Source organism: Oncorhynchus mykiss, chromosome 3, assembly GCF_057628025.1.
Source record: "Oncorhynchus mykiss isolate SJ-2025 chromosome 3, ASM5762802v1, whole genome shotgun sequence".
In the NCBI taxonomy this organism is placed as follows: Eukaryota; Metazoa; Chordata; class Actinopteri; order Salmoniformes; family Salmonidae; genus Oncorhynchus; species Oncorhynchus mykiss.
This window is the reverse complement of record NC_143024.1, coordinates 40,241,363-40,313,451: the sequence shown is the minus strand read 5'-3', so window position 1 is coordinate 40,313,451 and position 72,089 is coordinate 40,241,363. Positions and strand designations below refer to the sequence as shown.

At 43.1% G+C, this 72,089-nt stretch overlaps 1 protein-coding gene across 1 annotated transcript; it reads right to left on the bottom strand.

Annotated features, from left to right (window-relative positions):
• Window positions 1–28,370: 28,370 nt before the first annotated feature.
• On the bottom strand, window positions 28,371–71,012 carry fhl3a (four and a half LIM domains 3a). The gene is made up of 6 exons (XM_021595399.3): window positions 70,756–71,012; window positions 36,982–37,166; window positions 36,213–36,387; window positions 31,350–31,519; window positions 30,923–31,109; window positions 28,371–30,578 (listed from the first exon to the last, which is right to left on the bottom strand). The coding sequence occupies exons 1-6, from the start codon at window positions 70,832–70,834 to the stop codon at window positions 30,421–30,423; spliced, it is 954 nt and encodes a 317-aa protein (XP_021451074.1). The 5' UTR covers window positions 70,835–71,012; the 3' UTR covers window positions 28,371–30,420.
• Window positions 71,013–72,089: the final 1,077 nt, after the last annotated feature.

Genomic DNA, 72,089 nt, shown 5'->3' with positions numbered 1-72,089 from the left:
TGGTTAAAATTGATGGGAAGATGGATGGAGCCAAATACAGGACCATTCTGAAAGAAAACCTGATGGAGTCTGCAAAAGACCTGAGACTGGGACGGAGATTTGTCTTCCAACAAGACAATGATCCAAAACATAAAGCAAAATCTACAATGGAATGGTTCAATAATAAACATATCCAGGTGTTAGAATGGCCAAGTCAAAGTCCAGACCTGAATCCAATCGAGAATCTGTGGAAAGAACTGAAAACTGCTGTTCACAAATGCTCTCCATCCAACCTCACTGAGCTCGAGCTGTTTTGCAAGGAGGAATGGGAAAAAATGTCAGTCTCTCGATGTGCAAAACTGATAGAGACATACCCCAAGCGACTTACAGCTGTAATCGAAGCAAAAGGTGGCACTACAAAGTATTAACTTAAGGGGGCTGAATAATTTTGCACGCCCAATTTTTCAGTTTTTGATTTGTTAAAAAAGTTTGAAATATCCAATAAATGTCGTTCCACTTCATGATTGTGTCCCACTTGTTGTTGATTCTTCACAAAAAAATACAGTTTTATATCTTTATGTTTGAAGCCTGAAATGTGGCAAAAGGTCGCAATGTTCAAAGGGGCCGAATAGTTTCACAAGGCACTGTATACCTTAAAAAAAAGGTAGGGGTGTGGCCCAGAAAACCAGAGTATCTGGTGTGATTACTATTTGCCTCATTCAATGCGACACATCTCCTTCACATAGAGTTGAACAGACTGTTGATTGTGGCCTGTGGAATGTTGTCCCACTCCTATTCAAGTTGCTGGATATTGGCGGGAACTGGAACACACTGTCGTACATGTCGATCCAGAGCATCCAAAAGATGCTCAATGGGTGACATGTCTGGTGAGTATGGAGGGAATGGAAGAACTGAGACATTTTCAGCTTCCAGTAATTGTGTACAGATTCTTGCGACATGGGGCCTGCATCATCATCATCATCATCAAATGTATTTATAAAGCCCTTTTTACATCAGCCGATGTCATAAAGTGCTATACAGAAACAGTCGATGTTATGGAAAGAGCAGGTGTCCTTAATGTTTTGTACCCTCAGTATTTGTTGTGTATTCAAGCTCATTCCCACAGAAAACTGCAGAGGGAAGCAGTACCACCCAGTCAACCATCAGACTCCATTGTGAGACGCCTCACAGAGGATAGTCAACCATAATTGCAAATCCAAGATCTCAATATCTTTACAGTAGAAGCTAACAAAACACATAACCTGACAAGGTGCACACTGATCAGTAAAGAGAAGAGAGGCTACCATTCTAGAATGCTCCCTTCTTTCTGCACGGTTCTCACAGTGAGAAACAATCATGCTGAAACATGAGATGGCAGAGGATGAATGGCACGACAATGGGCCTTAGGATGTCATTATGGTATCTCTGTGCATTCAATTTGCCATCAATAAAATGCAACTGTGTTCGTTGTCCGTAGCTTATGTCTGCCCATACCATAACCTCACTGCCACCATGGGGCACTCTGTTCACAACGTTGACAGCAGCAAAACACTCGCCCGCAAGACACCATACGCCATTCATCCGTAAAGAGCACACTTCTCCAGCATGCCAGTGGCCATCGAAGGTGAGCATTTGCCCACTGATGTTGGTTACGACGCCGAACTGCAAACTGCAGTCAGGTCAAGACCCTGGTAAGGTAGACGAGCATGCAGATGAGCTTCCCTGAAACGGTTTCTGATAGTTTGTGCAGAAATTATTCGGCTGTACATCCCCAGTTTCATCAACTGTCCGGGTGGCTGTTCTCAGACGATCCCACAGGTGAAGAAACCTGATGTGGAGGTCCTGGGCTTGCGTGGCAACAGATCTGGTGGACATTCCTGCAGTCAGCATGCCAATTACATGCTCCCTCAAAACTTGAGATATCTGTAGCATTTGTGTTGTGTGACAAAACCGCACCTTTTAGAGTGTCCTGTTATTGTCGTCCGCACAAGGTGCACCTGTGTAATGATCATGCTGTTTAATCAGCTGCTTGATATGCCACACCTGTCAGGTGGATGGATTATCTTGGCAAATGAGGAAATGCTCACAAACGGGGATATAAACAAATTTGTCCACAAGATTTTAGAAAAATAAGCTTTTGGGATCAACACTTTACATGTTGCGTTTTTATTTTTGTTCAGTATATAAAAATGTGGAATGGATTGATAAACTAGAGTATAGTAATGATGTGTATCATGTGCAATTGGTGCATTTCAGTTAGGCTAAGTCAGTAGCACTTGGAAACGAAACATCGTTGCCAACTATTAACATCGAAGTTACAATGCTGCCATCACTAGGCAGCCTGTAGCAGGAAAGAGAGTTGTTATCAATGAGCAGCGTATATCACACACAACAGAGTCACGAGCCCACAGTAGTTAAAACTACAATAAACATAACATTTATTAACATGATCCAGTAGAACTGTAAAAAGAGTGAGATATAATTTGAGCTTTGGATTGCTTTCATAAATGCATGGGGCGGGCCTCGTTTCACAGGAGCATTCATGGTGCGAATTACAGGGGAGCCAGGGGGGTTCAGTTCCACTGAATGAAAAATTAGCTCCCCTACATACAACAAAAGTCTAACTTTGGGGAGGGGGGAGGGTCTCTAAATAGTGCTAATTTAACCGTTCTCCCATTTGTTTAAAATGCAGTGGTAAATATGTTTTACAGAGGTAAATATTTAAGTAAAACGATCCAATGAAACACCGCCACCTCTCTAATGGTTTAGACCACATATGTCAGAGTCAAGGCCCGCGGGCCACATCCGGCCCGCAAGAAGGTTTTTTACGGCCCCTGGGATGATCTTGATTTATTATTAGAACCGGCCCGCAGCAAGCCGGCAGCCCGCAGATCTTTTACACGCACCAATACTACATTTCCCACAATGCAAAGGTGACGCACCGAGCAGTAGGCTGCTTCATTTCAATATTTATTGGCACAGCAGTCGTCAGCATCACAGTAAAATTAACTTTCAGATACCCATCAAAAATGGCAAAACGGAAGGTGGATACTGAGAACCGGGGGTTTCAAACAAGGTGGGAGTCGGAGTATATGTTCACGAAGGTAGCTGGAAAACCTGTGTGTCTTCTGTGTGGAGAAAGTGTGGCGGTACTGAAAGAGTATAATCTGAGACGACATTATGAAACGAAACACGCGGACAAAAACAAGAATATGGACATGGAACAAAGGCTACAAAAGGCAGAGGAATTAAAACGAGGCCTCAAATCTCGACAGGCTCTGTTCAAAAAAGCCAAATCACAAGGCCAGGCTGCTGTCAAGGCCAGTTTTATTTTGGCAGAAGAGATCGCTAAATCAGCCCGGCCATTTACGGAGGGGGATTTCATCAAAAACTGCATGATTAAAGTTTGTGACGAAGTTTGCCCAGAAAAAAGGCAACTCTTTTTAAATGTGAGTCTGAGCAGAAACACCATTGCCGAGAGAGTAGACCAGTTGTCCATCAATCTAAAAGAGCAGCTTGTGAAAAAGGGAAAAGATTTTATTGCATATTCCTTGGCTGTGGATGAGAGCACCGACATTTCTGACATTGCCCAGTTGTCAATTTTCATCCGCGGAGTGGACTCCAACCTAAGCGTGACAGAGGAGTTTTTGGCTTTACGTCCTATGCATGGCACAACTACGGGGCATGATTTGTATGAAGAGGTGTCAAGATGTGTAAATGAGATGGAGCTGCCTTGGGAAAAACTCGTGGGTTTGACAACCGACGGAGCACCTGCGATGTGTGGACACAGGAGCGGACTGGTGGCGAAGATACGGGAAAAGATGCAAGAGGAAAACGCGACAGGTGAGCTGACAGCTTATCATTGTATCATACACCAGGAAGCGTTGTGCGGTAAAGCCTTGAAAATGGAGCATGTAATGAGCATCATCACGCGCACAGTTAACTTTATCAGAGCCAAAGGTTTGAATCACCGCCAGTTCAAGGCATTTCTGACGGAGTTAGAAACGGAGCATGGTGATTTGCCTTATCACACAGAGGTGCGATGGCTAAGCCAGGGAAAGGTGCTTCAAAGATGTTTCGAGCTTCGTGAGGAGATTTGTCTGTTCTTGGACAGCAAAGGGAAAGACACAACACAACTCCGAGACGAAATGTTTCTGTGTGAAATGGCTTTTCTGTGTGACATTACGAGTCATCTGAATGCAATAAACTTGCAGCTGCAGGGTCGGGATCGTGTCATCTCTGATATGTACAGTACAGTGAAGGCATTTAAAACCAAACTGACTCTGTGGGAGACGCAGATGCGGAAAGAAAATTTGAGCCACTTTCCCAGCTGCCAGACCATGAAAGAGAAGCTCTCTACCAGTGCGTTCCCGAGCACACAGTTGGCTGATAAAATAGGTATGCTTGCCGCTGACTTTCGACGCCGATTTGCTGACTTTGAAGCACAAAAAAGCAGGTTGGAACTGCTCGGTAACCCATTTGCTGTTGACGTGGAAAGCTCACCACCAAACCTCCAAATGGAGTTGATTGACCTCCAATGCAATGATGCACTGAGGGCAAAATATGCGGCAGTGGGTGCTGCGGAGTTCGCCCGTTTCCTCCCCGGCACAATGCCCCAGCTGCGCATCCAGGCTGCTCAAACGTTGTCTATGTTTGGCAGCACATACCTGTGTGAACAACTGTTTTCTTTGATGAACCTGAACAAAACATCACACAGAAGTCGACTTACTGCTGAACACCTCCACTCAATTCTGAGGATTTCTTCAGCTCAGAGCCTTACCCCGAACATTGATGAACTTGTGGAAAAGATGGGACACCACCAAGTATCACCCTCAACCTCAAACAAGTGAACATTACTGTGCAATCACATATTTAGAGTTTTTACTCAGTTCAAGTTTAAAAGTTAAAATTTAATATTTGTTTTCACTGCATGTTACTTCTCCTTAAACAAAGTGTTGTTTTTGATTAATAGATTTTTGCACTTTATTTTTTTGTATTTCAATCCAATTATATTTTAAAAATATTTCAGTTGAGTGGATGATAGAAAATTGCTATTATTGTTTTTTCTTTGAAGTAAATTTAGCCCACTTTTGCTAAAATAGAAAATATAGTCTACTGATGGTGCCTTGAATACCGGTTTCTTTCATTTAATGTTCATGTTATGGGGATATTTATATAAAGGAAATTTGTCTTTTGTGTCTGTTGAAAATTAAAGATTACTGACAGAGCCATAAGAAAATATTGCTTTATTTATCTGATCATATTGTAATATATTTGTTAGGTTTTCAGTAGGTTCAATTAGGTTCACTAGACTATATGCGTCATTTAAAATTTTTTCAATGAACATTCGAACAGTCCGGCCCTCGTCTTGTAGCTGATTTTTTTATTTGGCCCTCCGTCCATTTGACTTTGACACCCCTGGTTTAGACCATTTCTTTCTATGTGCTGCTTCTCATCCAGTAGTGGTGAATTTTGGCCTCAGCCGAGCTCCTTAACGCATAGATTTCCTTTGTACTTCCTCATTTTCACTGTTTGTTTGCCGGTGCGCCCTTGGTAAAAAAAAAAAAAAACTTTATTCCAACGCATAAGATTTATCAGTTGATTTAGCATTGTTTTCTGTCAGTCAGCTGTTTAGAGCGCTCATTGCTTTGTTTTTCAGGTGCACGCGGGTACTGGTGTTCTCTGTGGCTCTCCGATATTTGCAACATTGTTTCAATATTTAAATCCGATCTCCAGGTGTTCCATAGTAATGAACGTGTCAGGAGTAGGGATGAGACAGACAGGCTGGCAGCATTTCTCAGCCAGTCGAAATCATGAATCAGCATATTTTTTCTGGATATATACAAAGACCTATCAATAGAAAACAGTGAGTGGAAACGCAAAGCGGATGCTTCACACCCGGTGATATATCTGTCACTTTGTTCTCTCTGTGATATTACAGTATGGCACTGTCAGGGAAGTCCTATTGTCATGGGTGTAAATTTACAGTTAACCACTAGAGTGTCCCACACCACATGGAATCATTACAGTCACTACGAATTGTTACTCAATGGTTGCTACGATAAATGCCGGTAAACTTGAATTACACAGTATAAAGACATATTTGTGCAGAATATATATGACATACATTGTTCAGTCTATCATTTCTACAAACAGATTACATGGTCAGTAATGCAGAACTCACCCTGGGTAGGCAGAATATAATAAACATTTTTGTGAACCTTTTTGTTGTTCTGAGATTCATATTGATGACCATGCAACTGTATTGACCACCTGATTTTCATTAACTAATGAGCTTTTTTTCATGTCCATATCACCACCTGCTGTGCTTTTTGGTAGTCTGGTTCCTTCACCATTTACACCCCTCACACAAGAAGGTAAACAGAATGGCAGGGGAAGATGAAGTATCAGTAAGATGCATCTTATTCTTTCCATCTGTGGAAGATCTGGTGTTGGCCCCGTGTTTAGCAACATGACAACACTGAGACTTGATCATACTTCAGGGTGACCTCTCTCCAGGTCACCATGTGATGGATTATTCTCTGTGTGTGACGACACCATCGCCCCGCCACACTCACCTCTGTCATCATGAAGTACTTTGAGAGGCTGGTCACGGCCCACATCAAAGCCAGCACACTGGACCAAATCCAATTTGCCTACCACTCCAACAGATCCACGGAAGATTCCATTTCCATCGCTTTCCACACGGCCCTAACACATCTGGACAAGAGGAACACCTATGTGAGAATGCTATTCATTGACTACAGTTCAGCATTCAACACTATTCTTCCCTCCAAGCTCGTCACCAAGCTCAGAGCAACTGGATCCTGGACTTCCAGACGGGCAGACCCACAGGCTCTGAGGATTGGCAACAACACCTCCTCCACACTGACTCTTAACACAGTGGCCCCCCAGGGGTGCGTCCTAAGCCCTCTGCTGTACTCCCTGTTCACCTACGACAGCTTAGTTTTGCACGACACCAACTCAATCATCAAGTTTGCTGACGACACCACAGCTGTAGGCTGATAACCAACAACGATGAGCCAGCCTATAGGGAGAAGGTAAGTGAACGGGCATTGTGGTGCCAGGATGACAACCTCTCCCTGAACATCAGCAAAACAAAGGAGTTGATTTTTGACTTCAGGAAGCAGAGGAGGGAACACAGCCCAATCCACATCAACTGGACCGCAGTAGAGAGAGTCAGCAGTTTTAAGTTCCTCGGCATTACACCGATGCAGTGCCTGTCTAGCTCTCATTTACCTACATTAGATCCTGCTAACAAGGAGATTTCATAGAATCATCGGACTGAGTAACATTTAATTGAATTTAATCCTCCGTCTGTGACCCCGATGTGTCACCTGGTTAGCGGTCAAATGTACCTACATTTTTATCTCCTTATACAGTATGTCTTAGAAACAAATGTACTACTTCGATAAAAAGGGCTAAGTCAAACTCTTTCATTAATCCCATTTCTGACCCTTGTGGTGATCCGCTAAGTTTTGGAAGGATATTAAATCACTAAAAAGAAGCAGCCACACCTCTCTGCCCAAGGAGGTTCTATTTAACTCCAGTACTATAAAAGGCTCAACTGAAATAACTGACGCATTCAACCAACATTTTATTGCAGCAGGCCATTTATTTTGAAAGGGGAAATGGCAGCAATAAGGACAACTCTGAAAAGACTTCATGACAGAAACACATCTCTTATGCACCCCTGTTCAATCACAGACTTGCCTGCTACTGTAAATGGTGACCCACTGTTCTCTCTTCAGCAAGTCACGACTAGGGAAGTTCTGGACACTCTCTTTGTCGTTGATGTTAAAAAGCCCACTGAGGCAGACTTGCTTGACCTGTGTCTTCCACGGCTGATTGTGGAGCCCTTGACACAACTTTTTTTTATCTGTCCATTCTATTTGAAAGTTTTGAGATTGGCCGATAATTATTAAGATCACAGGGATCACCGCCTTTATGGATCAAAACCAGGGCCGACCTCCACACCTTCGGAATAATACCCAAGGTGTGGAGGTCGGCCCTTGTTTTGATCCATAAAGGCGGTGATCCCTGTGATCTTAATAATTATCGGCCAATCTCAAAACTTTCAAGTCTAGCGAAAATATTAGAACTCTTGATACATTTTCAGCTGCGGTCTTTTTTTGAGAAAAAACTTAACTCTATTCTGAACTCTCACCAGTCAGGCCTTTAGGCTCGGACACAGCCCCATCTCAGCTGCTTCTCTAGTCATAAATGACATAAGGTAGTTAAAAACACCAGCATTGCGCTGCCCTTTTATATTGATGTGTAGAAAGTATTTGATACGGTTGATCGTACACTCTTGCTACGTATTTCTAGACCAAGCAGCCTGCGTCTGGTTAAAAAATGACCTGTATGACAGAACTCAATGTATATCTGCTGATGGAGCTCAGTGTAGGCCATTTACTCTTCACTTTTTACATGAATCATTTTGGTTTCCATGAAAACCTCTAGATGTCTCGTAAAATTGATCCTAAAGACCTGCAGATCCTAAAGACCACAGATATCTGTGCCTTGAGAGGACCCTAAATTGAGCTAGTACCCCATTAAAAGTATCTAGGTATTTGGATTGACAATAAGCTGTACTTGAAAACACACATCAATAAGCGGACTAAAAAGTTATGAGTAAAGATTGGTTTTCAGTATAGAATTACATCCTGTCTCACTTTTGAAAATAGGAGGAAGATTGTTCAAGCAACACTCCTCCCAGTAAATGACTATTGCGACTCAATCTCCATGCACGCGACAGCCTCTGTGTTAAAAACCTATAGATTCAGTCTACTACTCAGCTTTGATCACTGGTGGTAATTTCCATATGCATCATTGTTTCATCTAGTTCTGTTGGCTGGTAGTCTCTGACTACCCAACGTTGGCTATTATTTGTATGTTCAGTAAAGCACTTCTCCAGAAACTCCCATACTACCTCACCTCACTTTTAAATTGAAAACCTAGCAACTATAAGACTGGCTCTCAAGACTGGTTAGTTCTAGAGGGTCTGCAGGTCTCCTCTGATTTAGGGAAAACTGCTTTCAGTTACTATGCTCCTCAGTCCTACAGGTCACTCTAAATCTTGATTCTTTGGTCACAAAAGGTGAATTTAGGGATCAGATTTTTTTTAAATGTGTGTTTTCATTGATTGTATATATTTGTTTCAAATACCCTTTGGAGTGTAACGTGATTTATTTAATATGTTGTAACGATAATTTTGTAATGATCATGCTTGAATTGTTGCTTACATTGCTTGAACTGTTCTTCTCAGGGCACCATTGGAAATGACACCCTGGTCTCAGTGGGTTCCCCTGGTTAAATAAAGGTTATTAAAAATGTCTTAATTTGTGTCACAGGCACTCGAAAAAACACTGTTACTCTTGGACCTAATGTTCTTTCATGCCTCGAAAATGAGACATAGGTTTATAGCGCCTTCAGAAAGTATTCATACCCCTTGACTTATTCCAAATTGTGTTGTGTTACAGCCTGAATTCAAAATTGATTAAATATATTTTTTCTCTCACCCATCTGCACACAATACCACATAAGTGGAAACATGTTTATTGAAATTTTAGCAAATGCATTGAAAATGAAATACAGACATATCTAATTTAAATAAGTATTCACACCCCTGAGTCAATACATGTTAGAATCACCTTTGGCAGTGATTACGGCAGTGAATCTTTCTGGGCACGTCTCTAAGAGCTTTCCACACCTGGAATGTGCAACATTTGCCCATTATTCTTTTCAAAAATCTTCAAGCTCTGTCAAATTGGTTGTTGATTATTGCCAGACAACAATCTTCCCTCAGGAACATTCAATGTTTTCTTGGTCAGCAACTCCAGTGTATATTTGGTGTTGTGTTTAGGTTATTGAACTGCTGAAAGCTGAATTCATCTCCCAGTGTCTGGTGGAAAGCAGACTGAACCAGGTTTTCCTCTATGATTTTGCCTGTGCTTGGCTCTATTGCTTTTCTTTATATCCTAAAAAAAACTCCCTAGTCCTTGACAATGACAGACATACCCATAACATGATGTAGCCACCACCATGATTGAAAATATGTGGTGGTACTCAGTGATGTGTTACATTTTCCCCAAACATAACACTTTGTATTCATGTCATGAAGTTAATTTCTTTGCCACATTTTTGGCAATTTTACTTTAGTGTCTTATTGCAAACAGGATGCATGTTTCAAAATATGTTTTTGTTCTGTACATGCTTCATTCTTTTCACTTTGCCATTTAGGTTAGTATGGTAGAGTAAATACAATGTTGTTGATCTATCCTCAGTTTTCTCCTATCACATCCATTGATCTGTAACTGTTTTAAAGTCGCTATTGGCCACACGGTGAAATCCCTGAGCGGTTCCCTTCCTCTCTGGCAACTGAGTTAGGAAGGACGCCTGTATCTTTGTAGTGACTGGGTGTATTGATACACCATCCAAAGTGTAATTAATAACTTCAACATGTTCAAAGGGATATTCAATGTCTGCTTTTATCTTTTTTTTACCCATCTACCAATAGGTGCCCTTCTTTGCGAGACATTGAAGATCATCCCTGGTCTTTGTGGTTGAATTTGTGTTTGAAATTCACTGCACGACTGAGGGACCTCGACTGTGGGGTACAGAGATGAGGTAGTCATAAAACATGTTTAAACACTATTATTGCACACAGAGGGAGTCCATGCAACTTATTATGTGACTTGTTAAGCACCTTTTTACTCCTGAACATATTTAGGCTTGCCATAACAAAGGGGTTGAACACTTATTGACTCGAGACATGTCAGCTTTTCATTTTGAATTAATTTGTAAGCATTTCTGAAAACATAACTGCACTTTGACATTATGGGGTATTGTGTGTGTAGGCCAGTAACACAACATCTCAATGTAAGCCTTTTTCAATTCAGGCTGTATCACAACAAAATATGGAAAAAGTCAAAGGGTGTGAAGACCACAGACCAATCCAACACCCTCCCCAAAATTGTTTCAGGTTGATAATGCTTCATGTTCAAAGTCTCACTGGCCTTAATTTGATGTAACCATTTTTTTGTTGTTTAGGAAACTGAATACTGGAGAGATCAAAGACATTATGGGTAAACTGGGGATTTGGTAGTAATACAAGAAAATGAGCATAGTTAGATTTGTATGTGGCTAAAAACCCTAATACACAAGAAAATAAGGGTTCCTCAAGAGTTCTTTGGAAAGGGTGATGTTTCTATGTGGAACCATAATGACACAAAGAACCCTTTGAGTCTTTCACTTTTCGAGTTCACAAAAGGGTTCTTTGCTCTTTTGGTGATAATTGAAATGTAGGGGAGGTGGCTCATTTGAATATTTGGGGGCATGGTTGGCTCATAGGTCTTTTTGTGCAATCGTGAGTGAGAGTGTCATTCCAGTTGATCAAATGTGTTGTGTTATGCCATTAAAATGATGTATGACTATGGCCAAACAGTGATGGTGTCTTGTATAAGACTTCCGGTATGAACGGTTGACTAAATCAGCCAGTGGTTCTCAATTCTCTTGTCAGGGACCCCCAGCTGTTCAGAGGTAGTTCACTTGACTCAATATTAACCCCCCTATGGGATTTTAACAGTATAATATGGCTGACCAGAATAAGAAACCCTGTACTGTTCTTCAAAATTATCTACAAATAACCTTTCAGATTGAGAAAGGTTCCTTATAGAGCCACTCTCCATAAAGGTTCTATTTTAAGAACCATACAAAAGAGGTTATAACCTTAGCGGAACAATTTTGTCATGCTATACAGAACCTTTTTTTAATGGTTCTTTATAGAACCTTAGGAAAGGGGTCTTTATAGCACCATACAGGTTCCTTTCAGAACCATGGTTATTTATTGAACCTTCAAAAAAGGATTCTATATAGCACCAAAAAGGGTTCCACTATGGTTACAAGCCAAAGAACATCTATCTGGTACTAATTAGACACATATGTTTTTATTGTGTAGAGCATTGACTTGGAAAATCATGCATACATAGCCTAGTCCCAGATCTGTTTGTGCGGTGTTGTCAGCTCGCGTGACAATCACCATAGACGTTGCCAAGACAGTATAAACAGCTCTGAGACCAGGCTATTGCATACTTAGAAGTCTGCATAATGTATGAAATGCAGTGGGATGGGACGGTAACAAAGCAACACGTGTGAACAGTTACTGAAACAGTATTCAAACGTTCTGATGCCATTATCTAAAAGCTCCTATACTTGGTCTGTGAGTAATTGAAACACATTGATTATGGAATCTGAGTATTTGTAATTGTTCCGCCTTCCTCTCATATGTTAAACATTTGCATTCTTCAAGGATGATTTTACTTAATTATTTATTTTACGTTGTGCTTTTTCCTTCGATTCTATAGTTCCCATATGCTTTCAGATCATGTGAGGTTTACTGGACCTTCTGCAGTCACTCACTCCCATAAACATACAGTGGATGATTAGTGTGATAGTATCAGGGTGAATCGATGCCTCTATCTGTGGGTTTGACTGTCTGGACCCAAGGCTGCATCCATCCATCCCTGCCTCTGGAAAAACAAGGCCTAGTCTTCCCCACAGAGAGAACTCATTATGGGATAGTCTGTCTGTCTGCCTGCATGTCTCTGTCTGTCCGTCTGTCCGTCCGTCTGTCTGTCTGCATGTCTGTCTGTCAATTAATATGACCGTGTGTTTAGAGGACAATGCTACCACTCGGAATGTAGACATTTACTGACACAACAAAGTGCCTCTGTCTGGAGGTTTGGCTGTCTGGATCCAAAGCTGCATCCATCCATCCATCCCTGCCTCTGGGAAAATAATGCCTGGTCTTCCCCACCGAGAGAACTCATTATGGGGCAGTACGGAAGCTTCCCACACCACAGCCGAGGATCTGCAAGGAAGCCCAACTCCTTGACCTCAGACGGGAGTGAATGGAGAAGACGGGAGCTATCAACATCAGGCACGGCCGGGAATGTCAGTTTGGGGCTAGGGAAGCTTGTGTTTTTCTCCATACAATTACACACTGACTTACTGTAGCTCCATTTTAATGTATCTGATAGCTCTATTTAAATGTATCTGGTAGCTCTATTTAAATGTATCTGGTAGCCCTATTTAAATGTATCTGGTAGCTCCATTTTAATGTATCTGGTAGCACTATTTAAATGTATCTGGTAGCACTTTTTTAATGTTTCTGATAGCACTATTTAAATGTATCTGGTAGCTCTATTTAAATGTTTCTGGTAGCTCTATTTAAATGTTTCTGGTAGCTCCATTTTAATGTATCTGGTAGCACTATTTTAATGTATCTGGTAGCACTATTTTAATGTATCTGGTAGCTCTATTTTAATGTTTCTGATAGCTCCAATTTAATTTATTTGGTGCTGCGTGTAGAGGTTTAATGAACCATGGAACTCCTATATTAGTATTGTTACAAAGCAGATTGTTAATGTTGCTCCATTTGCCGCTCCATCTATGTATCAATGCTGGTACAGTACACATACATGTTTGGTGTAGTTACGGACTCTACACTGTGCAACTAAGCCTATCTCTTGTTCCAGTGTACAGAAGCTTTGACTTGTCCTCCAACTGCTGAGGTAACAATTATGATTTCATAAACATAGTCTGGCAGTACATAGACATGTTTGCTGTAGTTACTGCCTCACTATAAAACTTGTCCTCATATCTTTGGTAACAACCACAATTTATTTGGTCACAAACATGCTGTTACTGGTCAGTGGTTGGTGAGGCATGGCTATACAGTTACTGGGAAGAAAGACCTATCGTCTGACACGTTGGGGTCGAGTCACGTCTGCTAAAGACACCCAGGCTAACCCAAAACCTTGAGACAGGCCAGGGGAGAGCCTCTTTGGAATGATGAGTAAACCCTCGGAATGCGTTCCCTGTTTTTACACCCGTAAAACCATCCCACTCCCGTACAGAGCACGTCTGGTGCCACATTTCACTGGGGCAACATTCCTAAGCTAGCATGATCCTAGATCTGCTTGTGCTGCCTTGCCAACTTCTATGGTCATTGGCATGACATTGACCATATGAGTGGGCAAGACAGCACAAACAGATCTAGGATCAGGCTCCTCAAAGGTAATCTTTTTATGCTGTTTTGACTTTTTATCATCTAAACTCTGGTGACAACACCCCGCTGTGTCTCCCAGTCTCCTTTTGTCTCCCAGTAAGCACACAGTACAATTAAGTCACCATTGTGTAGAGGGCGACAACCATATAATCATGCCTTTCAGCCAGATTGTACTAGCCAATTTCTAAATTGCTTGTTATTGTCTGACATTCACTCATTGAGGACAACACCAGTTGCAGTTCCTCTGTTTTGACAGATCGTTGCTTTGTCACTGTCACTCAACCTTGTGTTTAAAGTTTTTTGTTGCTGTTTTTTTTCAGACCGTTCAACCTTGCATTCGTGATGTAGTACAGTAGTAATGTTGTGCACCTTAACCCAAATATCCCTCTCCCTCTCCCTCTCCCTCTCCCTCTCCCTCTCCCTCTCCCTCTCCTCTCAAATCAATTAAATGGCTTTATTGGCATGGGAAATATGTTAACATTTCCAAAGCAAGTGAAATAGATAATAAACTAAAGTTAAATAAACAATAAAAATGAACAGTAAACATTACACTCACAAAAGTTCAAAAATAATAAAGACATTACAAATGTCATAATATGTGCAAATAGTTCAAGTACAAAAGGGAAAATAAATAAACATAAATATGGGTTGCCCTTTTCTTGTGGCAACAGTTCACAAATCTTGCTGCTGTGATGGCAGAAATACAAAACATAGAACAAAAACATTGAATGCCCACCCCAACTCACGCCCTGACCAAACTAAAACAAAGACATAAAAAGGAACTAAGGTCAGGACGTGACAGTACCCCCCCCAAAGGTGCGGACTCTGGCCCAAAACCTAACCCCATAGGGGAGGGTCTGGGTGGGCATCTGTCGCAGGACGTGGAACCCACTCCACCATAGTCTTGGCCCACTTAAGTGGCGCCTTTGGAGCGGGTACCCTCAACGCCGACCTCGGACTGGGGACCCTTGCAGCGGGCCCCGAATAGACGGGAGATTCCGGCAGCGCCGGACAGGTGGGAGACTCCGGCAGCGCCGGCGTGAAGGTCAACTCCGGCAGCGCCGGAGTGAAGGGTGACTCCGGCAGCTCCTGACTGACGGGCGGCTCCGGCAGCTCCTGACTGACGGGCGGCTCCGGCAGCTCCTGACAGACGGGCGGCTCCGGCAGCTCCTGACTGACGGGCGGCCCCGGCAGCTCCTGACTAACGGGCTGCTCTGGCAGCGCTGGACAGGAGGGAGACTCTGGAAGCGCTAGACAGGAGGGAGACTCTGGAAGCACTGGACAGGAGGGAAACTCTGGAAGCGCTGGACAGGAGGGAGATTCTGGAAGCGCTGGACAGGAGGGAGACTCTGGAGGGAGAATACGGAGAGACAGCCTGGTGCGTGGGGCTGCCACAGGAGGCCTGGTGAGTGGAGGAGGCACCGGATGGACCGGACCGTGGAGGCGCACTGGAGGTCTCGAGCACTGAGCCTGCACAACCTGTCCTGGCTGGATACTCCCCATAGCCCGTCAAGTGCGGCGGGGTGGAACAGACCGCACTGGGCTGTGCTGGCGAACCGGGGACACCATGCGTAGGGCAGGTGCCATATAACCCGGGCCAAGGAGACGCACTGGAGACCAGATGCGCTGAGCCGGCTTCATTGCTCCTGGCTCGATGCCCACTCTAGCCCGGCCGATATGAGGAGCTGCGATGTAGCGCACCGGGCTATGCCTGTGCACTGGGGACACCGTGCGCCTCACGGCATAACACGGTGCCTGCCCGGTCCACTTCTCGCCACGGTAACCACGGGGAGTTGGCTCAGGTCTCCTACCTGACTTAGCCACACTCCCCGTGTGCCCTCCCCCAATACATTTTTGGGGCTGCCTCTCGGGCTTCCTTGCCAGCCGTGTTCCCTCAAAGCGCTGGCTCCCTTTACCTGCTGTCTCTGCTCTCCTGGCTCTCTCCTCATAATGCCGCCGCTCGGCTTTGGCTGCCTCCAGCTCTTCCCTGGGGCGGCGATATTCCCCAGCCTGTGCCCAGGGTCCCTTACCGTCCAAAATCTCCTCCCATGTCCATGAGTCCAGAACCCTCTGCTCCTGGTTACCACGCTGCTTGGTCCGGTTGTGGTAGGTAGTTCTGTAACGAATCTCTTAGCCATCTGAGGAGGAGTAGGAAGGATCGGACCAATATGCAGCGTGATAAGTGTCCATGTTAATTATTTATTAGACTAAACACACAAAACAAAATAACAAAGTGAAAGGAAGAAACGAAACAGTTCTGTCAGGTGAATACACAAAACAGAAAATAACTACCCACAAATCATAGTGGGAACACAGGCTCCCTAAGTATGGTTCTCAATCAGAGACAACGATTGACAGCTGCCTCTGATTGGGAACCATACCACCAGGACAAAAGAAGAAATACAAAACATAGAACAAAAACATTGAATGCCCACCCCAACTCACGCCCTGACCAAACTAAAACAGAGGCATAAAAAGGAACTAAGGTCAGGACATGTCACACGCTGTGGTATTTCACCCAATAGATATGGGAGTTTACCAAAATTGGGTTTGTTTTCAAATTCTTTGTGTATCTGTGTAATCTGAGGAAAATATATGTCTCTAATATTGTCATACATTTGGCAGGAGGTTAGGAAGTGCAGTTTCCACTTAATTGTGTGGGCATCGTGCACATAGATTTGATTTGATTTGATTTGATCAGCCTGTCTTCTCTTGAGAGCCAGGTCTGCCTACGGCGGCCTTTCTCAATAGCAAGGCTATGCTCACTGAGTCTGAACATAGTCAAAGCTTTCCTTAAGTTTGTGTCACTCACAGTGGTCAGGTATTCTGCCACGGTATACTCTCTGTTTATGGCCAAATAGCATTCTAGTTCAGATTTATTGTTAATTCTTTCCAATGTGTCAAGTAATTGTCTTTTTGTTTTCTCATGATTTGGTTGGGTCTAATTGTGTTGCTGTCCTGGGGCTCTGTGGGGTCTGTTTGTGTTTGTGAACAGAGTCCCCAGTACCAGCTTGCTTAGGGGACTCTTCTCTAGGTTCATCTCTCTGTAGTTGATGGCTTTGTTATGGAAGGTTTGGGAATCGCTTCCTTTTAGGCGGTTGTAGAATTTAATGGCTCATTTCTGGATTTTGATCATTAGCGGATATCGGCCTAATTCTGCTCTGCATGCATTATTTGGTGTTTTATATTGTACACAGAGGATATTTTTGCAGAATTCTGCATGCAGATTCTCAACTTGGTGTTTGTCCCATTTTGTGAATTATTGTTTGGTGAGTCATAAAGTTCTATAACTGATTCAAGTATTTTTAGCCAGATCCTAATTGGTATGTCGAATGTTATGTTCCTTTTGATGGCATAGAAGGCCCTTCTTGCCTTGTCTCTCAGCTCGTTCACAGCTTTGTGGAAGTTACCTGTGGTGCTGATATTTAGGCCGAGATATGTATAGTTTTGTGTGTGCTCTAGGGTAACGGTGTATAGATGGAATTTGTATTTGTGGTCCTGGCAACTGGACCTTATTTGGAGATTTACTGTCAGAGCCCAGGTCTGACAGAATCTGTGCAGAAGATCTACAGTTGAAGTCGGAAGTTTACATACACCTTAGCAAAATTCATTTAAACTCAGTTTTCACAATTCCTGACATTTAATCCTAGTAATAAATCCCTGTCGTAGGTCAGTTAGGATCACCACTTTATTTTAAGAATGTGAAATGTCAGAATAATAGTAGGGAGAATGGTTTATTTCAGCCTTTATTTCTTTCATCACATTCCCAGTGGTTCAGAAGTTTACATACACTCAATTAGCTTTGGTAGCATTGCCTTGAAATGGTTTAACTTGGGTCAAATGTTTCGGGTAGCCTTCCACAAGCGTCCCACAATAAGTTGGGTGAATTTTGGCCCATTCCTCCTGACAGAGCTAGTGTAATTGAGTCAGGTTTGTAGGCCTCCTTTCTTGCACACGCTTTATCAGTTCTGCCCACAAATGTTCTATAGGATTGAGGTCAGGGCTTTGTGATGGCCACTCCAATACCTTGACTTTGTTGTCCTTAAGCCATTTTGCCACAACTTTGGAAGTATGCTTGGGGTTATTGTCCATTTGGAAGACCCATTTTGCAACCAAGTTTTAACTTCCTGACTAATGTCTTGAGATGTTGCATCAATATATCCAGTGCACCAGTCCCTCCTGCAGCAAAGCACCCCAACAATATGATTCTGCCACCCCCATGCTTCACGGTTGGGATGGTGTTCTTCGGCTTGTAAGCCTCCCCCTTTTTCCTCCAAACATAACGATGGTCATTATGGCCAAACAGTTCTATTTTTGTTTCATCAGACCAGAGGACATTTCTCCAAAAAGTACGATATTTGTCCCCATGTGCAGTTGCAAACCGTAGTCTGGCTTTTTTATGGCGGGTTTTGGAGCAGTGGCTTCTTCCTTGCTGAGCGGATAAAGATACTTTTGTACCTGTTTCCTCCAGCATGTTCACAAGGTCCTTTGCTGTTGTTCTAGGATTGATTTGCACTTTTTGCACCAAAGTATGTTCATCTCTAGGAGACAGAACGCGTCTCCTTCCTGAGCGGTATGACGGCTGCATGGTCCCATGGTGTTTATACTTGTGTTACTTGTAAGGGTTGCGGAACTGGTGGCAGTGAAGTCAGGCGCAGGAGAGCAGAAATAGGTAATAGCCGGAGCAGTTTAATTTCAAAACCAACGGCAATAAAAAAATAACCTACATGGGTACAAAACCCGACGCGCTCCAGTAACATAATGCATAAACACTTACAAACAAACAATTCCACACAAGGAGATGGTGGGAACAGAGGGTTAAATACACAATGCTTAATGAGGGAAATGGAAACCAAGTGTGTAGGAAAACAAGACAAAACAAATGGAAAATGAAAAGTGGATCGACGATGGCTAGAAGACCAGTGATGCCGACCGCCGAACACCGCCCGAACAAGGAGAGGAACTTCTGTGGAAGTCGTGACAGTACTATTGTTTGTACATATGAACGTGGTACCTTCAGGTGTTTGGAAATTGCTCCCAAGGATGAGGATGTGGAGGTCTACAATTTTTTTCTGAGGTCTTGGCTGATTTCTTTTGATTTTCCCATGAAGTCAAGCAAAGAGGCACTGAGTTAGAAGGTAGGCCTTGATATACATCCACAGGTACACCACCAATTGACTCAAATTATGTCAATTAGCCTATCAGAATCTTATAAAGCCATGACATAATTTTCTGGAATTTTCCAAGCTGTTTAAAGGCACAGTCAATTTAGTGTATGTAAACATCTGACCCACTGGAATTGTGATACAATGAATTCTAAGTGAATTAATCTGTTTAAAAAATTGGGAAAAATTACTTGTGTCATGCACAAAGTAAATGTCCTAACCAACTTGCCAAAACTATAGTTTGTTAAGAAGATATTTGTGGATGTCACGATCGTTTGTAGAAACGGACCAAGGCGCAGCGAATGTTGAGTTCCACATAATTTATTGATAGTGAAACTTAGCAAAAATAATAAACTAATAATGAAATGTGCCGACAATGGATTGCTGACATACAACTACTCAAAATAAAATATCCCACAAACACAGGTGGGAACAAACACTACTTAAATATGATCCCCAAATAGAGACAGCGACTACCAGCTGCCTCTAACTGGGAATCATACAAATCACCAACATAGAAACATGAAAACTAGAACACCCACATATAAATAATAAACTAGACTAAACCCCCAGTCACACCCTGACCTACTCCACCATAGGAAATAAGGACTCTCTATGGTCAGGACGTGACAGTGGAGTTGTTGAAAAATGAGTTTTAATGACTCCAACCTAAGTGTATGTATACTTACAACTTCAACTGTAGGTGCTGCTGTAGGCCGTCTTTGGTTGGGGACTGAAGCACCAGATCATCATCGAACAGTAGACATTTGACTTCAGATTCTAGCTGGATAAGGCTGGGTGCTGCAGACTGTTCTAGTGACCTTGCCAATTTGTTGATATATATGTTGAAGAGGGTGGGGCTTATGCTGCATCCTTGTCTCACCCCATGGCCCTGTGGGAAGAAATTTGTGTTTTTTGCCCATTTTAACCACACACTTCTTGTTTGTCTACTTGGATTTTATCATGTTGAATGTTTTCCCCCCAACACCACTTTCCATCAATTTGTATAGCAGACCCTCGTGCCAAAAATGATCACTAACAAACCCTGATTTATCATAAGGAGACAACTTTGAGGTTTTCTTCAAGTCATCTTTTGGCAATCAAACAAAGTTTCTCTCATGTGTGCTCAGCTTTTCGCTTTAATATTCCACATCTCAGTTGAACCAATACAGGTTATAATGCTTTTATTGCAAAGTTATTCTTGCATTGGTATTAACACGGCAGGTAGTCTAGTGATTATAGCATTGGGCCAGTAACCAAAAGGTTGCTGGATCGACTCCCTGAGCTGACAAGGTGAAAAATATCTTGTTCTGCCCCTGAACAAGGCAGTTAACCCACTGTTCCCTGGTAGGCTGTCATTGTAAATAAGAATGTGTTCTTAACTGGCTTGCCTAGTTAAATTAAAACATAATAAAAAGTTGTTAACACTGATGTCATCTTGTTTACTGGAATCTAAACAAGTAGTTGATGACATCATGACATTTGCTGACTCAAATGCTTGGGTGACATGGCCCATCCCATTTGTTCTCATAGCTCTGTCTGTTTCTGGATCAGGAATGGCAGGTGGCCTCAGTGCTGCCGGGGGACACAAGTGTGTCAGATCAGATGGTGATGGTGTCATCTCATCACATTCCATGGCCCTTCCCCTAGGCCTAGCATCAGGAGGAGCCATGGCATAGTTTATGGTCTCAATTTTTATGGTTTGTTTCAGGGCACATTACAGAAACATTTAGTAACACCATCTCAGTGACTAATCTTTAGGTGTGCTTGTCTAGACATTGTGCAGACTTCACACAGGGCAAAGTGAGGAGTTACTACTGAGAGAATGGCAGCTGTTTGAGTGGCTGGACAGATTGAGGTTTTCAGATTACGTCATCGTCAGTCATCGAGTATCACAGGAGAAATTGACACTGGTACGGTGTCCATATTAGGACAGCCATATGGGTACTGTAGGCATCAACAGACTTCACTACTGACCAACTGGTCCATGAGCAATGGGAAGACAGTAGTTTATGATTGTCCTCCATTTTGGATTTTAGCAACTGGCCATGATCCCATACTTTCCCCCACATGGACTCTTGTTCACAGTGTCAATGTGTAGGCCTTAAAGGTTCACAAGCCAAACACTTAACCACTGTCCTTTGATCATTAGTACTGCCTCAAACAGCCAATGATCTCACAGTCTTCTGTCAAATAGAACAGAAGTTAGAATATACGTTTTTGGCTTAGCAGTTTTGTAGTTAACAAGACTAATGGCTACAGGCTAATGGCAATACAGCAATCAGGCTTCTGTCTGCTTGGGTAAAGAAATATTGGTGGAAGTTATCTTTAAGAGCTAAAAAAATAAATTTCTGTCTGTATGTGTGAATTCTCGGAACAGACTAAATAAATGAAATGTCTTGACAAGACTGGTTTATCCGTCATGCCTGACTTGCTACTCTCTACCAGAATACTACTTCTCCAATTCCAGTGTTAAGTGCGAATGGTGTGATTTTAATCTCTGAAAATCATATGCAAAGAATGGCTGCTGTGTAGATCTTGATCTGTGTAATTCCTGTGTGACTTTAATTATGTGCCCTCCCCTCCTCTTGAGTATAACACGCTTTGGTTCCTACTTTCTGCTTTTTTTTAATCAGTCTTCCATGAAACCACCTGTTTCAACAATGCAGCAGCTTATAAAATAAAAAGCTGTTTCATTCAATTTGCTGTTGGAGAACTGCTCTCAGAATCTCAAATGTGTCCACCTAGTGGATGATTCATCATGAGAGTGAGATAACGTGTCTATGAGTCAGAACTATTGTTCTTCGACAGGTTTCTTAGTTAGGTTCATGTTTTCGGCTTATGAATAACGACAATTGTGTTACCCTAGTGTTACACTTACAACAAATCCAAACTGAGGGGTGGGGGTGGGGGTGGGATCTCCTCAAATACTCATTCCATTTCCGTGGTTGAAACACTACAAGTATAGTATGAAGTTTCACTCTGTATTTGTATTTACAAATGCATATTTATAGACTAACAATAAACAATTATTATTACACTATTCAAACAGTCATTTGGTTTTTCTGCCTCTGTTAACTGGTCCGGTAACCGGCAGTCTTGATCCTCTAGGTCTAGTATAATGAGAATGGGAAAGGCCATGTGGGAACAACATGGAGCCTGTTATCACCCTATACAGCTGGCTTTATGGACCCCACTTCCTGTAAGGCCTGAGGATCACTGGAACTAGTGTCAAATCAGGCCTCCCTCCTACTTTTATGGACTTTATAATAACCCGTTATGCCCTTTATTGTCGGGGAAAGGATTTTGTGCCACGTGCTGGAAGTGCGATGAGCATAATTATTAGTGGGATGAAACTCACATGTGCACCAGACGTGCATTAGCTGGAGATGAGGAGCAATAGACTGCCTTTGTGTAAACCCCCTAGAGTCGATTGACGCACCGGTGCATTGTATGTTTTTGCATTGTATGCATCTCAATCCACCGCATCCACCTGTGTGGCACTTCCGCACCTGTGGGTGAAAGGTGACAGAGCTAGAGCGGTGTTTGTCAGACCAGGAGACATCCCGGGAAGAAAATCGGTCTTCTCACGAAAATGTCTGTAGCGTCCGAACGGTTTGACCTAAGCACTAATGTGGAAAGGAGAGATTCTCACAAACACGATGGTGTTCTCCGTTCTGCTCTATGACCCCCACAAGTGTCACAGGACTCATCTGAAGTTAAACGGTACCGGTAAAAAAAAAAAAATGAATGAAAGTATGAAGGTATTTTGTGCCGAGCCAAAAAAGTTCATAAGTAAAAAAACATTTCCTGAGCTTTACTATATCTCTTAGATATACAGTAGGACAAACACTTCCAAACCTTGTTTCTTATGATTTATTTTTGGACTGTCTTTTTTGCCATTTATGAATGTGTTATTCAATGTGTTTCTCTGGGCTATATTAGTAAAGGCCTAATTCAATATTTATCAAATACATAAAAAAAAAATTACACCTAAAGGGGCCCTAAAATAAAAACTCATCTGCTCCTGCCACACCCTCTAGTGGTCATCTGGTGTCTCCGACCTGCCGCCACTCCCCCAGTGCTCTCTCCCTCTCCCTCTCTCCCTCTGTGCGTGTGTGATTGTATGGGCAGAGACAGAGCAGATCCCCACCAGCTGCAAACTGTTCCATAATCAAGACCTCTACAAATACTCAGTCCTGCCACTTCCACGCCAGATTATAATCTTTGTCCAGTCAGTCCATGTTTCTAGCCGTTTGTTCCTGTTGTGCCTGGTTTCCCTTGCCTGACGCTGTTTTCCTCTCCGCTACAGTTCTGCCTGCTCTGACTCTGGTCCCTGTCTCCAGTCCGACTCCTCGACAATCCTCCTACTCTGTCCTGGATTCCCCACTCTACCTTCCCTTGCATTTCCCTCCGGACCTGCTTACCCTGTCCCAGCACCTCTCGCTCCAGCCTCAGCCTCCACACCTGGTTTCCAGCAACCCGCCTGAGCTTCCCCCAGCGTGTTTCAATAAATACCTTGGTTACCCCCTCCCAGTCTCCCCATCTGAGTCTGCTCTTGGGTTCACCTGTTCCGTTCCGCATGACACTCATAGCTAAATTACCATATTAAATACATTCCATATGTTAGTTTAGTACCCCCACCAAAGCTTAGAGGTTTAAGAAGGGAAAAAAATGTAGTTTGTTAAAGTAAAATATTTTGGGAGAAATATTCTGGACATTGAGTCAGAGGCATCATATTAGTTTCTTAACTATCATTCCTTTCTCCAAATCAGTGGAAATTAAAGATTAGAAATAAACAAATTGTCAGGCAGTCTTGAATGACAAAGCTTGTCAGTATGTTTGAGTGAGAAACTAAAGTAATGTCATGACTACTTTGTTATTCTTGCTGGCCTCACAGCCTAAATATGGATTAGTTACTATTTCCTTTTCACTCATGGTTGTCCTGTTCGCTTATTGGTCAGTCAAACTGTGTAGATACTGTAGCTACTGTCTTTTGTCAGAAACTAAGGACTTCTGAGTAGCGTGGATGCGTGTGAGAATAGACTTGTGAAGCCATTTTCTAATGGACATTTTTACTTAAGAAACTAAACCTGGGGCGGCAGGGTAGCCTAGTGGTTAGAGTGTTGGACTAGTAACTGAAAGGTTACAAGTTCAAATCCACGAGCTGACAAGGTGCAAATATGTTGTTCTGCCCCTGAACCGGCAGTTAGGCTGTCATTGACTTGCCTAGTTAAATAAAGGTAGAGCCAAGTGAAAGCCCATACTGTAGTTTATCATGCCTACGCAACATCAACTCTCTGCATTATTTTATGTTTGTCCAGAGTTGTGAAGGGATGGCAAACACATTCAATGGAAGGGAGAGACAGATAAGAGATGTGTTTTTGTGCTCTTCCCAATTCCTGTTTGTGGTAGAAACCTTGAGAGTATGTGATATTCTCTCATTTGCCAGTTGTGGCTAGATGCCAGACATTCATTGCGATTCTATTTCCAAGAAAACCTTCCTAATTGAACATGTTGGTAATAGGTGCGGTAAAGAAAGATGGCGATTGTTTGCCAGAGGATTGCATTTTCAAGTCGCAGGTGGGGAGCTTAGCCTTTACAGTATACAGATGCCAAACCTGAATTGTGTCAGGTTTGGCATCTGTCAGCTACTGTGAACCATCTAAAAACAACTGTAGACAATATTAGGAAGGCCAAGGTTGTTTCTAAGCATCTGGGTGGTTGCTAAATGGCAATAGTCTATTTTACTGTCTGTTTTTGGATTTATTTGGATTTTATTTGCCCGGAAATTCCAATTGTCCACAACTATCTCAAGTTAGGATCCGGACACTGACCTAAATTCAGCCCTACTTCTACTTGAGGCCCAGTGTGGGATACATTTCATGGTTTCTCTTATAGCACTTATGACATGGAATTTAGAGATGATATGTTTTAGCTTGAGAGACACTGCACGAGACTCAACAGACAGTGTGTATTCTTGGGCCACTAAGGGCTCTATTCAATCTGTTCCGCTGAAGTATTACAGATATCGCTATAGAAATCCGAAGGTCATTTCCAAATGAGCCGACATATCAAATCAAAGTGTATTGGTCTAACAATTCACAACAACAACACACAAGTCTAAAGTAAAATTAATGGAATTAAGAAATATATAAATATTAGGATGAGCAATATCGGAGTGGCATTGACTAAAATACAGTAGAATACAGCATATACAGTGCCTTGCGAAAGTATTCGGCCCCCTTGAACTTTGCGACCTTTTGCCACATTTCAGGCTTCAAACATAAAGATATAAAACTGTATTTTTTTGTGAAGAATCAACAACAAGTGGGACACAATCATGAAGTGGAACGACATTTATTGGATATTTCAAACTTTTTTAACAAATCAAAAACTGAAAAATTGGGCGTGCAAAATTATTCAGCCCCCTTAAGTTAATACTTTGTAGCGCCACCTTTTGCTGCGATTACAGCTGTAAGTCGCTTGGGGTATGTCTCTATCAGTTTTGCACATCGAGAGACTGACATTTTTTCCCATTCCTCCTTGCAAAACAGCTCGAGCTCAGTGAGGTTGGATGGAGAGCATTTGTGAACAGCAGTTTTCAGTTCTTTCCACAGATTCTGTACATATGAAATGAATAAAACAGTGTGTAAACATTATTAGTGTTAAACTAGTGTTCCATTATTAAAGTGACCAGTGATTCCAGGTCTATGTACATAGGACAGCAGCCTCTAAGGTGCAGGGTTGGGTAACCGGGTCGTAGCCGGCTAGTGATGGCTGTTTAACAGTCTGACGGCCTTAAGACGGAAGCTGGTTTTCAGTCTCTCGGTCCCAGCTTTGATGCACCTGTACTGACCTCGCCTTCTGGATGATAGCGGGGTGAACAGGCAGTGGCTCGGGTGGTTGCTGTCCTTGATGACAGGATGCTCTCAATTGTGCATCTGTAAAAGATTGTGAGGGTCTTAGGAGACAAGCTGAATTTCTTCAGCCTCCTGAGGTTGAAGAGGCGCTGTTGCGCCTTCTTCACAACTGTCTGTGTGGGTGGACCATTTCAGATTGTCAGGGAAGTGTACGCCGAGGAAATTCTCCACTGCGGTCCCGTCAATGTGGTTAAGGTCGTCACTATAGAAAAAGGTATACAATATACTAATACCACACTACTCTGAATCTTTTTTTTTATTCCCTGCTAGATTGCGTATTTTTTTTAAAATTCCATCCCTACCACTTTCAGTCAATACAAATATAGTCTAACTTCTTAGAGCCCGAGAGTCTTGTGTAGCCTATACCATGTGTAAGGTCAGCTTCTATATAAACAACTTCATCCCATGTCTGTTTCTGAGATGGCTCAGTCATATGGGCTTGCTCTGACCCCTCCGATCAGCCCTCACCTCACTACCCGAATCATCTTCCCATAAATCTGAGGGACCATGTGTGTGCAACTGGCCCTGAGTGAAAGTTACCATGGAGCAACTCCAGATGTGCTCATCCTCCCTCTTTCACTCCCTCCCTCCAGTTCTCCTCTCCTCCCATGAGCGAAGTTTTCCATTTCCTTTTTTGGTGAAAAAATCTGAAAAGGCGGGAGGGAGAGAGAAAGACATTGAACCAATGCCCACAGGAGAGAGTATCTGGCGGTCTGTTTGTTATTGGCCTGTGGGCTTTATCAAGGCAGTGAAATGGCCTACTCAGCATAAACACACATACATACACACACACTGTCATAGCAAAGATGTGTAGTTACTACACCCTTGTGTTATATACGGAATCAGGCTTAGAGGCTTCCAGTGGTTGGGTTACACTGAACCTCGGCCAACAAAGAAGTAGGAATCTGGACATGTACTATACTGCCAGAAAAATATAATTTGAATTACATACATTGACTGTCTAAAGCTAGTTGCACAAACAAGTGCCGAACTGGATGACTTACTGTATACAGTACAAGATCACTAGCACAACATCAACCCACACATTAGGGAAACTCTCAATCCCAATTTCAGCCTTTACCCAACCCCTTCAAATAAATACAAAAAATGCATTCAGGTGAGAAGTTGTGGGTGGCGGGAATTGCTCATAAATATTCATTTTTGGGGGTGGGTAAATTTAGTTGTACCTAATCCCAACACTTTTTCACTAAAGCATACTTACCAGAGGTCCACTGGCACGTTCTGATAATAAAATAGTGTGCATCGGAACTAGATATGGCTTTGGACAGTTAGTTTACAAGGCAAGGTGCTGAGTTCCTGACATCTATTGCCATTGGCAGAGTAAGTTCAAATCCCCCATATGGCACACAGAAAAATCTTTGATATGTGGACTCACATTTATTGTAGTATTGTGTTGGGAAGAAAAGTGCAATGAAGATGGGCTCAATTCAATCCAACCTGTATTGCAGTATTTACACAGTCCCTCTTTTTCCAATGATCAAATTAACTCACAGATTGGTCTTGGGTACTTTATAAAAACCTACAACTACTACCCATCTCACAGGTATGCTTTCACTTTTGAGAATTAGAATTGTGTTGGCATGGGATGAACATTGCAAATACAGGCCCATGTGGAATTAGAACTCACAATCATTGAACTATGAGCCAACTTAATTCGGACTGCGCCACCATAGCGGTTTGGGAAAAAGTATAACTAGTTGACATGACCACCATTGTCATCTATTTCTTATGATGGCTGTAGCTACAAATATGAACATAATCCTCTTAGCCTACATGTTTTTTTTATGTATTCGTATAAGCACATACAGTACGTGTATGAAACGGTAAGGAAAAACGTTAAATTTGGTCATATGCGGAAATGTGCCTTACATCCTTTTGAATTTTGTGTAACGTCAGTAGTCTAGTCAAGGAAGCATCATGCAATATATTTGGCACACTCCACTTACCAAGACCATTGCTGTCACCTGGTTTTATATTAAGCTTTGTGGTGGCACCACCAACTCATGTAGAAAGGGAGTGTATTTCATACCGAATACCTGTCTTGAGATGGTAGAGTTGAACCGCTAAGAGCATAAAGAGCTAGATTCACTACTAAAAGACCAAAATATAACTGAGGTGTTTCACTATAACTAAGTCTTAAACATCTGGTTTCCGACTAAACTTTTTTATTTTTAAATGAAAGTTACTAAGTTTCAATTAAGATTTCTTTAATAACATTTTATAAACAGGTCACACAAATTTAACAGTATACATTTTCAACTGATTTGAATCAACTCTTCCGTCACACAGGTGTGTTTCTCCATCTTTTTTTAGAATCATAAAAAGCACATTTGCCAACTCTGACTTGCCAGCATCAAAGCTCAAAATAATGAAATAAAGATATTTTTTTGATTTTTTTCTATAAGTGACAATCTCAACAGCAATAATCAATATACATTTTTAGGCAAACAAGTAATGACCAGATTTGGGTTCAAATACTATTTGAAATCTCCCAAATACTTTTAGCATTTGCCTTAAGACTGCCTGAAGTGCAAATGGATGAGGTCTGCAGTTTTGCCACTATTCCATTGGGCCAGGCAAGCTCAATCAAGCCCAGATAAAGTATTTGAAATGATTTCAAATAGGATTTGAACCCATGTCTGGTAATGACAAAGACATGCATACCACTTAGTTGATGAAATGCAGCTCAGCTTCTTTGGGACTAGCCCATTCATTATCAAACAACAGCGATAGTAACAGAAAGATTAAATACAAAAAAGGCAAAAAAAGGAAATATGCTTAATGAAAAATATCATAGTTAAGTGTCAACATGGAAAAAAGTAAACAATAGTTGTTAAAAAAGGCAGAGTGGTTTAGGTGTTGCTCCATATATAAATGCTTGAGTTGCGATTGTATGTTCACAGACTATGGGAGCGAGGGGAATATTTTAGCCATAGTGCAAATACATGACAGCATTTCACTTATGCCTTAACTGACTTCATTGGTTTTCTCCAGCACCACCAAGCCATCTTTCTTTTCACGTTCTCTCAATATCTATCTTTTTTTTTTCTCCATCTATTGGACATATTCTTTAGTATACTATAAAGACATTAACTTTCTGGAGCAGTGTTTGACAACTGCATAAACAAATGACCGCAACATATTATTCTCTTCAAATAATCATGATACGGCTATAGTGTAAGTAACAACTAAAGCATGACAGCAAATACTGCTTTGAAACCTAATTGACATAGGAGAACAGTCATATGCACAAAACTGCAATTATCAGCATTGAATCACTCGAACATTTACATGTAGTAAATATCAGTGTTCTGTAGCTGCTTTACAAAGTGCCGCTTTCATTGATTAGCGGTGATACGTTCATACAAAAATCTAGCAAGTTTGCATAGCTGGAAGCATTTTTCTTTGGTTTGATAATACATACCATATAAAGTATGCAATTTTTTTAAAAGGCACATAACCCTTTTTTTTTTTTTACATAGTCATGACTTACTGTGGAGAAGGAAAGCCTTGGAGTGGATCTCCCCTCTCCAGGCTAGATAGCAACTACATCAAAATAGTATGATTTCGAACTATGTTCGATGGACAATTTGCATGTTGGTCAGTGTTATCCTCACATATTAAAATGCTACAGCCTCTAATACAGAACATTGGAGTAGCGATAGTGGAATTCAATTCTTCGGTGATTTCGGATCCATGGATGGCGCCGCCGCCCCCCCAAATACCAGTTAATTATTTGATGGCAGATATTACATTTCTTTGGTACATCATTTTAAAATTGTCCGCCTAACGTTCAGAACGGTTCAGTTCCAAAGACATTACTTTTCCCTCTGTTAAACCAAACATAATCTGACCAAAAAGTCACCCCATACATACAGTTGAAGGAAATGTAGGTCTATTTGGTCATGAAAACATGCCTCTGCCAAGTTAGATCAACTTTAGTCTCGCTGATTTTTGTCTGTGTCTGTGCTTCAGTAGCCTGATGCTTAGCTCTGGTATTTGACAGCAAGCAACAGAAAACACAGGGGGAGGATTTGGGATTGAGCTGTGGTCTAGTGAGCAAGGTGTGTGTGTGTGTGTGTGTGTGTGTGTGTGTGTGTGTGTGTGTGTGTGTGTGTGTGTGACCTGAGAGGCAGTCTGTGGGTCTGTGTTAACAACCTTGGCAGTGATGAGGGGGGCCCTGGGGTTGAACTAGGCGGGCGTGTGTGAGGAGAGGGGCGATACGGTGTGTGTGTGTAGTCTATAGATTGCTATTGGTGTTGCACTCGCGACACAGGATCTGGTCTCCATTGGGGAAGAAGCCTGCCCCCACCAGAGAGACAGAGCACTCTGTGCAGGTGAAGCAGGGCTGGTGCCACTGGCGCTCCTCAAACGAGATGTACTTCCCTCCGCCAAAACCTAGACAAGACAGGAAGGTGTTATTTTAGACATTTAAATAGTTATTTAACAACCAACAAGAAGCCACTGAGGTCTCCTCCCATACATAAACATGTGTAATCAATGGCCACGTTCCAGATTATCTGCAATGCAGTAGCCACGAGTAAAAATAACCAATGATTGAACGCCATGCTATCCATCCTTTTTGAGATTTGGTGCGTTACTGCTATGTAGGCAGCCTGGAACATGGCCAACAGTTACTCAGTAAACCTGCATCCTCAGAAAAAAATACATGTCTATAGCAGCCTTTCTCAACTGTCCCCTGCTCCTGGGTCATAATAGCTGTCGATGACCTTTGACCCTACCTGTGATAGGCTTGCTGCAGGCCTCACACTTCTTAGAGTATAGGCTGCCGAAGCACTTGAGGCAGTAGGGGTTGTCTTCGCGCGAGGTGAAGTGCTGCCCTGCCAGCTGCACCTTGCAGCCCGTACACACAAAGCACTCCTTGTGCCACGGCTCATCCCGATACGTCACACCCCCTTTAGCCAGGGCCTGGAGGGAAGAGAGGGTCAAAGGTCATCATAGTTAGTCAAAGTCCCCAAGTCAAAATGATAGAATGGAACACACTCAAAAGATGTGATAAAAAAATTCAATAAAAATACCAAATGGATACCCTCTGTTAAGGTTTTTGCCACAACTCCTTAGGTTCCCAGAATCAGGAAATAAGGAATAAGCAGGGATATAAATCTGCCGAACAAAAAGAGGGAATTTGGGGAAAATTTCCACACAGACCTTTTTGCAGCGGGTGCAGCGCGGGGCGAACTTATCCTCATAGCAGGACACGCAGTAGTGTTCATCCTTGTCTGGGATGAAGGACTTAGAGCCGATGGGCTGCTCACAGCTGTGGCAGATAAAACAGCCCTCGTGCCATGTGGAGCCACCATACTCCAACTTCCTTGTGCCTGGGAGTGTAGAGATAGAGAGATCGGAGAGAAAAATGAAGTGAGAAAGAAGGAGATATTTATCAATATTTATCAACAGGACTATATTGAAGTAAAAAGCATTAAAAAAAAACTAAAGAGAAGGTCCAAGTCAGAAGATGCATGGCAGTTGACAGCGATAATAGCAACAGAATGTCCCACTGTTGAAGAAATATTTTGTTGAAGGGAAAATTGAGTGAGAACAAAAAGAAAAGGCCCTGTCAAGAGTGCACAACACTTCCCTGCCTGGCTGAATATTCCTGGCAACCGACATTACTGTAGCTCAATCCAGACCTGGGTTCAAATACTTTCTGAAACAATGTCACATACTTAAAGCTGTGCTTGATTGAACTTGCCTGTTGCAATGGAACCAATAGAAAAGTCAGATATGTGCAAACCCCACCCACCTGGTATTCCAGGCAGGCTAAAGCAAATGCTTAAAGTATTTGACAGATTTCAAATAGTATTTGAACCCAGGTCTTGTTCTATCGGATCTAAGTGACCGAGTACTTCTGAGGATTCCATTCAAATGGCTTAGGGGGTATTCTTGAGGTGATTTAAGTTTGGTTTGGAGTTCTAAGGAAAATGACACCTAAGCTTTACCAAGTGAAGCCAACAGGGCAAAACTCCACCCTCGACAAGAAGCCACTACTGACCGCACATCAGAATAATAGGTAACACTTTATTTGGATATTCCCAACTCCCAAATACAGTATATGGTTTGTAGATGTTCAGTAGATGTTCAATAACTGTCAACAACATTTCAACAAACTACCCACTAACACTAACCTTTAGCCGAACCATTATTCTAACCCTAGATGCTAAAGATACTTTGTTGATAGTATGACCATCTGTACATCTACAGTACCAGTCAAAAGTTTGGACACACCTGCTCATTCAAGGTTTTTTTTTTTTTTACTATTTTCTACATTGTACAATAATAGTGAAGACATCAACACTATGAAATAACACATATAGAATCATGTAGTAACCAAAAAAGAGTTAACCAAATCAAAATATATGGAACGCTTTTCCAACAGTTTTGAAGGGGTTCCCACATATGCTGAGCACTTGTTGGCTGCTTTTCCATCACTTCGCGGTCCAACTCATCCCAAACTATCTCTATTGGTTTGAGGTCGGGTGATTATGGAGGCCAGGTCATCTGATGCAGCACTACATCTTGGTCAAATAGCCCTTACACAGCCTGGAGGTGTGTTTGGTCATTGTCCTGTGGAAAAACAAATAATAGTCCCACTAAGCGCAAACCAGATGGGATGGCGTATCACTGCAGAATGCTGTGGTAGCCATGCTGGTTAAATTTGCCTTGAATTCTAATTAAATCACTGACAGTGTCACCAGCAAAGCACCATCACACCTCCACCCCCATGCGTCATGGTGGGAACCACACATCTGGAGATCATCCGTACATCTACTCTGCGTCTCACAAAAGACACGGCGGTTGGAACCAAAAATCTCAAATTCGGATTTATGAGACCAAAGGACAGATTTCCGCCAGTCTAATGTCCATTTCTCAAGCAAGTCTCTTCTTATTGGTGTCCATTAGTAGTGTAGTGGCTTCTTTGCAGCAATTTGACCACGAAGGCTGATTCACACAGTCTCCTCTGAACAGTTGATGTTGAGATGTGTCTGTTACTTGAACTCTGTGAAGCATTTATTTGGGCTGCAATTTCTGAGACTGGAAACTCTAACAAACTTTTCCTCTGCAGCAGAGGCAACTCTGGGTCTTCCCTTCCTGTGGCTGACCTCATGAGAGCCAGGTATCATAGCGCTTGATGGTGTTTGTGAATGCATTTGAAAAAAGTTCTTAATTTTCTGGATTGACTGACCTTCATGTCTTAACGTAATGATGGACTGTCATTTCTCTTTGCTTATTTGAGCTGTTCATGCAATAATATGGACTTGGTCTTTTACCAGATAGGGCTATCTTCTGTATACCAACCCTACCTTGTCACAACACAACTGATTGGCTCAAACGCATTAAAGAAGGAAAGACATTCCACAAATTAACTTTTAACAAGGCACACCTGTTAATTGAAATGCATTCCAGGTGACTACCTCATGAAGCCGTTTGAGAGAATACCAAGAGTGTGCAAAGCTGTCATCAAGGCAAAGGGTGGCTACTTTGAAGTATCTCAAATATAAAATATATTTTGATTTGTTTAAGACTTTTTTTGGTTACTACATGATTCCATGTGTTATTTCATAGTTTTGATGTCTTCACTATTATTCTACAAAGTAGAAAATAGTACAAATAAAGAAAAACCCTTGAATGAGTAGGTGTGTACAACGTTTGACTGGTACTTTTGACTGGTATTGGACTATCCAAATAAATTGTATGTCACATGCGCCGAATACAACAGATGGCGACCTTACAGTGAAATGCTTACTTACAAGACCTTAACCAACAATGCCGATAAGAAAAATACCTCTGAAATAAAAGTAACAAATACTTAAAGAGCAGCAGTAAAATAACAATAGTGAGGTTATATACAGGGGGTACCTGTACAGAGTCAATGTGCGAGGGCACCGGTTAATCAAGGTAATTGAGGTAACACAGTTGAAGTCAGAAGTTTACATACACCTTAGCCAGATATATTTAAACTCCGTTTTTCACAATTCCTGAAATGTAATCCTCGTAATAATTTCGGATAGCCTTCCACAAGCTTCTCACAATAAGATGGGTGAATTTTGGCCCATTCCTCCTGACCTCCTTGCTCGCACACACCTTTTCTATGGGATTGATGTCAGGGCTTTGTGAAGGCCACTCCAATACCTTGACTTTGTTGTCCTTAAGCCATTTTGCCATCACTTTAGTAGTATGCTTGGGGTCCTTGTCCATTTGGAAGACCCGGTTTTGGAGCAGTGGCTACTTCCTTGCTGAGCGGCCTTTCAGGTTATGTCGATATAGGACTCGTTTTACTGATGATAGAGATACTTTTGTACCCGTTTCCTCCAGCATCTTCACAAGGTCCTTTTCTGTTGTTCTGTTCACCTTTTGCACCAAAGTACGTTCATCTCTAGGAGACAGAACGCGTCTCCTTCCTGAGCGGTATGACGGCTGGTGGGCCCAGGGTGTTTATACTTGCGTACGTACTATTGTTTGTACAGATGAACGTGGTACCTTCAGTCGTTTGGAAATTTCTCCCAAGGATGAACCAGACTTGTGGAGGTCTACAATCTTGATGTCAAACAAAGAGGCACTGAGTTTCAAGGTAGGCCTTGAAATACATCCACAGGTACACCTCCAATTGACTCAAATTATGTCCATTAGCCTATCAGAAACTTCTAAAGCCATGACATCATTTTCTGACATTTTCCAAGCTGTTTAAAGGCACAGACAACTTAGTGTATGTAAACTTCTGACCCACTGGAATTGTGATACAGGGAATTATAAGTGAAATAATATGTCTGTAAGCAATTGTTGGAAAAATTACTTGTCATGCACAAAGTAGATGTCCTAACCGACTTGACAAAACTATAGTTTGTTAACAAGAAATGTGTGGAATGGTTGAAATAGGAGTTTTAATGACTCCAACCTAAATGTATGTAAACTTCCGACTTCAACAGTATTATCCAGTGATTGTACGTTGGCCAATAGTACCGATGGCAAAGGCAGATTAGCCACTCGTTGCCCGGATCCTCACAAGGCACCCGATCTCCTTCTGCGAAACCGCAGTCTCTTTCTCCTGCGAATGACGGGGATGAGGGCCTGTTCGGGTGTTTGGAGTAAATCCCTCTCGTCCGATTCATTAAAGAAAAATTCTTTGTCCAAATAAAGTGGGACCAAAAAATATTACACTATACCCAATCTGGTTGGCACTAAAACATGTCATTATTTTCTAGGAAACATGATAGGTTTGTCTTTGCCATCATTACTGAACGAGGGTTCCCGGATATCCAACACCATCAATGCAAACTGAATACAGTAATGGGAATTTTTGTCTAAACTAAAAGAGAAGTAACCACAACAACAAAAGACCACCTTCCACCACACTCTTCCTGGAATCATTTGCTGTTTTACGACTTTTCGTTTTGGCTGATAGATACAGCGGTGCTGAAATAGTTTACAGGTTTATCTCGTTATCGTCAGATACCTGGCCGCTCTCCAAGGCACTGGGATTTGGCTCAGAGACAGCAAGTAAGGAAAACGGGCAATTACTCGGTCACATTCTGCGACCGGCCGCGCTGACTCGCTAACTCTTTCTTTGTCTCTATGACATTTGCTCTCTCTTTCTCTGGCTAAGTGCAAATGTTTTGTTGTCAAAGATTTTTCTCTAGATCCCAAGCTTTTACGACAAAGCCTATGTGCTTTTCATGTTCAGTAGCTTATATCTTCAGACCATCTTAAACACTCAGTTGCAGAAATGATGAACAATGCTCGGTGACGCAAGGACTACATTTCCAAGGATGTGGGGGAGATCATGGTTAGTCTTGTGTCGCGTAGTGTAGCCGATGTTAAATACATATGCTAGGAGTGAGTGTGTTCATGTCACTGGAGGCTGGTGTCACTTTAAAAATTGGAGGACGGGCTCGTTGTAATGGCTGGAAAGAAATGAATGGAAAAGTTCCTTTCCATTACACCCACAATGAGCTATTTCTCCCTCCACCAGCCTCCAGTGTTACATGCAGAGTGTTTCCATGCCTCCCCCAGTACCTGGCATGACAGTCTTGTCACAGGCCACACACTTGGACGAGAACTCGTTGCAGTAGCAGTCGTTGCACAGCAGGGCCTCGTCCTGGCTGGTGAAGGGCTCGTCCGCCAGTGAGCGGTCACAGCGGAAACAACGGAAACAGTGCTCGTGGTAGTGCCGGTCCTCGTAGAACAGCTCCTGGAGATACAACAAGGGCAACAGTCGAGATCAGAATCAGAGCTACAACAGTTTGTGTGGTCGAAGACAAACACAGGCTTTACTGTGTGTTCGCTGCTTTTGAGGGTGTCGATGATAACTCATTGGCCTCCTGTGTGTGTCAGTGTGTGTGTGTGTGTGTATGCTAGCCAAGCACGCACCCTCAATGCTTATTCTACCGCATCCACTCCCTCTTCTTACTGTAGCAAATTATCAACTTCACGTGTTTGTGTTTTCCATTAAGGAAATATTAAAACTGCATTCATTGTGGGCAACAAGGAGACATTTTCCTCACGCAACATTTCATGGTCTGACATGGCATGGCTGGCTAGTTGAGCTTGGTTGGAAAACCACTATAATGGCATGTTAAATTTGCCTAGACCTTGCCCTGCCACATTCAGACCATGAAAGACAACTGCCTCATTAAGCATACAGAATGCATAATTAATCGAGATTACGACCCCTAACTACCACTCATTAACATGTAACAACAGTTTGCAGTGTTAAAATGACTCAACTAGAATTGCATGCCCTAATGAACATGACCCACTAGTGGAGCCAAAAGGAAAATCTTACCCTGGCGTCATGGCCGATTAGCTCCTTGCACTCGTCGCAGGTGTTGGCGAACAGGCTGTCGTAACAGGGGATGCAGTAGGGGTTGTCCCCCTCTCCCCCGTCTGCCTGGATGTACTTGCGTCCGTACAGGGACTCCTTGCAGTTGTCGCAATCGAACCGGTCGCTCATTGTGACTTGTTCCATCCCTGCAACAGAAAAGCAGGATCGGCATGAACACAAGCCTTTAAAATGAACCCCTAGTGCTAGGGAAGGCGAGCGGCAAGGAGGCAGGGAGAGGGGGACATGCAGGGTGGAGAGAGGGAGTTGGAGAAAGGAGAGACCGTACCCATCAGTGAACTTAACGTTAACACCTGTATTGTTTTTGTTTGTTAAACGTGTCATTTGGAAGCATTTTTCGGGCTGTTTGTCATTCGTTTCACTTTCTACTGTTCACCTTTAACTGAATTGAAGTTTAACTAAACCTTAACACTCAATGGAGCGAGAGAGACAGTGCGAGAAAGAGGAGACAGAGGGAACAGGAGATGGAGAGAGACATTCATGAGAGGTAGTTCAAAGCGGCTATTAACTTTTTTTGCTGTGTGATAAAAGTGAGATGCACACACAGAAACAGACAACGGAGTTGCACAGAGCCATCACTCTGGGCTTTGCTTGCACTCCTCCGTAACACTATCAACCCCTCTGAATCTACGGTCTGAGATTAAAGGAATGAAATGGTAAATGCATACATTTCTGTTGGGAAGAGATGGAGATCTGTGTGGACCACCAACTGAGACAGCGGTGAAGACCGACTACCCTCATGTCAAACTCATCACAGTTGACTCTTGTGAAAACACACATCCAGGATAGGCCGGCCTGCCCGCCCACCCACCCACAAAATATGGACACCCTTTCAAATGAGTGGATGCAGCTATTTCAGACACACCCGTTGCTGACAGGTGTATATAATCGAGCATACAGACATGCAATCTCCATAGACAAACATTGGCAGTGGAATGGCCTTACTGGGCCTCCCGAGTGGTGCAGCGGTCAAAGGCACTACAGACCCGGGTTCGATCCCAGACTGTGACCGGGAGTCCCATAGGGCGGCGCACAATTGGCCCAGTGTCGTCCGGGTTAGGGGAGGGTTTTGCCAGGGGGACTTTACTTGGCTCATCGCGCCCTAGCGACTCCTTGTGGCAGGCCAGGCTGACTTCGGTCATCAGTTGAACAGTGTTTCCTCCGACACATTGGTGCGGCTGGCTTCCGGGTTAAGCGGATGTCAAGACAGTAATTGGGGAGAAAAGGGGTGTAAAATAAATAGAACGTCCTTACTGAAGAGCTCAGTGACTTTCAACGTGGCACCGTCATAGGATGCCACCTTTCCAACAAGCCAGTTTGTCAAATTTCTGCCCTGGTAGAGCTGCCTCGGTCAACTGTAAGTACTGTTATTGTGAAATGGAAACGTCTAGGAGCAACAACGGCTCAACCACAAAGTGGTAGGTCAACACAAGCTCAGTGCCGAGTGCTGAAGCGCCTAGCTTCACTCGGTTGCAACACTCACTCCCGACTTACAAACTATCTCTGGAAGCAACGTCAATACAATAACTGTTCGTCGGGAGCTTGAAATGGATTTCCATGGCCGAGCAGCCGCACACAAGCCCAAAATCACCATGCGCAATGCCAAGCGTCAGCTGGAGTGGTGTAAAGCTCGCCGCCACTGCTTGGCGCAGTGGAAATGCGTACTCTGGAGTGATGAATCCTGCTTCACCATCTGTCAGTCCGACAAACGAATCGGGTTTGGCGGATGCCAGGAGAACGCTACCGACTCCATGCATAGTGCCAAATGTAAAGGTTGGTGGAGGAGGAATAATGGTCTGGGGCTGTTTTTCCTGGTTCGGGCTAGGCCCCTTAGTTCCAGTGAAGGGACATCTTAATGCTACAGCATACAATGGCATTCTAGATGATTCTGTGCTTCCAACTTAATAGCAACAACTCCATATTAATGCCCATGATTTTGGAATGAGATGTTCGACAAGCAGGTATCCACATACTATTGGTGATGTAGTGTATATTCCCTGACATATACTGTAATGTTATATTTATACTTTGATTTTACAGGAACAGCAGTTTGATGGCATACTAGATCTTAGCTGAAGTACACAAAATTGTTTGCGCATTATGGCAATGGTATCTGGTTGCCAAAACACTACAGCGTCGCTGAAGGAAAGCCCTGTGGTAAGTGATACAGCACTCTGGCAAAGCAAGCAGCCCGAGTATCCATTTACAGCCGCCCAGAAATAATAATAATAATAATAATGTCTGATAAAATAATGAAGAGACTTTAGAGGTCTAGTGCTGCCTGTGTTCACACACACACACACACACACACAAACAAAATACTGTATCAAAGACAACATCAGACCTAAACTGTTTCAGCTCTCAGTGGGGGGGCAATTCCACTGCTCGAGTAAAGGTTTGTGGAAATTGTTAAAAGTAGTCCTTGTGCATAGAGTTGTAAGATTTGTTGATCTTTGCAATCATTGGTTTTTGTTTGACATACATTTTAAAATAACCAACATTCTGTTGATGTGGAATTGCCCCGAGACAAAGGCTGTTAAATGAGTCGGGTGATGGAGTCGAGATAAAACTGTATTCACCTGCTCCTAATGTTCATAAATAACCCACTGGAGCCCATTTTGGAGAGGTACTTTCAACCCCCTCTCCTCCCCCTTCAATAAACAGAACCATAAATTAGGGAGCGTTACTGTTGGGGATTCTTGCTGCCTCTTGTTCACATCACAAGCCTACCACATCTCTACAACCATTGAGGCAACTGATACCTATCCCCCGAGGACCTGAGAGACTCAGCTATTATTCACTTCATAGTCATTCAACTTGGGGCTCGCATCACTGACAACCACCTTGGATTAACCCGAACGCGGTTGATTGGATGGAATTTGATCTCGCAGCCCCGCGGTTCAATACTTTCTTCAGCGTGCCAAAGTTAATGCTAGCTAGCTTCACGCCAATGGCTTGTCTATACATATGACACAGGTCTAAGATGTAGCCTGCGCCATCAAACCAAAAACATATCAGCCACACCAGGTATGCGCTAGCCTCGCTTTCCAAACATGTGCATACTCATACGGTACTGAAAGTATAGGTTAGCCTGTGCTCTGACGTCATCCTTCATCTAAAATAAAATGGAGGATCTGTTAATTGCCCTTTCCCTGTTCTTTGTTATCAGTAGCTTGCAAACAAGTCGTTCAAAGTATGGCCAGAAAGCACTTATGTTTGATGTAAGCACTAGTTCTGTGAAGGCTGGACCAATATTACATCGGAGATGTCTAAACAACCGAGGATACAAGCTTTCGGGTACCTGGAATGGATCATCCAGGGCATTCTGGAGCCCACTTGTTTGCATGGCCCATCCAGGCAGCTTTGGCCCAACATCCAAACCACAAGTCTATTTATGGCCCCTCGGGAGACGAGGGGTTGAGCTACAATAACTCGCCTGCCAGCAATCAGTTAAGATTAGGTAGCAGCCAGTGGCTCCAAAGGGCTCCAAACTCCGGATGGGAACTTTACACTTGTCGATATTCCACAGCCCGATACATAAATACATATTATGGTAGGACAGAACGGGTTGTTTTGACTTTACGTCTTGTAGTATTGAAACGCAAGAGTAACAATCCGTGAGGGGTGAGCAGACTGCCCTGACGGGTAAATGAACTCCGGATGCCACAGGACCCAGCTCTCACAGCGAGAGAGCATGACGTCAGTGTATGACCCTGGGGCTCCACAAGTGATTGAATCCAGAAAGCAAAGCAAGACAACCCCCCTTTCAATCACCACCACCCCCTAAAAAGATGGTGAGGGGGCTGCTGTTTGCGCAGACGACGATGGGGGGGGGGGGGGGGGGTTGTAGGGGGTGGAAGTGGTACTCTGAACTACAATCTAGACTATTTCTCACAGTGTATCCCGGATTCCCGGAAGGAGTCCATATTCTCTGTGCTTGGGGGCGCAGTGACTAAGAAAAACCACTTTCTGCTCATAACATTCCCAAACACTAGAGTAGTGAGTGAGAGTCCCCTGACAGAGACTCCTAGGAAAGCACTACCTCCCCCACCAAGGACAACAATTATGCTTATGCTGTCATATCTTACAGTAAGGTTACTTATACTCCACTGGTAATACATTCTGGTATACTACAGACACTCCCTTTTGCAACTGAAAGACATTTAGCTCAATGGAAACACATCCAGATGCTGCAAATGCTATATACTGTAGGTAAAACGGAGTGGCTTCTCACAACTGCCTTTTCCTTTGACTTTCTTAACTCTTTCTAGGCCGTTGTTTGGAGTTGAAGTCTCTCATTCTCAGCCAGAACATCCGGTGAGATAGCTAGAGGACGCCAAGGTCGGTCTAGTCTAGTCACACCCCCCCCCCCCCCCCCCCGATAGACGAAGGTGGGCTGATTGGAGACCCAACAGAGCGAGGTTAATCCGTAGAGATAGATAGAATCACATTTCATTGCTAGGGTTCTCTCTATGCATAGAGATAAAGCAGGCTCTGACTCAGGATGTGCGCCAGAGATGGGTTAGTTAGGGCTCCCTCACACCAAACCAAGTCCTCGGTCCGGTTTCACTGACAGCCTGCTAATCCCCTACCCAAACTTTGCTCGCGCTTCGGTTCACTCCAAAACAAACCGGCCGTTGCACTCCGCGCTGGGAACAGTCCCTAACACTCTTCCCCTGTCCCAACGCCCAATGAGAGTATCTGCTTGTAAAACGTCTGTTTGGCTACGGTCAGAGTTGCCAGACAAAGCCGTAGACAGTGTGCTTACATCAACAGATGAGAGAGAGAGAGAGAGATGGTCGCCGGCTGTCGAGGAGACTGTAGCGAGTCCCACTAAGTATGCTACACAAGCAAATGATGACATAACCATCTAATGTTCCACAATTATAAAAACACTGGCATACCATTGACAAGACAAGTTGTGAAGGAAAATGGTATGAGGAGCATGAGCAGAGAAAGTTATTCTAAAAAGGATTTCAAAGTGTGGATATAAGGGTCATATTTACGAGACAACCAAATAAACCAAGCGCATTACAGGCCTATCTATAGCCGGAGTGCATCTTGTGGGAAACACATGCATGTCTTAGGGACTGAAAAATGTGACTCTATAGCTACTCTACTTGTGCCATTTCTCAACATTTCATCTATAATCATGTGTTGAGAATTAGTCTGCCGTAGTGGATCAGAGTGTCGGTGAGTAAGCGTTAGGCTGAGCCGGTGTAAACATGGCAAGGAGAGCCCTTGACGTACTAGACAGCGACGTCGCCCTGTGTACTTTGCCCAACAGGTGTTCTGTGTAGAGTTCAAGCTCGTGCTTGTCTGTGTGTACTCTATGATTAAGCACAAACATATACACACACACACGCACATGCAGGCACACACCCACGACACAGTCCTCACACACACACACAGTCCTCACACACACACACACACACAGTCCTCACACACACACAGTCCTCACACACACACAGTCCTCACACACACACAGTCCTCACACACACACAGTCCTCACACACACACAGTCCTCACACACACACACAGTCCTCACACACACACACAGTCCTCACACACATACACAGACATCAACCACAATCAATGCTGCTGTATCTTTCAGTCTCCTTTCCAAAGTGTGGAAAGGAGACTCAAACAAGGTCAACAAAACCTTGCTATTATTACCGACTACAACCGTTTTAACTTCGACAAGAATGTGTGCTCCCGGTTTCAAAATGCCACTTATATTTTACTGACTTGGGAATGAGACTGGTTGTTGTTGTTCGTATACTAAGAAAAGGACATACACGAAGAAAAGGACATGAATGGCCTTAAATGGACATCTTAAAGTGTGAGAAGAGAAAAAGGATAGACTACCAGAATATGGGGAGCGGTTGCGTGTTAGACATGAGCTAACCAATGGTCTCCTTAGGGATATTACCTCTAACCACTCAGCGCTCTGCAGTAGGTCAGGCAAGTCTGATGCGCACGGAGTACTTCCGTACAGTCTATGACCACTCCTCAGTTTGTCTGAGTCTATCCAATAGTTCTCCTATATCACAACATCTCAAAGACATGGAAGAGTAGAGGGGAAACAAAGATGGCTTCCTATTGCAGCCCAAAGGAATAGAGTTTACACACATTGAACTAACCATTGATGTATATAAAAACATCAATGCATATACACATACATTACCAAAAGTATGTGGACGCCTGCTCGTCAAACATCTAATTCTAAAATCATGAGCATTAATATGGAGTTGGTCCCCCCTTTGCTACTATAACAGCCTCCACTCTTCTGGGAAGAGATTCCACTAGATGTTGAAACATTGCTGTGGGGACTTGCTTCAATTCAGCCACAAGAGCACTAGTGAGATCGGGCAATAAGGCCTGGCTCGCAGTTGGCGTTCCAGTTCATCCCAAAGGTGTTCGATGGGGTTTGAGTTCAGGGCTCTGTGCAGGCCAGTCAAGTTCTTCCACACCGATGTCGACAAACTGTATGGACCTAATTATTTACACAGGGTCATGCTGAAACAGGACTGTTCCCCAAACTGTTGCCAAAAAGTTAGAAGCACAGAAATGTCTATAAGTCATTGTATGCTGTAGGGTTAAGATTTCCCTTCACTGGAACTAAGGGGACTAGCCCGAACCATGAAAAACAGCCCCAGACAATTATTCCTCCTTCACCAAACTTTAGTTGGCACTACGCATTCGGGCAGGCAGCATTCTCCTGGTATTCACCAAACCAAGATTTGTCCGTCGGACTGCCAGATGATGAAGCGGACTGCCAGAGGACTCCAGAGATCGCATTTCCACTGCTCCAGAGTACAAGCGGCAAGCGTTACACCACTCCAGCCGACGCTTGGCATTGCGCATTGTGATCTTAGGCTTGTGTGCGGCTGCTCGGCCATGCTGAATTTATCAAATCCAGTAATTTGAAGGGGTGTCCGCATCATTTTGGTCATGTAGTGTATCAGTTAATATTAATCTGCTTAGTAATTTTTTTTTTATTAAAACATGACAATTGTTGCATTAGCTGAACTGGCTAGAATGGGGAATATGAGAGGGACAGAGACAAAAAGGCAAAGACAGAGTGAGGAGAAATTAAGAAGAAACCAAATGGAATAGATAGAAAGAGCAAAGAAGAGGGTGACATTTAGAGGGAAATCCAATCTTGGCGTGGGATCTGAAACCTATGGCACGTCATAAATCAGAGCAGAGGAAAAGTGAAACGTTGGGTTTGGATAAACACATACCACCACATTGTGTTCCTCAGTTCTACCGTCTGGATGTCTTCCAGACAGAGTAAAGCTCCTTGGCTGGCTTTGAGACGGGTAGAAAATACAGCACTGGACACTTCACTATATCATTTAAGGCCCGGTTGAGCATATCGAGAAAAGTTCATTTGTGTCACAGCCCAATTGCAATATGACCATTTCAGAACTTCGCCAAAACGGGGAACCTCTCCCGGTCTTATTTACTCAATGCATCACGCCGTGTCAGCTAGATAAGACTTTCCATTTGGTGACAAATGCTAAATGTCAAATGGCGTGAATTACACAACAATATTTAAATGGTCCAGAACCTGTTTGTTCTAGACTGTCATTGGGATTACAATCCCTTTACTCATAAACTGGAATGCAAGGCAAGGCCAGAGTCCTTTGGGATTTAAACACTTGATCATTCTCAAGGACTACACTCTCCAGAGAGAAAACTATGAGGCCAAGATGGCTGGACATTTGCCTGGCCACTTCGGTTAACATCAGGACGTCAACGGGCTGTCAGGTTCAACTGCCTATTTAGGCTTTTGGGGACAGAATGATCTAGCTACTGTTAGTCGTGCTAGATAAGTGGTGCCTTCAGAAAGTATTCACATCGCATTACTTTTTCCACATTGTGTTGTGTTAGTCTGATTTTAAAATTCATAAAAAAAACTGAAATGTCTCGAGTCAATAAGTATTCAACCCCCGTTATGGCAAGGCTAAATAAGTTCAGGGGTAAAAAATGCTTAAGTCACATAATAAGATGCATGGACTCACTCTGTGTGCAATAACAGTGTTTAAAAAGATTTTTGAATGGCTACCTCATCTCTGTATCCCACACATACAGATAATTGTAAGGTCCCTCAGTCGAGCAGTGAATTTCAAAAACACACATTCAAACCACAAAGACCAGGGAGGTTTTCCAATGACGCGCAAAGAAAGCCACCTATTGGTAGATGGTTAAAATTAAAAGCTAACATTGAATATCCCTTTGAGCATGGTAAAATTATTACACTTTGGATGGTGTATCAATATGCCCGATCACAACAACGATACAGGTGTCTTTCCTAACTCAGTTGTCGGAGAGGAAGGAAACAGCTCAGAGATTTCACCATGAGGCCAATGGTGACAGTTACAGATCAATGGCTATGGTAGGAATATATATATATATATATATTCTAAAACATGCATCCTGTTTGCAATAAGGCACTAAAGTAATACTACAAAAAATGTGGCAAAGTAATACTGCAAAAAATGTGGCAAAGCAATTAACATTTTGTATTCAGGACACATTAGAGAGTACCACTCTCCCTATTTTTTACTATAGTGGTGGCTGCATCATGTCATGGGTATGTTTGTAACCATTAAGGACTGGGGAGTTTTTCAGAATAAACGGAATGGAGCTAAACACAGGCAAAATCCTAGACAGGAAAACCTGATTCCGTCTGCTTTCCACCAGACACTGGGATATGAATTCCCCTGGGAGATTAATTCACAATGAACAAGGCCAAATCTACACTGGAGCTGCTTACCAAGACAGTAAATGTTCTTGAGTGGCCGAGTTACAGTTTTGACTTAAATCTACGGCAATACCTAAAAATGGTTATCTAGCCATGATCAACAACCAATTTGACAGAGCTTGAAGAATTCAGTTTTTTTTTTATTGGGGAAATATTGCACAATCCAGGTGTGGAAAGCTTTTAGAGACTTACCCAAAGGTGCATCTACAAAACTCTTGATTCAGCGGTGTAAATACTAACGCAAATTAGATCATGTATTTCCTTTTTCACTTTGTCATTATGGCTTATTGTGTGTAAATTGGCGAGAGAAAAAAATACTATTTAATCAATTTTGAATTTAGGCTGTAACAACAAAATGTGGAATAAGTCAAGGGGTGTGAATACTTTCTGAAGACACTAACTCGGCCTATGCAAGTCGGTTGACAAGAGAGAAGAGGCACGATGAGGCAACAAAGTCAAACTAGGGGGACACATATCATGTGCAACATCTGTTTGTACTTTTTAGTTGCGAACTGCTCTTGCTGGCATTCGCAGTATCAGATAAAGACACTACAGTAACTATGAGGAAGGGGTGAGCCAATGAAGTCAGAGGAAGCAGAGGGAAATTGCTCATGAAAACGAGATAACACCAGGCTTACAAACAGTCACTATAACAACCCAATGTACAGACACAGACCACAAAGATGCTTTCGGCTTCTAACTGAAGAATGACGATCCACATGGGGATGACACAGAACCTAGCTAGGTGCTTTCCAATAGTACCCAACATCAAAAAAAACGAGGAGGACAAAGGCACTCACTCTTCATGATTAAAATGCCTTTATTGAGGTGGCAAGTTCAATGGAACAATATCTTAAACTGATGAGTTTCGGTAGGTCAAACCTTCGTCAAACCAACATTTCCTTAAGTGTGGTTGTAACAGGCCAACTCCGCCCCAGCACTCCATAGCTTCCACGGGTCGGGATGCTTGCATAGCCATTGCGCAATCTGTGGCCACCGCTGTTTACGCTTCCAGCCTCGGAGTGGAGCCACAGATCGGACGCCGTTGGTAAACAAACAGAGGATCGAGCTGAAGAGTTGCCACTTCTACATCTTTTCTCCCCCACTTTCAGACGAGAACAACCTGGCCCACCCACCAACATCCTTATTTCTCACACATTTCATAAGGCTACAATCAGTAGGACCCATTAAAACACTACTGCTGTGGCCATCGCAATTCTCCGTGATCCCTAAAAGAACACCATCGAGATACTTTGTCTCGGCTGACCATGTTTCATACTATCAAGCAGACTCAAGCCATACTGTGCTGGCTCAGATATTTTCTTCCTTCTTCTCATATTGTCCTTCCCACATGCTTTCAGCAACTACACTGGAAGCGTAAACTGGCAGACCCAGTACAGCTGAGCTTTGTTTAGCTAAGTAGCGAGAAAGGGGTACACTGTTCCCATGCGGGAGGGTTTGACTTCAGCAAAGGTGGGCTGGGCAGAGGACCAGACACAGGAGGCCTAACCGGTCATTGTCCCTGAGCATTTAAACACAGCCTGGTGTGGTGGTGGGAGGACACCGAGGGCTCCGATGAGGGGGAGTGTCGTAAACATAAAGGAGGCCAAATGACTACCTGTGGCAGGGCCTTTGTAATTTGTCTCTTCTCTTAGCTTTTAATGAGCGAGCAGGTGTAGAGGAGAGATGTGATTTAGAGATTTGAAGAGAGGCAGAGGAAACCCGGGAAAAAAGACAGGCTTATGTGGGACACAAAACTCCGCTAGAACGTTAGCAGGGTTTACGCAGTGAGTAGACGGATATATGCTTACTGGCCCCGAAGGGGGGGGGGGGGGGGGGGGGGGGGGGGGGAATGGGGCTTAACATTGAACAGGAGTTTCATGGTGATTTAAAGCATCTTATGGAGAATGTCAGTAAACCACAGAAAAGGAGGTAACGCAGCCCTCATCAGTAATTGCTGTAGGCCTATTACGGACTTCTGTAAATGCCAAAAAAAGTACATTGTGATAAAAGCACATTCTTACTTGCCAAGAGAGGACACGCTCATTGTGAGAAAAGAATGAATAGCTACTCTCAGAAGTAAAGCAGTCCGAAATGCAACTTTCATATATCCCCTCCCCCCTCTGCGAACTGTCTATCCAAGCTTACCATAATGCTCCCCCAACACCAAGCAATAACAGAAAAAAATATTCTAAATCCTACGGTGCTTTTTCAACCAACCATGAAGAACAGCTTTAGATTCTGGAAAATGTATCTGGATGTATTTTTATATATCACTGTGTGGATGGTGAAAAGACTACATTTTTGGACCACATTTGTCTTCCTTTGAAGAGAAAGAAGAAAAAAAAACGCTGCCATACATTACAATTTCACATCTGGTTTGGATTCGGGGGAAGTATGCAGTCAACTCCAGCATGCCAAAGGAGGTTTTGGACAGTCACTGACTGGAGAATGCAGGAAGGTCTGTCTTTACTTTCTCTGCAGCGCTGGTATTCGCCGGTAAATGTGAAGAGGGCAGAGGCAAAAACGGAGAGGGCGAGAAAGAGAAAGCGAGAGGTACAGTAAGTGACAAAGACAGGTAGCAAGCGGGGAGATATATCAGCCTAGACCTGAGTGGGGAAAAACTAGTTGATGAAAAGATAATGACAAGACTGTCAGCATTGCAAGGGGAATACAGGAAGTGAAGGAATGCAGAGACTAAAGAGCTGAGAGAAAAGGCTATATAGAGATCATTTTCAACAAAAGGATAAAACGCTAGGCATGCTAAAAAAAAGAAAGAGTATGAAATTAAACAAGAGAATATACTTAAACGCTAAGGTGAGAGAGAGAGAAATGTCTGAAAAAAAGGAGCAAGCATGTAGTTCTCAGTTAGGGCCCAAGTGGACATTGGTAGGGAGTGTGTTATATGGAGTGGGGTGAGTACTGTTCAGAAGCCAAAATGACCCTGATTCCCAGGAGTGGCCTTGCTCCCCCGTTTCCGACTGACCAGCAGCACCGTGAAGATTTATTACCAAACATGGCCATCCCATCATTCTCGTCACTGTCCTGTCCTCCCCCTGGCTGGGCTGCCTGTCATCATCTGCACTCCAATCCAGGGGATAGGCAAGGACATCTCTTTCATCTCTTTGAAAGCAGAACCCTACAGACACTGGCAGAGTGAGGGGAGGGGTTTGGCTCAATATCATCCTCTGAGGCGTCATTGGAGCAAGGTGTAAATGCGGACGTGAAGATACCATGGGAAGTCGATTGCTTGAATGTCTGTCGAAGGCTGTAGTTATTTTTTTGTGTGGCAAATTTTATTAATGCTTGCAACAGAACAAAAAAACACGCTGCCCTCGCTTGGTCCTTGGAAAAAGTATTGCATTTCGCCCACCTAAAAGGAGAATGGTGCTACTAGAGCGGTACGACCAGAATATTTAGTTACAGTGGGTCAATACACTCTGGATCCCTTTCAGAGTGATTCAGCAGCAGGTCAGCCTAGCTGGTCTCCGGGGAGGATGGTGTTTGCACATATCTTCAGAAGGGGAAACGGAGGGAGTCCTCCTATGCAATATCTTCACTGGCGTGGTGACAATTTCATCTCTGCCGGTGTTTTACATCTCGACCTCCCTCCCCGCTCCCCTCGTTTGTACCTACAGCCAGACACAACAACAACCTCCCCAGTCACAAGGCTGTTATGTCTGGAGCCAGAAACAAAAAAATACTAAATCTGTCAGATATTTTTGAACTGTGGCGCTTTATTGACACTTGGATATTGGTACGGAAATTGTGATTTTCTAATTTGGAGGGGAGTGATCCAGTCATAGAAATGGGTTCAGTCACACATGTTATGCTGTAGTACAGGCGTCTCCAACAGGTCGAACGCTGGTAGCTCGCAGCCCACCTATCATTAGCTCGCAAAACAATTCTGAAAGCGCATGTGTTCCAGCGCAAACTGTCCGAAACAAACCTCACACCTCAAGCTCTAACCAATCAAATCCACATTGACATGATCCCACTCCTAGTTAGCCAGAATTGGCTTAAAAAGCCAAACGTAAAATAATATCTGCAAATTAAGTTCCATCAATATTGCCTCTGTATGTCCGTGTGCTGCGCACGTTTGTCTCTTATTCACTTCTTGTAACCAGTTTGTGATAATGAGAAGTGTCTTCTGGATAGAAAAACACTTACCCCAAAACATTCTCAATTAAATGTTAACTGCAAAGTAGGCTTACCTGGCAGAATAATATAATGATTATTTTATATAAAATCGGGTGGGACTTTGATTTAAAAACTCTGTCGTGATATATGCAGTGGTGTAAAGTACTTAAGTAAAAATACAGTACTACTTAAGTTCATTTTTGGGGTAACTATACTTTACCATTTCCATTGGACTACTTTTACTTCACTACATTCCTAAAGAAAATGTACTTTTTATTCCATACATTATCCTTGTCACCCAAAAGTACATTTTGAATGCTTAACAGGACAGGAAACTGGTCCAATTCACACACTTATCAAGAGAACATCCCTGGTCAACTCAACTGCCTTTGATCTGGCGGACTCACTAAAACACAAATGCTTTGTTTGTAAATTATCTGAGTATTGAAGTGTGCCCCAGGCTATCCGTAAAAAAAATAATAATAAATAAATTTCAACCACAATTGTGATGTCTGGTTTGCTTAAATTAATGTTTGAAATGACTTATACTTTTGATACTGAAGTATATTGAAAACCAAATACTTTTAGACTTCTACTCAAGTAGTATTTTACTGAGTGACTTTCACTTTTACTTGAGTCATTTAAAAGGTATCTTTACTTTTTTTCAAGTATGACAATTGGGTACTTTTCCCACTTTTCCCATATGCAGCAGTAAAAACATCCATAGACCAGCACATTCCTCTTTCACAAAATGCACAAGTAAAGGGGTATTACACAAAAAATCTAATTGTTTCTTGTTTTTCAGCCCTCAAATTTTCTTCTGATGCAATTTAAGCATTAACATAGACTTAGAGAAAACAATGACATTGGATGTTCTATGAATACTTGTAATTGAGTGAATAACTGAACAAAATCCCAAACCAGGAAAAATTAAATGGAGAAACACAGAATATGAAATGACAAAATACTGCCTATTTGAAAGCTAAGAAAGAATTAATGAGCTGCTTGCGACATGCTTCGCAATTTAAAAGTAGCTAGAAAATGTTGGACCCCTGCTGAAGTAGGACTGGTTTCAAGGCTCTCTTTTGTGTCGTCTGAGATTCCCGAAGATTGGAAAGCAGCTGCGATCATCCCCCTCTTCAAAAGGGGGGGGGCACTCTTGACCCAAACTGCTACAGACCTATATCTATCCAACCCTGCCTTTCTAAGGTCTTCAAAAGCAAAGTCAACAAACATATTACCGACCATTTTGAATCCCACCGCACCTTCTCCGCTATGCAATCTGGTTTCAGAGCTGGTCATGGGTGCACCTCAGCCATGCTCAAGGTCCTAAACGATATCTTAACCGCCATCGATAAGAAACAATACTGTGCAGCCGTATTCATTGACCAGGCCAAGGCTTTCTCTGTCAATCACCACATCCTCATCGGCAGACTCGATAGCATCGGTTTCTCAAATGAATGCCTCGCCTGGTTCACCAACTACTTCTCTGATAGAGTTCAGTGTGTCAAATTAGAGGGCCTGTTGTCCGGGCCTCTGGCAGTCTATGGGGGGTGCCACAGGGTTCAATTCTTGGGCCGACTCTTCTCTGTATACATCAATGAGGTCGCTCTTGCTGCTGGTGAGTCTCTGATCCACCTCTACGCAGACGACACCATTCTGAATACTTCTGGCCCTTCTTTGGACACTGTGTTAACAACCCTCCAGGCGAGCTTCAATGCCATACAACTCTCCTTCCGTGGCCTCCAATTGCTCTTAAATACAAGTAAAACTAAATGCATGCTTTTCAACCGATCGCTGCCTGCACCTGCCCGCCCGTCCAGCATCACTACTCTGGATGGTTCTGACTTAGGTATTTGTAGTTGTCCACATATTCTAAGTGTCTGGTTAGACTGTAAACTCTCCTTCCAGACTCACATCAAACATCTCCAATCCAAAGTTAAATCTAGAATCGGCTTCCTATTTCGCAACAAAGCATCCTTCAATCATGCTGCCAAACATACCCTCGTAAAACTGACCATCCTACTGATCCTCGACGATGTCATTTACAAAATAGCTTCCAATACCCTACTCAATAAATTGGATGCAGTCTATCACAGTGCCATTCGTTTTGTCACCAAAGCCCCATATACTACCCACCACTGTGACCTGTACGCTCTCGTTGGCTGGCCCTCGCTTCATACTCGTCGCCAAACTCACTGGCTCCAGGTCATCTACAAGACCCTGCTAGGTAAAGTCCCCCTTATCTCAGCTCGCTGGTCACCATAGCAGCACTCACCTGTAGCACGCGCTCCAGCAGGTATATCTCTGGTCACCCCCAAAACCAATTCCTCCTTTGGCCACCTGTCCTTTCAGTTCTCTGATGCCAATGACTGGAACAAACTCCAAAAATCTCTGACACTGGAATCACTTATCTCCCTCACTAGCTTTAAGCACCAGCTGTCAGAGCAGCTCACAGATTACTGCACCTGTACATAGCCCATCTATAAATTTAGCCCAAACAACTACCTCTTCCTCTACTGTATTTATTTATTTAGCTCCTTTGCACCCCATTATTTCTATTTTGCACATTCTTCCACTGCAAATTTACCATTCCAGTGTTTTACTTGCTATATTGTATTTACTTCGCCACCATGGCCTTTTGCCTTTACCTCCCTTATCTCACCTCATTTGCTCACATTGTATATAGACTTATTTTTCTACTGTATTATTGACTGTATGTTTGTTTTACTCCATGTGTAACTCTGTGTTGTTGTATGTGTCAAACTGCATTACTTTATCTTGGCCAGGATGCAATTGTAAATAAGAACTTGTTCTCAACTTGCCTACCTGGTTAAATAAAAGGTGAAAGATTTTTTTTTCAAATGGCTGAGATAGGACACCGGTAACTTGATATACAGAACAAAGGCATTTTTCAGAGCCCGGTCCATCATGCAGAGACAGTGGTGAAAGATCCATGCTGCCTCTTATCCTTCCTTTCCAGAGCAGTGGATTTCCTTTCGTCTGTAACGGACAATGCAAATTCCATCCTTCCTGGTTTCTAGGGATCTGACCTGAATGACACTTCACATTCTATATTTGCTTACCAAAATGGTAATCCGTGTTGTTCCCTTAACCTTTGACACAAAGTTGGCTAGTCAAATGCTGCACAGACCATTTAGCATGACAAGAGTAAGCACAATGTGCATGAATACATCAGCAAGTTGTTTTGACATCATCCCCTCATGCCCTACCTCCCCGCCGCCTTTTATAGGTCCATTTCCAACCCACAGGGACCAAAAACCAAGGCTAGACCATGCGGCACAGAGCCAAAATGGCTCCTGTAAACTGGCCATTCCCAGGGGTCGCCTGATTCTGCCGACTCAGCACAGTTAGCGAGGGCATCAAGGAGCTGGAGTAGAGTTTCAGAGCCCGCACAGTCAGCAATTTGAGCACCCTTTGATGGCGACGCACAATTGCTGCTCGCCACAACTGCAAGCAATTATTCCACAAACACACATGGCCACTCATGATTGCTATGGTGGCACCTGGTCCTTGTGTTAAGATGCCAGATTTTTGGTCAATGTGGCAATGGTATTTTTCCCTATTTCTCGCTCTCTCCATTTCAAACCTACATAGGGACTATCTGGAGGCTTTGTGGCTTGCAGGTATAGGTTGCAGGTATAGGCATCTGTCCTATTGGAAGTGTTGCATATCGGTCCTAGTAAATCAAATCAACTTGTATTTGTCACATACACATGGTTAGCAGATGTTAATGCGAGTGTAGCGAAATGCTTGTGCTTCTAGTTCCAACAATGCAGTAGTAACCAACGAGTAATCTAACCTAACAATTCCACAACTGATACCTTATACACAAAACACAAGTGTAAAGGGATAAAGAATATGTACATAAAGATATATGAATGAGTGATGGTACAGAACGGCATAGGCAAGATGCAGTAGATGGTATCGAGTACAGTATATACCACCTGGGGGTGAGAGTAGTAAGTACACTTGTAATGAGTACTAAAGTTGACCTCATCTACCCTAGCTATGTTCTCTGCAACTCAAGAGTAAATTGCGGTCACCAAAAACCATCCCTTTCTCTCTCTCGCTCCATAACCTTGAAAAGATGGGTTTATTTGTGGGGAAAAAACATCACGTATGTCCAGAAAATGCTGAGGGAACCTGCCAAATGGGAAACGACTGGGATGAATCACCGTCATAAGTCATTTCCAGTAATATGCAGAGGCCCTTTTTTTCTTCACAGAGTAAGGTCTCCTTGGAGACGTGTAAACAGTGCCCTCATTCCCTGGCACCATAAAACGCTTGGCAGTGAAGTGTTCCCTTGCTTCTTGTCCTCCCGGAGTTCACTGAGGGCAGCAACCAGCGTTCTGGAGGTGATGCTGTGGCAATGCGAAATATGTTGACTCTCTCACTCAATGTAGTGCATGATAAAAAAAAAATCACTCTCAGGGGATACTGTACATGACTTGTGGGCTGACTTCATTACTTTGGCCCCGATAAAACCACATTATGTCTTTGGCGGAGGAGCTGGCAGCTGGATCCGAGGTGCCCAAAATAAAATTAATATACAAAACTGATGCAACGCTGAAAAAGTTGGCCAAAAGCCCCCAGAACCTGAAGATCAGGTCAATCCATGTCAGTACAGTAAGGGACAGTGTAACAGAAGCATATTAAAAGCAGCGTACTAAAGATCTACAGTACAAAAATAGAATAATAGACCTAATAACTGGGTGTGATAATGGTGGAGCGACAGGCGCGACCGGCAGGCATTTCTATGTCGAGAGTACCACCCCCCCCATCTCAAATTTAAATTTTCCACTCATAAAAACGTAATGACCATTTCTTTAATTCTGGTATTTGTAGGAGAGACCAGAAGTGGGTTCCTTTCCTGCTGGACGGCGACCCCTATGACTAGCATGGGGTCAACGACAACGCGGGGGCCAGTTACTCCTTCCTGTCCCCCCAAACAGAGATCGCTCTGGGATATCTCACAGATCCCAACCCTAGTACACAGTACACACGAGTACTATTTGTGCACACAAACACACCGACACAGGCATGCACACACGGTCACAAAGAAAAACAGACATGTACTGTATAAACATGCCTGACACAGAGACAAGCAACTAGACAAAGAAACACACACAGGCCACTGTGCACACATACAAACATATACAGCACATGCAAAAGTTCACACACACACACACACACACACAACTTCTTTACACTGAAAAGCTAAATGGGAAGATCGAGGGCTCAAAGACAAAAATACAAAATCGGGGGACAATGGGTGACTTGTGCAGGAAGACCAGACACAGCGAGCAGCTGTATACACACACCAGCAGTTTGTTTAAACTGAGTCCCAAATCGCAACCTATTCTCTATAGTTCACTATTTTTTTGACAAGGGCACACTCTGGTCAAACGTAGGGCACCATATATAGGGAACAGGGATGAAAACAAAGTATCTTTTTTGGGGGACTTCCCATTGAGTGTAATTATTGCTTATATTCACAATTCCGACTCTTCCACTCATAATTGAACCCGATAAGATCAAACAACTTGATATATTTAGGAAATGAGCTCTAAAAACAAAGTGGGCAGATCCTGGTCAGTCATCAAAGCACACTGAGTGGATAACCAGTGCAGACAGAGAGTGGACCAGACTGGGATAAGAAGCACTAGAGTTTAATAGGCATAATCCTGCCAAATTACCCTCCTCACTGGTATAAGAGACCAATGAAAGCTGTGCTCATTCAAACACTGATTTCACTGAAGCTGTCATAACAGGGAAAAGTGACAAGTTTTACACACACCAGCCATGGAGGGGGGGGGAATAAAAAATAAAAACATCTCAGCATTAGGCCACTAGGGAATAAACTTACACAACCACACAGTTACTAAACATCCTTCCAGAGTCCGGCATGAGGGAAGAAAGAGGAAAGACTGCTGGCTTGTGCTGAAACACGCCTCTCCTGACCCAATTTTATGATCCCCAGCAGACCCATCAAAAAGGACCACCTCCTTTCTCTCTCTCTCCCCCCCCCCCCCCCCCCTTCTCTCATTTTCTTTGACCTTCACATAGGACCCGAGAGAAGAGAATGTCACGTGTCTGTTGAGAGAAGACTGCGTTGCTCATTTTAGCGTCGGAGGTCAAATGCATGCTGATGAATTGCCACAAAATCAGGAAGTGCATATGTGAGTGGTGCAGGCAGTGGGGGTCAGCGACTCGCGGGTCATTTTTCCCCCTCTCCGTACCGTGAGGAGAACGCCCCGGCTCACACACACACACACACACACACACACCGGCTGGAATGAGCACACTTCAAAAGGTGTCCATAAATCAAGCTGCCATGCCAAGGACTCCACTCCGTGCCCCTCCGCTACCCTTCCCCTTACCTCTCCATCTCTCTGCCCTTCTCCAACCTGAGAACCTGGACCACGTTCATAGTTGTGCATGAAAGATGGTAGCTCATGGGCCCAGAGATGAAACTCCTTATTCTATAAGGTGCACTATCTGCTGGACTTTGCGATGCAGGCACATTCTCCATGCTCATTCACTTTGGTCGCACCCTTCTTCTGTCTCCACTGCTGAGGAAAATGAGTCAGAACTAGTAGTAGCCAGGTCAAGGGCAGGTCATTGCATTGCTGTCATAGAAGATATTTGGGGAGTGGCAGGTTGTTATAAGTAGATGCTCAGTAGACACCTTTTAATTCCCATAATCATTATCAAAAATAGCAGATATACCTTGGTGCGAATGGACAGGGAGTTTTTCTTGGACTTGACTATTGTAGTGTTCAATAGCGCTTGAAGGAGAGCCCAATCTAAGAAATCCAGTTTCGACTTTACCAGAGGAGAGCCACAATCCGTCACGCTCTCTTATCTCGCTGTGTCACATGGGATCTCTTTATCATGCAGCCATGCAAAACACTATTCGTCTTCTCCGCCTAATTCACTGCAAAGTGATAAACTGCAAAGTCCACCCAGCACTTTGGTTAAATAAAGAGACACCGTAAGCAAGCACAGGTGTTTCGGTAAACACAGATAGTGGAGTTGAATTACGTTGAGTCCCAATCAGACATGTCTTATCTCTCTCAATCTATCATCCACAATCTCCACCACTCTTTCTCAACTCCCTCTTTTACTCTGGTCCTATACATGTCTCTTCTTCAGGAGACGGTAGGCTATAGGAAACAGTATAGGCGAAACCTCAAGACTAGGACTTAAGAACAGATTAAACAGAGTAGGAAGTAGTGTTGACATGATACCAGAATTTTTACTTCGATACCAGTACCAGGTTGGTATCACGATACGCGATAACATGACAATATTTGATACCAAAGCGATACAACGGCAAAAAACAAGACATATTACCTAAAGTCACAGAATAGCACTTTATCCAGACAGATCTTTTTACTTCAATGTCATTACATTTGAAGAAAAGGTTTGAATTTTGAAATGTAGGCATTTTAATGAATACATTACACAATCAATTTGACTTTCTTTTTTACCAATCCAACTACGGTATTGATTTATTCGTATAGTAAATCTACTGATAAACAGGGTAAATCCAGATGTAACCTAGGCCTATTCGCAATACCGGTGAATGCATATTCAATAGAAGTGTGTGCATGCATTGTGTTATTGAGCTTGTATTGACTGATTTCATGGGGCTACAGATGAAAAACAGTTTCCTTTCCATTTGGGACTGAGTTTATTATACTGATAAACAACATTTGCATAGAAGAAGCAGTATGTTATTTTACAAAAGTGAGTGCTTATTCACATGCAGTCAGTTCAAGGATGATCTTGACTGGGAGATATGTGAGTCAGGGGAGACGAAGGGAATTAATATAGTTTTTGGTGACTATCAGCTTTGGATTTCAACAATATGTTTTTATTATTTTGTTATGTTTTGAGGTACTACTGTAGTCTATTCATGTTAGCATCAGCTGTGAGCTAGCAAGGAAAGTTAGCCTACAAAGCTGGAAGCTACCTATTTCTTTCATTGTAAAGTGTTCTAGCCTGTAATGAACTTGTTTTGCGAACAGTAATTAACAGTTTCAACATTTCTACATGCCGTGTTGCATTATTCAAGTGTGTTCACTTCTGGGCAGCCTAAGTGTGGAGCTAACATGATGTAGCCAAGACTCCCAGTAAGTGCAGTGGTTCCTCAGGACAGGCTAGAGCTAGCAATGAGTAGTGGAGCAGGAACGGTGCGCTCGCTCTATGAGGGGACATCGGCTGCGCCGTAGGACAGACTTGATCCTCTCCCAATCAGTAGACGACGTGAGATTTCACAGAAGTACCGAAAGTGACAGGTTCTAGTACCGAACCGTTTTCATGTTCTAGTACAAAAAGTCCCGAAGTTTCGGTATACCGTGCAACACAAGTAAGAACAGGAAAATGACTTGAGCAGTGAAACGGGAAAAGACAGAAACCTGGCAGACAGACTGAAAGTGTGTAGGCAAAGGCACCAGGTTTAGTCACGGCTCTGAGTAAACCTGTAGTGTGTAGGCAAAGGCACCAGGTTTAGTCACGGCTCTGAGTAAACCTGTAGTGTGTAGGCAAAGGCACCACGTTTAGTCACGGCTCTGACTAAAGCTGTAGTGTGTAGGCAAAGGCTCCAGGTTTAGTCACTGCTCTGACTAAACCTGGCGCCTCCATCGATCAACTAAAAGTACATGTTTGTCACACAAGGTGTAAATTAACGAGATCTACTGCACAGCCCTGATTAGTGGGATGCTAGCGTGCACAGCATCACAGTCAACCACAGATGGTGACATAAAAGGGCACCCCACGGCACTCTACAGTAAACACCATTCAATCTGACTACACTGTGAAGGTTAAAAAGCTGGCACCCACACACACAAACACAAGAATGTGTAGGACCACATATATACAGCATACACAAATTATCTCTGCGTTCAACAGAGAAGTATGACGTGGTCTGACCTATGATCCTTATCATCTATATGCAGACATAAGAAGACCAAAAGCCCTCTAACATCATAGTGCCACTGGGCACAGATGTCAGTTCAACGTCTAGCTTTGATTTTACATTCAAGTGTCACCATGTCATTGGATTTAGATATTATTTTTTTATGGGTGAAAGAAGATGAAAAGCCTGTATGTTGATGACCTTTTTCTAAATCCAATCACTTTTCCATGTTGATTCAACGACAACACATTGATGTTTTGGGGGGGTTGAAATGTGGAGACCGCGTTGATTCAACCAGTTTTTGACCAGTGGGGTGCCACTGTTTTCGGCGATCACAAAATTTGAACACGGGTTTCCATCTACCAGCTTCTTCAAGGAAGCACTTGTTTTGGATGTGGTTCCGTTTGATGCCTAGGTCTCCTACTCCACTTGCAGTGCAAAAATTACTAAAGTATGTCAAAAAGTAGAGAACAAACAACTAATAATGTTTGCCAGACGTTGCTCGAGAGGAATGGGGGAATGCGTTGAGAATGTGCAGCTTTGACGCCGTCTCAGTGGAGAGTAGAGAGGTAATCTGGCAACCCCCGTTAAATTAGTCTGAATGGAGATGGCAACGTCCACAGATTAGGACCTAATGAATTTATTTCAATTGATTGATTTCCTAATATGAGCCGAAACACGGGAAAATGTTTGAAATTGTTGCGTTTATATTTTTGTTAAATATAATTATTATTATTAAGTAACTGGTTCCACAGACTTTTAAAAAATTGTTTTGAGTTAAGATGCCCAAATAATAGGTGAATGAACACGAGACAAGTTGAGCAAACACATTTAATGTTGACAGAATTTGTCTGACTCAAATTGGTGCCAAGTTTGGGCCAACTAAAAAAAAGGTTCAATTCAGCTAATACTAATAGAAAAGTTCAGTAAATACTAATAGAAAAGTTCAGTAAATACTAATAGAAAAGTTCAGTAAAGTAAAAAAGGCTGTTACTTAATAATAATTAGTTGAAACTATATATATATATTTTTTTACAGTGTATATTCAACTATCCACAAACATCCTGGGCTTAATCCACCCTTTGGTTCTGCGAGACCTATCAAACAAACAGATTACGCTGTTTGGAGTACATTAGTCCTATGATCTCATAGAGCCGACTGTTTGACAAAAGACCTTAAAAGGAAAAAGGTAAACAGTTTAATCAAGCGTGTCTGATAAAATTACAATGTTCTCTTCCGCTCTGTTGAATTAAAACGGTAGACGCCGCTAAATTACGTCGCCATGAGCAGCACTGCAGATAGAAATGAGAGATGCAAGACTTGCAGAAATGTACCCACTACGCTGTTTATTTTCTGCATCTACGCCATATTACTGAGTCTACCTTTAACATGCAGAAAAAAAGAAGTGGAATATCTCTGGCCTAGTGCCTAACACAAGCCATTCATTACAAGCGAGAGTCAATAGCATTAGTATGGACTGAACGCCATCTAAAACAGTAGGGACTTGCAGTAATCTCAGATTAAGCCAAGCTGTGACAGGCCACTGACAGATGTGCCTTCGAGCATTAACGGTGTTCCTCTTGGGCCACTCCTCTCTCCATCTCCTCTCTGCAGCCCTTCATTCAACATCCCTGGCAGTGGCTCGCCGTTGCTCGTCCTGTCGTAAATCACCTCCGTCTTCCTCTCCTCATCAACCAGGAGCTGGTGTTCTTTTATATCCAAGCCAAGGACACTTTCTCCCATTTATGGCTCCTGCAAGTACAAGGCATTGTGATGGGAACAGCCTCCCCCCCCCTACTCTGCCTTTGACTCTTGCACATTAGCGGCATCATGTACCCATGCTGCTGCCAAGTAAACACAATGTTTATGTTGGACTTGGGCAACTTATCATATCCACTTCGATTTATGGTCCACGGAGTGACATGCGCTCACACCTTTATCGGAATGTGTGAATGTGGCAGGTCGGTCTGGCCTAGTCTAAGCCTGCCTCCTCTGGAGAGAGAACTCGACTGTCTATTCGACGACGGAGATGGGAAGAGAAAAGAGGGAGCGCGAGGGAAAAGGAGAGGCGGCTACTGAAGATACCCGGATAAGGAGTCACATTCTTGATGGCCCACCAGTTCCATCAGGCGGAGCAGGGATTTGCCTGTGTTTACTCAGAGAGGGGAACACGCTCACTCGCAGCTGTGCTCCAAATAAACAAAATAGCCATATGAATTTAACAGAGGAGAAAACACATATCTAATCTGTACAAGTAACATCCATGCAAGACGGGTCCGTCCAGGGTCGGCTAGGGTGAGCCAATCCATAACTTGGGTTGAGGAATTTGCGCACGTACACACTTCACACAGCGTCTTCAGAAAAGACGATGCGCTGAGTAACAACTTATGGTACAGGGTTCAGTATCTGAACAAAAAGGGGTCCACTCCACATACATCCAAACACACACACAAATACAAGGAAATGCGCGCGCACACGCAAACACACCTCCGATTATTCCACATCTGTGGCGATGTCACAGTCATTTGGTTTCATTTCTTGCAGATGTGGTGGGAGGCAATCAAGCCTAATACACCGGCCTTGGCACTTAGCTCAGTGTGTGAGCGCGTGAGTGCTGGGGCGAGGTGGGTAGCCAAGCCATATAAAAGACAAAGCCACTGCAGTGGTGTTGATGGCATGTTGGAACAAACAAGGATGGCTACGCCAGGACATCACTGTTATGAGAAAGCCTTGTGAGCATGCTGTGGTGGAAAGATGTCAGGCCCTCTAATGCTCTCTGGTTGCATCGTTAGAATTAGCAACAGTGCTGGGCCTTGTTCAGGGCTGTTGAGAATCACTCTGTGGTGGGGATCTGAGCAAGCCACAATGCCTCAAAGTGATGGCCAATTAGGCCATATGCTTGGTGAGTGAGAGCAACCCAAAAAAGGAGAAGACAAAAATCCATGACACTCCAGATGAACAATGACTTCTGTCACATACATTATGGGAGGTGTAAATCTAGCAGAGAATAAGATTACTGAAAGACGACAAGAGAAACAACATGCTTATCACGGGCGGGTGATCCTTCAGGACAGTCTGTCCCACAGATGTGGGGTTTTTGGCAGCCGCCTTTAAGTTCACGGAGCAGAAGCGTCTTGGGTCGTGAAAGACGCTATACATAACCCATGTATTACTACCATTAGAAGAAAGCAAGCAGAAAAAGGTTTGGGCTGATGCGTTTGATTGATCAATGGATTTCTCGCTAAAACCTCACCCTTCCTCCTCATTGTTATTCATTTCATTGTTGTCAGCCAGTAGGTTTCTGGTAGGTCACGGTCCCCGAAATAAATGCTTTTGGGAGTTGACAAAGTAACAGGGGACAGCTACGAAAGGGACGTTTAAGTTACTGCATGGCGAATATATCTGTGTAACATATACACTCCCACGTCAATGGAGGACATAGGGCTGCTGAGTAAACAGTTGCAAAGAGGCCTGTACACACGGTGTCTCTCTCTCAGGTGTGTTGCAAGACAAAATTACACACCCTACCACGCTGTATAGATTATTGGACAACATTACACACCCCCCCAAGTGCCTCTGTTAATCATATAGGCCCATCCTATGATTTAATGATTAACCACATCCCAATGCAACCATTACTGTATGTACGGCATTCATAATACACATCACATTACATGTTGTCTCAAGTGCCTTGTGCACTTTTACACAGCTTGATGTGACTTTGCTTGTTGGTTTTGGAGGCATGTTTGCTGTAGGAAAAATTTAAAAAAATACATATATATTTATGGCCTCCATTTATTGGAAAACGGGGAATGAGAGTGATGTTTATAACTGACTAGGCACTGTGGTGTGCCCTGCCAGTGTTCTAGGGCACATTATCTAACAGTGTTGCAAGTTTAGGCGAGGGGGATCGTCATGCATGCCAAAAGATGAAATCAACCATCAGACTGCCTAAGCCAGACTGAACACTGAGATGGCAGGTTACCACACTATAGACGTGCCATTAAAATGATGAACAAACAGGATAACATTAAATCACGATGGAAGGTGTTGATACTATCTAGACAGTCCATCTCACGTCATGACTAGGGCCATGTGTTTTGCGCAGTCATGTGATATGCCCAGATTTTTTTTGTTTGTTAGTCAGATGGTCCAGCATCATCCTCAGCCAATTGCTTTCATTTGTTTAATTCTTATTTTTGGATCAGGCTTAAAATACAGGATAAAATATTTTTTGTTTTGTGCAGGAGGGGACTAATTATGATTACACGCCTTTCAATATCTCAATAGCTATACTTCTCATAGTCTTGCAGTAGACAACATCCTCCTACTGGAGGCCTGGGCGCGGCCAGGGAACCAGTCATGGCTGACTCACAAGAGCCGGATACATGGCCGAGGGGGGTGATGACCCAACAGGAATCGTGCACCTAAACATCTGCTTCGTCACGAGAACTATGGAGGTGTAGCTGACGTCATGCAGTTCCAACCGCAGCTAGGAGTGGGACAGGGCTTTCTCACAAAATGTTATTGGAATAGCCAAACTCTTTAACATGCATTGACAAGATCGGGTAGAGATGAAGGATTACTTGATGTCATAGGAGGGACAAAATAAACATTTATGATAGAAAGAGGTGAGGGGAGAAGTGAACAACAACATATGGAAGAGAACGACATATGGCATAAATAACCTTTATAGCAGAGAGAGAGAGACGAGAGAGGAGAAGAGACAGCAGAACAGGGAGCACCTACGCTGCCTCCCGCAGAGGGTCAAACTCTCAGGATCGTATTTCAGTCATTTACCAACAAAGCAGCCGCTGGAGGAAGCCGTGCCCACTCACAATAACACTGCAGCACCTGGATACCCACCCCCACTCACGCAGGAAACATGAGGTCACCCCCCCCCCCCCCCATTCATAGACAGGCCAAACACACTCCAGCTGCCTGCCACGCAGCCCAACACTCAATTGAAGGGTGCCTGGTTAGTGGCTAGTCTGGCTACCAGAGGAAGGCAGGAGGAAGAGGGAAATGGGGGTTGAGGATATAGGATATAGGATACAGAAAGAAAAGCCTGCTTTGTAGGTAATGCTTGACATGTCCATTTCAGGACCACTTGTGTGCTCAATACCTTTATTATGTTTGTTTTTTTCCCTCTGTAAAACTAGTTGTTTTCTTATTGCCTCGGTAGCTTAACCAATATTTCACAGACCACAATAACAATTCCTCTTAGAGTGTTTGAGAGTCAGCAAAGACAGCAAGCAGACCGCAAAAAGTAACAACGACTGGAACCTTCCTCAACAGAGTTGGAGAAAGAGGGAATGAAAGGTGTGCAGCGTCAAACCCGTCACAACAATTCAACATTGTAGTCTTTAGCGACCTGCAAGCACTTGTCCGTCATCATTGTACTATGGGCTAGAAACGGTCAGCCCCCAAACCCCACCCACTAGCAATTCACTACACCCGCAATGACGTCTGCAAAATATGTGTATGTGACCAATACATTTGGTTACAAGTCATTATGGTCCCACTGAAGTTTAAACATGACACCACTCCAAAACAAAGCACTACTAACCTTCAGCAAAACACAGAGACCTCCAAAGAATGTGACCGTGGTCGCTTAAAATGCCAGAGAGAGACAAGAAGAGCGAGAGAGAGAGGCAAAACACATTATATACTCCATAAGCTGGGTCAAGGCAGGAATGCCAGACACTACATATTGCATAAAGGATGTTGGCTTTTATTGCCCTCTGAAAAAAAGAGTCACTGTAAAACCAACAGACTGGCCTTGTTGGCACAGCAGGACACTACAGATCACACAGCTCTTCATAGGAGGAAGTTGAGTTTATTTTTTACTCAACCTTTATTTAACTCGACATGTCAGTCCCCTACCGGGGAACAGTGGATTAACTGCCTTGTTCAGGGGCAGAACGACAGATGTTTACCCCGGGGATTCGATCCAGCAACCTTTCGGTTACTGGCCCAACACTCTAACCACTAGGCTACCTGCCACCCCAGTTGTGGTGTACAAGTGAGAGGAAGAGCGGTTTTATTTCAAAGTTGACAGCGGTACATGGCTTTGAGCTGAACTACCACTGTCCATATAGGGTCAGAAATGATTGACACCCTTGATAAAGATGAGCAATATATTTCTAAAATAAATCATTCAAATAATGAGCTATATTGTATGCGAAAAAAATGTTTATTTTACACTAATAAAATAGCTCAAAGAAAGAGATTTTGTTTAACAAGTAATCCTTTTTTAAATCAAAATGATTGACACTGACATTGATTAGTGATGTGCAGTTCGCAAACAATTCACTATTTTTGAATGACTTAATACGCACTCCACTCCAGTGGCCGTGCTCCGACCAACAGCTGTCTGTCATGTGTGCGCAGGGAAAAAGATTGTCCCATAAAGAAGAAAATACATGGGCCTCCTGAGTGTCGCGACAGACCCGGGTTCGATCCCAGGCTGTGTCACAACCGCCGTGACCGAGAGTCCCATGGGGCGGCGCACAATTGACCCAGCGTCGTCTGGGTTAGGGGGGAGGGGGGGGGGGGACTTTACTTTGCTCATTGCGCTCTAGCAACTCCTTGTGGCGGTCCGGGAGCCTGCAGGCTGACTTCGGTCATCAGTTGAACGGTGTTTCCTCCGACACATTGGTGCAGCTGGCTTCCGGGTTAAGCGGGCGCATGTTAAGAAGTGCGGTTTGGCAGGTCATGTTACGGAGGACGCATGCCTCGACCTTTGCCTCTCCCAAAGCCTGTTGGGGAGCTGCAGTGATGAGACGAGATCATAATTGGATCGCAACGGGATATCACAAAATAGGGGAGAAAAGGGGGGTGAAATACACACAAAAAAAGTAATACATTTATAGAACTGATAATTGATCACATGGTGGAAAAATTTATGCAATTAATTTATTATGGAATGTTATGATGGACACAGATTTGCAGAACCAAAACATACACACAGCCTTTGGCAACAAATTCGAACTCGAGAACGAATCGTTGGGGTGCTGCAGTTCGCGAACGATATGGTGCCAATCACCCTCACGGCAGTCAAGCAATGCATTCTGCCAAGAGTTGTTCAAAAGCATCAACAAATGATCTTATTTGTATGCCTAGCAATCAACAAATAACTGCGCTTTAAACAATATCACAAATGACAACTCCAATATGCCCCTTATGAAGAATGACATGCAGAATCATGACACTTTCGAGTTTTCAGTTCATCGTTCACCGGTAGGGGGTCCTACAAGTCTGGGCTTTACTGACACAAATTAACAAAAATGAGTCAAAATATGTTCTTTTGACTGAAGGAGTCGAAAAGATCTGAGTCAGTAAAAAGAGACGAACTTGCAATCACTGCTAAAGATTCTTATAAATAAAGTAGTCAAAGGTTTTGTATTTGGTCCCATAAACCTAGTATGCAATGATTACATCAAGCTTGTGACTACAAACATGTTGGATGCATTTGCTGTTTGAATTGGTTCTTCTACAAATTATTTTGTGACCAAGAGAAATGAATGGTAAATCATGTATTGTGATATTTTGGAGTTACAAATCAGTCAAATCTTATGCCTGATTGTTAGTCCCCCCCCCCCCCCCCCCTGTTTTTCCTTGCTTTTTCAGTTTTGGTTGTTCTAAGTCCACAACCATGCTAATACCACATCCGTAGACCAGTTTTGAGGTCTGGAAAAATCTAAAGACACTTTAATTTGTGGGTGTAGTTACCCTTTAATTTAACTGTGCACCATTCTGAGACAATTTGGTTAGTGATGTTACTGTAACGCTCATGATGTGGTTGCGGATTTCGCAAAACAAAATGGCCACTGGATTGATACAAACAATCATATCATTCTGCCAGGTAGGCATAGGCTACTTTGTAGTTAACATTTAATTGAGAAGGTTTTTTGGGAACCTTTCCATCTACCAGAAGAGGTTGTCTTACATTAGCATCATCGCTAATGGCTACACAAAGTGGTAGACAAATGCGCAAATTCAGACAAGGGGATTCCTGTGCCGTTGCGGCTTCAGAAAGTTTACGGGAAAATATGAATCACTGATGCATTTTGTTCAGGTCTTATGATAATCTTTGGCATATTAACACATTTTCTAATACGTTCATTCAATACACTTAGTTGATATCCTATGTTCAATAAATGTTTTAATATTGTTGAATTGCGTTTTAATGTCTTGATTCTGTGATTCCGTCCGTGTTCTCCGCAGCACTGAATTAATAAGGCCCTAGAGGGGGTCAAAGATCCTATCGGTAACGGTGAGAGGTAAGCATGTCTTTGGGGGTATGATCTTTGACCTTCTGACTTTCATAAGTGACAATGTGATGCTACGGAAAAACGAAGAGCATCAATGTCGAAAGTAATCTAATTCCCATCCAATCTAATTTCATAAATCAAATGTAATTTAATATAGATCAACGAGTACTATTATTTCTATCCATGTTTATGAAACAAGCTTTGTATTTGATCTATTAAATCTAAGGTTTTTGCGTAAGATTTAGTGGTAAGACACTTACTTCCATCCTTGTTTATGAATCAAGCTTATTTTCTTATTTAAAATCATTTATGAAGACATACACTACAATACCAAAAGGTATGTGGACACATGCTCTTCAAACATCTCATTCCAAAACCATGGGCATTAATATGGAGCTGGCCCCCCTTTTGCTGCTATTACAGCCTCCACTCTTCTGGGAAGGCTTTCCACTAGAATTTGGAACATTGCTGGGGGGGGACTTGCTTCCATTCAACCTTAAGATCATTAGTGAGGTTGGGCATTGATGTTGGGCGATTAGGCCTGGCTCGCAATCAGCATTCCAATTCATCCCAAAGGTGTTTGATGGGTTTAGGTCAGGGCTCTGTGCAGGCCAGTCAAGTTCTTCCACACCAATCTCAACAAACCATTTCTGTATGGACCTCGCTTTGTGAACGGAGGCATTGTCATGCTGAAACCGGAAAGGGCCTTCCCCAAACTGTTGCCACAAAGTTGGAAGTACAGAATCATCTAGAATGCCGTTGTATACTGTAGCCTTAAGATTTCCCTTCATTGGAACTAAGCGGCCAAGCCCGAACCATGAAAAACAGCCGCAGACCATTACTCCCCTCCCACTTAACTTTACAGTAAACATCTGCATTGCGACAGGTAGCGTACTTCTGGTAGATGGTGAAGTGTGATTCATCACTCCAGAGAACGCGTTTCCACAGCTCCTGAGTCCAATGGCGGCAAGCTTTACACCACTCCAGCTGACGCTTGGCATTGCGCATGGTGATCTTAGGCTAGTGTGAGGCTGCTCGACCATGGAAACCCATTTCATGAAGCTCCCGACGAACAGTTATTGTGCTGGCTTTGCTTCCAGAGGCAGTGTGGAACTCTATAGTGAGTGTTACAACTGAGGACAGGCGATTCTTATGCATTAAGCGCTTCAGCACTCGGTGGTCCCGTTCTGTGAGCTTGTATGCCCTACCACTTCGCGGCTGAGCCCTTGTTGCACCTAGACGTTTCCACTTCACAATAACAGCACTTACAGTTGACCGGGGCTGCACTACCAGGGCAGAAATTTGACAAATTGACTTGTTGGAAAGGGGTCATTCTACGACAGCGCCACATTGAAAGTCAATGAGCTCTACAGTAAGGCCATTCTACTGCCAATGTTTGTCTATGGAGATTGCATGGCTGTGTGCTCGATTTTATACACCTGTCAGCAATGAGTGTGGCTGAAATAGACAAATCCACTAATTTGAAGGGGTGTCCACATACTTTTGTATATATAGTGTAATTGGAATGGTGCCAATTTATGAATTAGATTGGGCATCTGTTATACTGTACCAACACACCCAGAAGAGGGGCTCCTTTAAAGAACACTGTAGTTTGTCAGACCTCTGACACTTTAGTGAGAGAGGTTAAGGGTGCGTTCCTCAGCTAAGGCGAGGTGACGCAACAACCCATGGGGGAACTTTGCTGGTTCACGCTCGGTTCATAGCCAAACTTAGGTTGGTCCCTAAGTATACCTAGGGGCCAACCTAAATGATGCCGCCGATGGAATTAGAGTCACCACCCTCTTTCAATCCGTAGATGGATATTGAGAATAAAAATACATACGAAGAAAACGATATATACACGGGACAAGACAAAACAGACGTCCGACTGCTACACCATCTTGGAACCTAGCCATTAGCCCAAACAAAGCACACCCTATTTTAAAGTTGATACATAAGCATCCAGGTATACTTATGTTTGTGAGTCAACTTATTTGAATGACATTATTTTATATGTTATTAACAGTGTGCTCCACTTGAAGTAGAAATTGAAAATAAAATGATTACTTGAAACAAACTACAAGAAGTGGGTTAACTGCTAAACAACTGCAATAATGGTTGCTTTGGTTGTCAACAGCCTTGTGGCTACTGTAGTCTTTTGAGTGTAGAAAAACAGGGATTTCTAAAGATGTCCCAGGTGGGGCAGAAGGCAGGAAGCATGGAAGGGAGAACCAACTGCACAGGCAGGCGCCTTACCTAGTCGGTCTGGAACCCACAGTAAGCGTGGTAACACAGCTATTTTAAGGGTATGATTTATCTTCCCTTTCTCGCCCAATGTAACATGTGTGAAACGGCAACAGATGAGACAGCAACATGACTAGGGATGCAAAAGGTTTTCCTGCTTATTCCATACTGATTCCAGATGTTTTCTAACCAGGATTTCAGGAAAACCAGGGAATTTGGGGAAAGTTCAACCCTAAATATGGCTAGCATTTACAGTACTATGCAACTATGAAAATTCACACAACTCAAAACACAGCGACATACCCATCCCAAACACATGGCCACATCCCATTTCCTCTTGCCACTGAGAATTGCTCAGCCTTGGGGACTGACCACCGAGTCAATGAGGAGGGAACTACTCAGCTACCTACCTGCATCAGTGCCAGGATGCCCCAGGCATGCTAGTCTTGATGACAGCCTCAAGGTTCAACAGGTAGCACGAAATCCAGAGAAAACAGAGAGAATAGTGGTGATAAGTATTCCATGGCTCCGTCTCAAATGGCACCCTATTCCCTACATAGTGCACCACATGCACTACTAGTTCACCGTTCCTACTATACTTATAAAAGGAGATACTTGGAGTCGTTTAGGTGGGAGCTATTGACCGGTTGTTGCTTTAGAAATGTGAAAAGTAGAAATTTCATATTGAAATTGACATATCATTAGTCAAAAGATCCCATTCTATGAGGCTCTTATGCTTGACACGTGAAAACAAAAGCCTACATGCTGTTATGGCATTACTTAATAACTCCCTTTGTTGCATTGCCCAGCAGAAAGCTAACATTTAAGTATAGTCTAGTCTCAATTTCCAGTTGTTCTCAGGTTACTTAGTGCCAGTAGTATAATATGAACAAAACTGCTACAAAGTAGGCTATTTCTAAATTTCTTCCTGTCCTGACATGGATTATACGCATTACTGTATCTATCATTCATTCATTCATTCATTCATAATCCCGGAGCACTGCTGAATTTATTTTCATTAGCCTCACCTTGCAAATTAAAAGTTAAAAACTGAAAAGTTCAAATTAAAAAGTAAAAAGTATTTACTTCAATAAATGCACATTAGGCCTACATTACTGACGTCAGGCTAAAATGCGTAATGAATGGGATTCAAAATAGCCCAAACGAATGATTAAAAAGAAAGAATGCACATGGATTCATTGATGAAAACCAAAGAATAAGAAACGTGTGTGTAGGCCTACTCTAGATTTTACGTAGGCCTACCCAAGAATAGTGGCGATAGGATGGCGAAAAGTTTGCAATTCATTCTTGAAGGTAGAATGGGTGATTGCGCTTACCCGACGTTATATCTGCTGTTGAATGCACCTTTGCGACTTGACAATCGAAGCCCACCTCTCGCGCTGTGTCACCAGACATTCAAATGATGAGAATTGCAGCCGGTATACCGGTCGCTACTCCAGTGGGCAGATTATTATACTGTACAACTTTTCCCGTTCCTTTTCCACTGCAGCCTACTCAGACCTCTAACTGTACAATGCTGAAGAGTGACAGAGTTCACCGGCTCTACTGTCTATGAGGAAGTTAGTGTTGAGTCACAAGACCCCGCCCCGACATTGGAGAAAAATCTCCTCCTTCTGACTTCGAACCTTCGGACTGTGCTGCGCTTTGGTCATGTACTGTGGGCCAGGGATGGGAAATGGCGGCCCCCAAAAATAAGTCGGGGAGAATAAGAATAGTAGAATACACAAGGTGCAATTCCTAAATGTGGTTATGCCTCAGCAGTTTTTCTATTGTTATGTCAGTCACTCAAGTAGCCCATAGTCTAGACAGCTATCCAAACGTGTATTAATAACGGTTGAATTGCTGACCAGGACCCCCATTGATCTGCTTTGTCACTCTCACTCAGATATATTAAATGTGGGTACACAGAGCCGCTGCTGCCCCTCCTGATAAATTTAGATGTTTTGTGGCCCCCACCCGCATCAAGGTTGCCCATCCCATTATGTAGGCCATATTATAGTAGCCCTTCCTCAGTGGGGCCTACTCCCCCAGGCCTAGTTTACATCAAATTTGAACTCCAGACTGTTTGCTCCAATGTCACCTGACACTACATGAATAGACATGTAGTGTTGATGGATTTGCCTACATTTGCATACATATATATTTTAGCCAACTATTGAGCGAAGAAGTTGATTGACAGTGATAAAGTTGTTTTTGCTGATAACAAAGTATATTCACACACAGATGCAAGTTCTCCCAAAAATAACTTCATGTAAATGGTGATTTGATTGAAATCTAGGCTTGAGCTGATATCATTATTTTGCTAGACACACATGACAGGTAGGTGGGGATAACAGACAACAGGTAGGCCTGGGTTATACACAACACTGACAATCAAACTTGCACAACAATATGGACAGTAAGCCTACTGCTGTATAGTGTTGTGTTATGGACTTGAATTGCCATAGCGTAGAGTTCATCCAATGTTGTCAACAAGTGCATAATGGGCCCTGGGGGATTGGTATTGCTTTCATATCCTTTGGTCATTCTTTCATTACATTTTTTGTTGTTGTAAGTTTATTGATAGATTTTACACGTGTTAAACTGAAACCTATATGTGTGGATGTATTTTTGTGACCAGTATCAGTACTTTCTCTTATTTTCCCAAAAC

Bases quoted from the DNA above. Each gene is read 5' to 3' on its own strand.
- fhl3a (XM_021595399.3), bottom strand. From the start codon at position 70,834: ATGTCTGGTGACACAGCGCGAGAGGTGGGCTTCGATTGTCAAGTCGCA. The intron at 31,520-36,212 runs GTACTGGGGGAG...CTACACTCCCAG, and splicing joins TGACAAGACTGTCATGCCAG to GCACAAGGAAGTTGGAGTAT. The intron at 31,110-31,349 runs GTCTGTGTGGAA...TCTTCCCTCCAG, and splicing joins GCTGCACCCGCTGCAAAAAG to GCCCTGGCTAAAGGGGGTGT.